At 43.3% G+C, this 72,089-nt stretch overlaps 1 protein-coding gene across 1 annotated transcript; it reads left to right on the top strand.

Annotated features, from left to right (window-relative positions):
* Nucleotides 1-42,741: 42,741 nt before the first annotated feature.
* TCTN2 (tectonic family member 2) lies at nt 42,742-70,230 on the top strand. Its single transcript, XM_075833763.1, has 18 exons — nt 42,742-43,004; nt 44,139-44,243; nt 44,327-44,406; nt 45,257-45,446; nt 46,794-46,894; nt 47,744-47,943; nt 48,680-48,812; nt 51,233-51,377; nt 51,579-51,635; nt 51,771-51,902; nt 52,494-52,568; nt 54,740-54,820; nt 54,946-55,054; nt 55,934-56,040; nt 57,921-58,074; nt 60,028-60,138; nt 63,842-63,930; nt 69,929-70,230. Exons 1-18 carry the CDS (start codon nt 42,923-42,925, stop codon nt 70,048-70,050), a joined length of 2,073 nt encoding a protein of 690 aa, XP_075689878.1. The 5' UTR covers nt 42,742-42,922; the 3' UTR covers nt 70,051-70,230.
* Nucleotides 70,231-72,089: the final 1,859 nt, after the last annotated feature.

The following is a 72,089-nucleotide window of genomic DNA, read 5'->3' as shown; positions in this document are numbered from 1 at the left end:
GTCGTTCTGACCCTTTTTGGAGGGGAGGTTTTGTTGGGGGGGAGGGGAGGAGGAAGGGAACGCACGGCCTAATATCTTGACTGGAGCAGGCTGGAGGAGTAACAGATTTCTTAAAGATATGACGCCTGATGGGATCGGTTAAGTGTCTATCCTGGAGCGTCCGGGGAATACGGGAAGCTAGGAAACGGCAGGCAATCTTTAACTGGGTTAAACAGCAAAATGCCCTGATAGTGGGGCTGCAAGAAACGCATCTGACTAGAAAGTCTGTATCCTTATTGCAGAGAGTGTGGATCGCACATGGGTTTCACTCCTTTCATATGACTTATTCCAGGGGGGTGAGTTTGCTGATACACAGGAGTCTTCCCTTTGTCTGTCACTCGTCTTTCTCTGATGAGGAGGGGCGGTATGTGGGAGTGCACTGTACTATATATCACTGGGAGTGTATTCTGGTAGTGTTGTATATCCCTCCGCCTTATTCTAGCACTGTACTGAAACGAGTTACGGAGAAACTCTCCAGGTGGCCTGAGGTACCGTTAATCGTGATGGGGGAATGCAGTGATGTCTGAAGGGTTGGATAGGTTTCATAGAGGAGGAGGAGGGCAAAGAGGAGACCTGACTGCCTTTGGAAGATTAATGGAGGAATTGGGTCTGCAGGATATTTTGAGAGATAAACATCCAGGGGTGAGGCAGTACTCGTGTGCATCATCCACATTTCAGTCACTTTCGCGAATAGACTTGGTAGCATGCTCAGCTTCAGCGGTGCCGTACATAGCGCAAATAGAATACCTACAGAGGGCGTTTTCAGACCACTCTCCGATGGCGGTGACGCTGGAAGTGGGTGTAAGGCATACCAGGAACCCCGGGAATTGGAAGCTGAATGCGTTTTGGAAAATTGAAATGTAAATGTTACTGTGTTATTTCATTTCTGTGTTCGTATCAATAAAATTGGTTTGATTTAAAAAAAAATAGCTGTAAATGTCCAATATAAGGGTTGTATAAATTATAAATCATCTTTTCCTCCAAATCAGCTAGGAATAAATTGGTGAAAGTTGGGGCAACTGGGGTCCTTATCACCGTGCCTGCCTTTTGGTGATGCCATATACCATCAATTTGAAAAGAATTGTGATTAAGCACAAACTGTAATGCTTCACAAATGTATTCAATAAACAGGGGATCCCCCCTAGTATACTGCAACTGACGTCTAACGGCCTGTACACACGCATCCGGCGTGATGCGTGTGCAAAGGCTCTCGACGTCAATGCTAGCTAACTTGAAATGCTGCTGCCAGCCAAAATCCATCAAAATGGACAGCAAGTCCTTGATATCCTGTAGGTAGGACGGAATGTTCCTTAATAACGGGCCCAATAGCCAATCCAAGTAGCTAAAAAGTGCTTCAGTAACTGAACCAATTCCTGCCACTATCGGGCAGCCCGGTGGATAGTCAGTATATTTATGTACTTTTGGAATGAAATACCAGTAAGGTTTTTTGGGGAACTGTATGAACATTTGTTCGGCAAAACCATCAGAAAAAAATCCTCCCTCAACTCCTTTTCTTAATAATGATCTCAATAACTCTAAGTACATCACTGTCGGGTCCTTGTTCAAAATTTCATAGACTATTCGATCGTCAAATTGACGGTGAGCTTTTTGCATATAGTATTCTTTTCACAGCAACACTTCAGGATTCACGACTTCAGGATAATACCTTCATTTAAACTTTTTAGTGCCTTTCTTTCGCCAACTGACAGGTTAGACTTGGCTGGAGGATAAATCAAATACTCCCTTAATAACCGGGTCAGTAACTCGTCAGGGGTCTCCCCCTTTTTCTGTAATTTTGGGTTTAATCCACGGTTCTCCTCCGTTTCACCTGGTAGTTCCAACAATCCCGAGGTAGAGGTCGTTCATCGGGAACTGTGCACAGTCTGGTCCCAGGTTCAGAAGAACCTAGAGGCGTCCCAGAGCGTACAAAAAACTCAGGCTGATAGAAGACGTTCTGCTAACCCCTTGTTTATGGTCGGGGATCTGGTGTGGTTATCATCTAGGAACTTAACATCCTGTATAACCTCCTTCAAAAGTATATCCAATTGTGAGCCAGCAAGCAGGGTTAAAGAGGCTCGGTCACCAGATTATAAGTGTCCTATTTCCTACATAATCTGATCGGCGCTGTAATGTAGATAACAGCAGTGGTTTTTATTTTGAAAAAACGATCATTTTTTAGCAAGTTATGAGCAATTTTAGATTTATGCTAATTAGTTTCTTAAAGACCAACTGGGCGTGTTTTTACTTTTGACCAAGTGAGTGTTGTAAAGAAGTGTATGAGGCTGAATTTTTACGCAGCATGTGGATGAGATTTGTTAAATCTCATCCACTATGCTGCTTGTAATGGCGGGGGTAGGGAAACGGACAAGTGAGCCCTAATCTACCCGCCACTCTGTCCCTGCCTACTTGCAACGACCCGCCCTAGGCGACGGGGTACAACTGGGCGACGGTCCCTACGCTCAGTAAGTGCACGAGACAAACAGACAAGGGTACACAAAGCTAAGGGAAACGGGGCAGTTGCCCACGGCAACACCGTGAGCAACAAGAGTGGTGAACGAGCCGAGTCAAACCAGGAATGTACGAGGTACCAAACGCAGAGCAGGAGAGTAGTCAGTAAGCCAGGGTCAATATGAAGTAGGGTCAAATAGTTCAAGAAGCTGCAGCAGGGCCAGGAAACCAAACGAGAAGAATCACAAGCAAGAGGAACAGGAAAGGCAGGTATAAATAGACAGAGGGCGGGAGCTAGCTCCGTCTGGCCAGGCTGCGATAGGCTCTCCCACTCCTAAGCCTGCCATCCTGAGTGGTGGAAGATGGAGTCAGTCTCACAGACATAGAAGCAGGTGCAGACTGATTACCTATGGGCGTTGACACAGAAGCTGTGCCTGGCAGATCCTTTACATAGTATGTGTGTCTTTACTCTGAGGCTATTGTTGTATTTTGATGATGTCACAATATACTGTCTTCATTTATAATGTATGTTTTATTCTAATGATGTCAGAATACTGTTTTACTTTATTCCTAGGCTGTGTTCTATATTGATATCACAATAGTCTATACTTTTAAGCTGTGCTCTATTATGTTGATGTACTGTACAGTGTTTATTCCCAGAATGTGTTTTATATTGATAATGTCACGATAGGAGGTGTCTTGCTTTCTAGGTTGTGCTCTATTATGATGATGTTACAATAGTGTTTGTATTTATTCCTAGGCTGTGTTCTACTCTGATGATCTAACAATAGTGATAATATGATTTTTTTATTTTATAAATTTGAAGAAAACCAAGTCTCTGAAAAAAAAGATAGCTGGTCATGCTTTAAACCAAGCCTTGTGGCTTTATATTCCATTGGGAAAATTGATTATATCTAAACAAACAGAGACACGTGAAACCTTCTAGACAGACAAAAAAAAACAAAAAACTGAATAGCAAATGTTATGTCATTTTACCACCAGTTGTGACAATCACAAGACCTTTGTTGTGCAGTACATTATTGTGTCAGAGTCTGGGACCACCAGAGAGTCCTCAGCTACTCTAGTAGGCCAATCTGACCCTGAATGTTGGAAACCCATCCCCAAGCGCAAATAATACCAACCCATGATAGGGCCCCACTCATGGCCCTGGCGATACTGCATTAGCTGCCCCTATGGTGTATATGCCCTTGAGCAGATATATATATATTTGAAATTGATGTCCTTATTGATCAGAGACCCCATTTGCTTCACAAGTAACACTGTATTATTGTGCTTTTGCATTATAAAAAAAATATTCAGGAAGAGATTTATTATGTGTTGCATGGATAATATAATAGTAATCATACGTATTGTGTATACAGCACGTTTGTTACAGCACCTTGTTCTAGAATTAAGGGCCTTTTACATCTGCTGATATTGTGGCCGATGCAGCGAGTGACGATCCCCGAGACATCGTTGATCGGAACTCGTTTGCTCCTGTGACATGGAGCTATGTATGGGGACGAGCGGTTGTTACTGATCGCTCGTCCCCATACATTATTATCATTTCTGCAGCGCGTCTCCCTGTTTATACAGAGAGATGTGCTACCGACAACGATAATATTAAACTTTTTTAAAACTACACGACCAGCAGATGAACGAGCGCTTGCCCGTTCATCTGCTGATTGCTGCCCTTCTATGAACGCTTGTCTGCCCGATAATCGCCCAGTGTAAAAGGGCCTTTAGAGGTGTCAAGCATTAACTACATAACAAAGAGTAAATAGGAAAACCTATGTGATACATTAATTTTGTTTTGTTGTCTGAGTTTTTAGAAGTGCCTTATTGAACCATAATCAGTTTCCTTTCCACAGAAAATTGCTGTAATTCCTAATCCATAGACCCTTTATATGGTTTACACGTGTGACCATGCGCACGAAAGATGGCCATTCTATTATGTATATTTGAAGGGGTTTTCCAGGTGTTTTGGCTCCCAGGTGTGTACATGTCCCTAGCCCCATCACCCCCTCCCCCTGCTTTCACGACACCTGTACATTGCATAGAGAATGTATCTCCGCTGCAGCCATGTCACATGGGGACGGGGCCATGTATGGACCTGAGTTCAGGTCAGCTGGCGCCGTAGGGAGGGAGGAGATAGTTTTAAAAAAAATATTATGGTAAAGCTCTATAATTCTTCATGATTAAGAGAGCTAGATAACAAAAAAAACAAACCTGGAAAACCCCTAGAATGGAATTCTAATTATTATTTCCTATTCTGTGTGATCAATTAAAACAAAATAAGCTATATTTCAACAATACTTTTCTAACTAAGGCTAAGCTCACACTACCGTTGTCTCCAGTTTAGGTCTAAATGCTTCTGTTTGAATTACCATGGATTTCAATGGTAAATCCTTTGTTTCATTTGGGTTCCGCTTGCCTCCGTTCGCTAGGTTTCCGTTTGTTTCACGGAACCAAATGTGAAGTATGCAGCACTTTTGCGTCTGTGAAAAAAACCGGAAACCTAGCGATGCTTTCCGTTTGGATTTTCGGACAGCTCTTCCTCTGATGAAAGTGACCTAAACAGGAGACAACGGTAGTGTGAACTTAGCCTTACAATAAATGACATTAAAATGATCTGTAGCTGCCCTTAAAAAATATAATGTTGCCAAATGCAGAAATGACCGGGACTTCTAGATGTTTAATGGTGGGAACAAATAACTAAACAAAATCTCTTCCAATCTCAGAGGTTTTGGGTTGAGCTGTATTATACAGACCAAATCTTGTGCTCTAGTCCCCTTTACAGACTTGTCAGAAAAATATCTGATATGCAACTATTGTAGTGAGCTCACAAACTGTAGCTGTGGAAGCAGGACCAGGTCAGAACAGGTTTCCAGCCTTTGAATGTAATCATTTCCATTCATTGACACCAAAAAAAGATTTTGAAAATAGTGAAAAAATAGTGAAAAATGTAAACACAATGTATGATAGAAGCTTTTATTGGCATTTACTACCATTAGAGATCATAGGTTTTGTGGAAGTCGCAAAATTTATTGCGTCTTTATACATAATCTATACAACAAAAGAAAAAAAAAAAATGTCTTGCTATACATTTGGAAATGTCTTGCTATACTTGCTCCGGAATTGCCGCGTTTTTTCCGGACGGAATTTTGGCCGGAAAAAACGCAGCATAATACAGTAGCAGCATAGTGGATGAGATTTAACAAATGTCATCCACACGCTGCGTAAAATTTCTGAGCCGAAATTGACCTGTGGTGCGCAATTTACAGACCGCAGCTTGTCAATTCCTGCTACGGAAAGTGGACAGAATTGCTGCGTTTTTCAGAGGAGATGTCTCTATCTCCTAATATTGGGAACATTGCCGCAGCGGAAAGTTTTTGACTTTCAACGGAATTGCTGCAGAAATTTTCTGCAGCAATTCTGTTGTGTGTGGATAATTCTGCAGCGTTTTCGCAAGAGAAATTGACATGCTGCAGATTGAGAATTCTCACCGCAGGTCAATTTCTGCACAGGTTTACTGCAGGTTTTTTCCCACATTGAATGACATTTGTTAAAATCTCATCTACTTTGCTGCTACTGTAAGGGTACGGCCACACGGACCGGCCCTGACACGGTCGCAACGTGGCTAACATCCGCGCCGGCACCAAGTTCGGTACGGCTGTCAAACAGCCTGTTAGTGGCCACATGTTAACGCGGGTAAACCGTCCCTTTATCTGGAAATCGTGCGGCCATGAATTAATACACCACTTATGGCTGCACGAGTTTGCAAATTACAACAACTTACCCCCTATTCATTCTCTATGGCAGCGCCGGAAAAATCTGAACGCTGCACTCGGCTATCTCCTGCGCTCCCATAGAGAATGAATGGAGCAGCAGTGCGCATGCGCATGTAACTGGAATACTCCTTAACAAGATATTTGACAGCCGCTCCTACATAGTGCCAGCACGGTTGTTGGCCACGTTGTGACAGTGTCAGGGCCGCTCCGTGTGGCCGTACCCTAAGGCTGATTTCACGCAGGACGGAAATGCTGCAGATTTTCTGCAGCGTTTCTGCAGCATTTCAACAACATTTCTGCAGCAATGTGTTATGTGCAGATTTCCCCATCTTCTACAGCATTCTCAAATTTTTGTCCTGACAATGCTCAGCGGCATTTGGATGAGATTTGGTTATATCTCATTCCCATAGCTAGGACTGTAAAACGCAGCTGAATTTCCGCACTGAAAATTCAGATGGAAATTCTGCAATGTTTATACTGTGTGTGGATGTACCCAAGTTGGCACACACAAGGTAATTGTGGTCACTAATGTTTTTATTTATTTTTGAGTTCCGTTACTATTAGTTTTTATTAGTTGCATTCCATTGTTTCAGTACGGGACAGTAGTTCCACGGAGAGGCAGGGACTCCTAGCGTCGTACATAACTATGATGCTAGGAGCCCGGCTCCCTGCAGTGTTTACGGTCTGGGACTTGCGGCCGAAATATGTTCCGTCCTTTACGGACAGAACATGCTTGTGTGAATCCACCCTAAGAATGCCTTTAACCCCTTAACGCTCAGCAACGTACTATTCCGTCGTGCTGACAGTGACGTTCGTGCTCAGCGACGGAATAGTACGTTGCGGGAGTAACGGCCATTTCGGCCGTCTTCCCGACTCATACAGGAGCTGGGGTCTCGTACAGCAGTTGCCGCAGCTCCTGCAGCGGGGACCAATCGCTGTGTCCCCGCTGATTAGAGATCGCGGCTTTTAAGGGTATGAGCACACGAGAAGTGCCTTTTACGTCTGAAAAGACAGACTGTTTTCAGGAGAAAACAGCTGTGTCGTTTCAGACGTAAAAGCTCCTCCTCGCATTATGCGAGGCATCTTTGACGCTCGTAAATCTTGAGACAAGAGTAGTAAGGATGCACTCCAATTCGTTGGTGCTATTTAGGTTCGGGTTGTACCCCACTAATAGATATATAGAGAAACCTAAAAGCACTCCAAAGACATATGGTTGTGTTGATTCCAAGGATGAATTATTTATTTTTCATTCATTCCACATGGTTTAATATATGTACAGAACGGAATAAATTTTAATGCAAGCGATAGGTATTTATTGACGTTTCGGCCCATCCAAGGCCTTTCTCACATTCGCTGCATATAATCTCGAGGAGGTATGGAGTTATAATGGCGTCTGCCAGACACTCACGAGTGAAGAACGGCTCAAATTACGTTGCAAAGAAGTGTCCTGCACTTCTTTGCCGAGGCAGTCAATTTACACGTCGTCGTTTGACAGCTGTCAAACGACGACGGGTAAATGACAGGTCGTCTGCACAGTACGTCGGCAAACCCATTCAAATGAATGGGCAGATGTTTGCCGACGTATTGTAGCCCTATTTTCAGACGGAAAACAAGGCATAATACGCCTCGTTTACGTCTGAAAATAGGTCGTGTGAACCCAGCCTTAGGGGTTAAGCTACCATCGCCGGCCTGCTACACGATAGCGGCCAGCGATGGTGACTATGGCAACCGGACACCTAACAATGGCGTCCGGCTATGCCATCGACGGAAGCCTAGTGGGTCCTGACAAAGTCAGGACCCACTATGCTTGCTGTCAGTGAGTAGCTGACAGCTCTAATACACTGCACTACGCATGTAGTGCAGTGTATTAGAATTCCGATCAGGGCCTCCTGCCCTCAAGTCCCCTAGTTGGACAAAGTAATAAAGTAAAAAAAAAAGTAAAAAAAAGATGTGTAAAAATAAGACGTAAAAAAATAAACCGTAAAAATCCCCCTTTTTCCCTTGTCAGTCCTTTATTATTAATAAAAATATATAAACAAACAAATAAACTATACATAATTGGTATCGCCACGTCCGTAACGGCCTGAACTACAAAATTATTTCGTTATTTATCCCGCGCGGTGAACGCCGTAAAAGAAAATAATAATAATCCGTACCAAAATCACAATTGTTTAGTCACTTCACCTCCCAAAAAATGGAATAAAAAGAGATAAAAAAGTTGCATGTACCTAAAAATGGTCCTGACCGAAACTACAGTTCGTTACGCAAAAAAATAAGTCCTGGCACGGCTTTCTTGATAGAAAAATAAAAACGTTCTGGCTCTTAGAATAAGGTAACACAAAAAGTGAATGCTTTTTTACAAAAAGTATTTTATTGTGAAAACGCCATAAGACATAAAAAAAACTATAAACATATGGTATCGCCGTAATCGTATCGCCCCGCAGAATAAAGTGAATATGTCATTTATAGCGCATGGTGAACGCTGTAAAAAAAATAGAATAAAAAAAACAACAGTACAATTTTTTAGTCACCACGCCACTTAAAAATAGAATAAAAACTGATCAAAAAGTCGCATGCACCCCATGAAAACTGCAATGAATTCCTCAAGTGGTCTAGTTTCCAAAAAGGGGGGTTTCCACTGTTTTGGCACCACAAGACCTCTTCAAACCGGACATGGTGCCTAATAAAAAGGAGGCCTCAAAATCCACTAGGTGCTCCTTTGCTTCGGAGGCCGGTGCTTCAGTCCATTACCGCACTAGGGCCACATGTGGGATATTTCTCAAAACTGAAGAACCTGGGCAATAAATATTGAGTTGCGTTTCTCTGGTAAAACCTTTTGTGTTATAAAAAAAAAATGGTATAAAAAGGATTTTCTGACAAAAAAAAAAAAAAGATGTAAATTTCACCTCTACTTTGCTCTAAATTCCTGTGAAACACCTAAAGGGTTCATAAACTTTCTAAATGCTGTTGTGAACACTTTGAGGGGTCTAGTTTCTAAAATGAGGTGTTTCATAGGGGTTTATAATATATAGGCCTCTCAAAGCAACTTCAGAACTGATCTGGAACTTAAGAAAATAAATAAATTAGGCAATACTTCACTTCTTACATTATACTGGTAATGAGCCGTGCCCACACCGAGATGACCCCAGTTTTGACAGTTTGTATAAACGGAGACCCCTATTAGACCGTTTCAGTGCCCGGTTTTCTCAAGCATACACCCCCACGAATTGTATTTCTATTGATGAGTCCTTGGTATATTTTAAAGGGAGGCTTCAATTCCGCCAGTACCTGCCGGGTAAGAGGGCAAGGTATGGTGTGAAGATGTATAAGCTGTGCGAGAGTGCATCAGGCTATACCTACAAATTTAGGATATATGAAGGGAAGGACACCAGTATAGTCCCCAGAATGCCCCCCTTACTGGGAGTTAATGCAAAAATTGTGTGGCATTTGGTGCACCCACTGCTGGACCAGGGTTACCACCCCTACCTGGATAATTTTTATACCAGCGTCCCACTCTTCAACTGCCTCGCTTCCAGAAGTCCTGCGGCATGCGGCACTGCTAGAAGAAATATTAGAGGCCTCCCTAAGACTCTGCAGGGCAAACAAGAAGGGGTGAGAGCAGGGAACAATCTAGCAGCAACATATTGTGTGTCAAGTACAAGGACAAGAGAGATGTCCTTGTATTTACAATACATGGCCACACCAGTACCCATGTACCTGTACAAGGTACCAGTACAGAGACCCCCAAACCAGACTGCATCCTAGATTACAATAGGTACATGGGAGGGGTGGACTTGTCAGATCAAGTCCTGAAACCCTACAGTGCCATGCGGTGTGGTATAAGAAGTTGGCCGGGCACCTCATACAGATGGCATTGTACAATGTGTACGTGCTACGTCGATGTGCAGACCAGACGGGAACTTTCCTGGAATTTCAAGAGGTGGTTATCAAGAAACTAATTTTTAGGGACCAAGAAGCAACACCACACGCATCGTACCAGAGCAACACTTTCCAGGAGAAGTTCCCCAAACTGGCAAGAAGGGCATAGGTCAAAAGAGGTGCAAAGTCTGCTATAAGAGGGGGATAAGGGAGGACACAATATATCAATGTGACACGTGTCCTGAAAAACTGAGGCTCTGTATGAAAGTGTTTTAAAATGTATCATACATCCCTTGATTTTTAATCTACCCCAGTTTTACTTACCCTGATGCACTCCGCACAGCTTATTCCCCCTAGTCTTTCCCTTTTAAGCCCTGCTGCGTGCCCAGGCAGCTGATAACAGCCACATTGAGGGTATTGCCATACCCGTGAGAACCCACATTACAGTTTATGGGGTGTATGTCTCCGGTCAAAATGCTCACTACACCTCTAGATGAATGCCTTGTAGTTTTGAAAACGGGGTCACTTCTTGGGGGTTTCAACTGTACTGGTACCTCAGGGGCTTCTGCATACATGACTTCGCACCAGAAAATCCCAAGTAGGCCAAATAGTGGTCCTTTCCTTCTGAGCCCTCCCATGGGCCCAAACGGCAGTTTATCACCACAAATGGGGTATTGCCGCACTCAGGACAAATTGGGCAACAGAATGGGGTATTTTATTTATTGTGAAAATAAGAAATTTTCCGCCAAAACTACATATTATTGGAAAAAATTTATTTTGTTTTAATTCCCAGCCCAATTCAAATAAGTTCTGTGAAGAAACTATGGGGTCTAAATGGTCACATTACCCATAAATGAATTCCTTGAGGGGTGTAGTTTCCAAAATGGGGTCACTTCTGGTGGGTTTTCATTGCTTTGATACCTCTGGGGCTCTGCAAATGCGACATGGCACCTGAAAACCAATCCAGCAAAATCTGCACTCCAAAGAACACACAGCGCTCCTTCCCTTCTGAGGCCTCCCATGGGCCCAAACGCCAGTTTATCGCCACAAATGGGGTATTGCTACACTCAGGAGAAATTGGGCAACAAAATGGGGTATTTTGTTCCATGTGAAAAGAAGAAATTTTGATAAAAAATGACATCTTATTGGAAAAAATTTCATTTTTTTTCATTTCACAGCCCAATTCAAATAGGTGCTGTGAAAAAACTGTGCTGTCAAAATGGTAACAACAACCATAAATGAATTCCTTGAGTGGTGTAGTTTCCAAAATGGGGTCACTTCTGGTTTGTTTCCATTGCTTTGATATCTCTGGGGCTCTGCAAATGCGACATGGCACCCGAAAACCAATCCAGCAAAATCTGGACTCCAACAAACACACAGCGCTCCTTCCCTTCTGAGGCCTCTAGTGCGCACGAGCGCACTAGAGCCACATGTGGGACATTTCTAAAAACTGCAGAGTCTGGACAATACATATTTAGTAGTATTTCTCTGGTAAAACCTTTTGTGTTACAGAAAACAAATTGAATAAAATTTAAATTCAGCAAGAAAAATGAAATTTGCATATTTCACCTCCACTTTGCTTTAATTCCTGTGAAATGCCTGAAGGGTTAAAAAAAACTTTCTAAATGCTGTTTTGAATACTTTGAGGGGTCTAGTTTTTAAAATGGGGGTTTCTAATACATAGGCCCCTCAAAGCCACTTCAGAACTGAACAGGTACCTTTAAAAAAAAGCTTTTGAAATTTTCTTAAAAATATGAGAAATTGCTGTTTATGTTCTAAGCCTTGTAACGTCCAAGAAATTAAAAGAATGTTCAAAAAACGATGCCAATCTAAAGTAGACATATGGGAAATGTGAACTAGTTACTATTTTGGGTGGTATAACCGTCTGTTTTACAAGCAGATGCATTTAAATTCAGAAAAATGCAACTTTTTTAAAATTTTCTCTAAATTTTGCAATTTTTCACCAATAAACACTGAATATATCGACCAAATTTTACCACAAACATGAAGCCCAATGTGTCACGAGAAAAAAAATCTCAGAATCGCTTGGATAGGTTTAAGCATTCCGACGTTATTACCACATAAAGTGAAATATGTCAGATTTGAAAAATGGGCTTTGAGCCTTAAGGCCAAAACTAGGCTGCGTCCTTAAGGGGTTAAAAGTAGAGGTGTTAATAGTTTTTTTTTTATCAATTAACAAAATGCAAAGTAAATGAACAGAAGAGAAATCTAAATCAAATCAATATTTGGTGTGACCATCCTTTGCCTTCAAAACAGCATCATATTTTTCTAGGTACATTTGCACACAGTTTTTGAAGGAACTCGGCAAACAACTTGGAGAACTAACCACAGGTCTTCTGTGGATGTAGGCTTACTTCAAATCCTTCTGTCTCTTCATGTAAGCCCAAACAGCTTTGATGATCCTCTGTGTGGGCCATATCATCACTTCCAGGACTCCTTGTTCTTCTTTACAATGAATATAGTTCTTAATGACATTGGCTGTATGTTTGGGGTTGTTGTCCTGCTGCAAAATAAATTTGGAGCCAATCAGACGTCTCCCTGATGGTATTACATGATGGATAAGTATCTGCCTGTATTTCTCAGCATTGAGGACACCATTAATCCTGATCAAATCCATTTGCTGAAATGCAGCCTCAAACTTTCAAGGAACCTCCCCCATGCTTCACTGTTGCCTGCAGACACACAATATTGTACCGATCTCCAGCCCTTCAGCGAACAAACTGCCTTCTGTTACCGCCAAATATTTCAAATTTTGACTCATCAGTGCAGAGCACCTGCTGCCATTTAGTTACACCACAATTCCTATGTTTTGCATAGTTGAGTCGCTTTGCCTTGTTTCCATGTCGAAGGAATGGCTTTTTGGCTGCAATTCTTCCATGAAAACCACTTCTGGCCAGACTTCTCTAAATAGTAGATGGGTGTACATGGGTGTACATGGGTGCCACTGGTTTCTGCCAGTTCTGAGCTGATGGCACTGCTGGACAACTTCCGATTTAGAAGGGAAGTAAGCATGATGTGTCTTTTATCTGTTGCACTAATTTTCCTTGGCTGGCCACTGTGTCTACGGTCCTCAACGTTACCCGTTGCTTTGTGCTACTTCAAAAGAGCTTGAGCAACACATCTTGAAACCCCAGTCTGCTTTGAAATCTTTGCTTGGGAGAGACCTTGCTGATGCAGTAGAACTACCTTGTGTCTTGTTGCTGTGCTCAGTCTTGCCATAGTGGACATGTGACTTGAACCTGTTTTCCACAACCTCAACTTTGTAGCAGAGTTTGGCTGTTCCTTAACTAGTTTTAAGCTTCCTACACAGCTTGTTCTGTTACAGTTAATGACTGTGTTTCAACCTACATATGAAAATTATTAACATTATCACTTGCTTGGTACAATTGGTTAATCATACACCTGACTATAATCCTACAAAATTCATGACTTTGTGCAAGTGAAGAATTGATGCTGTCTTGAAGGCAAAGGGTGGTCACACCAAATATTGATTTGATTTAGATTTCTCTTCTGTTCATTTACTTTGTATTTTGTTAATTGATTAAAAAAAACTATTCACACTACTATTTTTGAAAGCATTCTTACATTGCAGCATTTTCCCCACAACTTTAACTATACTTTTTTGAGGTGAACGACTTATTATTACTTTAACAGCATTTTGAACATTTATCTTGAGCACCAGACATATCCCTTTATGCTGCTATTTATTTATATTTAGACAGCCTGGGTTGCTTGATAAACGTTATCCAGTGAGTTGTTAGGGGGAGCTACCTAGGGATCTTTATCTGTACTATTTTTTATTTAAAATTAAGAAACGTTTCAATAGGTTTTCATGCAGTTAGAACCGCATCCAAAAACTGCATGGTTTTACCACGATTTGATGCATTTTATGATGGAGCTACGGTTTTACTGTAGCTGCAACGAAAAACGCATTAAATTACGGTAAAAATGGATGCAGTTTTTGGGTGTGTTTGTTTGATGCGGATCAAACGGCACCTCAACAGCACTGTGTGAATAGACCCTTAGTGGTTACAGAGATCATCTTTCAAGGGCTCAGTTTATATCAGAAAATGATGGTACTACATATGCTCAATTATATAATCATTACTTAGTTAATAGAATAACATAATGGTTAAATCAAGTTTATAGGCTCAGTTAAGAGTAAAAAACGAGAGGTTCCAATTAAATCACTACAATGCAAAATAGCTAAAATGACATATAGCACATGTCTATGTGTAGATCCATCACCCACCTCTGTTAGATTCCTTTGCTCCTTCAGGAATTGGTTGGTTACATATTGTGGAGCAGTCATTAAATCCGAGAGGCAAAGAGAATAAAATGGATCATTTTTATACAAAAATGCTAATGATACTCCCGGGTTAGAATCCATACTAAATCTGTAAATTAATAAGAAGATCCAGCAATTTTGAGTTAGCAAAATCAGTTAACTGCAGAGAGTGTACTGCTGTAACTGCAGTCCTTCATCTGTTTGTAAAGAGTGTCAAGGTTTCTGCTCATTTATGGGAGGGATGTGCGAAATTCTATCTCCTTTGGTCTGCACCACTTCAATTTTACATCACCTGCCGGGAAAGTCTTAGTAGTTTTGGCTATTCCCATTAGCCAAACATTTACTCAGCCTTTGGGAGGTAAAGCAATCATCTAAGTGAAGTGAAGCAAGGGATCTGATTACTTTCTGTGTGGTGCTGGAGAAGACCTCAGACTCCTCACAAGTTACATCCGGGAATGACATTCCCGCTGTCTATGCTCTGCATCAGATGCTTTCACAGCCACCTTGGCATCATAAGTTAAACATGATACTTGTTGCGCTAAATATTAATAAGCCTTCCCTATGCTTAAAAGCCTTTATCTAAGTGTTGCTTATAGAAACTGTAGTGTGGTGACGGGTTAATGAATTAACCAGTGCGCTACATAACAAGAATTATTCTCCAGAATCAGTGAGCTGAGCAGGGGGCAATATTCTTCTCATCTCATCCTTTATATATTTTCACTGCAACCATTTAACTAGAACTGGAACACATAAAAGAGAAACATGCAATATACCCCCCAGGGCTGTAAACGCATTCTCGTTTTCCATGGAATTAAGCGCAGCAACGCTAACCCCTTAATACCAAAGGTGTTTTAAGCCTAAGGGTATGTGCACACACACTAATTACGTCCGTAATTGACGGACGTATTTCGGCCGCAAGTCCCGGACCGAACACAGTGCAGGGAGCCGGGCTCCTAGCATCATACTTATGTACGATGCTAGGAGTCCCTGCCTCTCCGTGGAACTACTGTCCCGTACTGAAAACATGATTACAGTACGGGACAGTTGTCCCGCAGTGAGGCAGGGACTCCTAGCATCGTTTATAACTATGATGCTAGGAGCCCGGCTCACTGCACTGTGTTCGGTCCGGGACTTGCGGCCGAAATACGTCCGTCAAATACGGACGTAATTAGTGTGTGTGCACATACCCTAAGTGACCAGAGCAATTTTCGCAGTTTTGCTATTCACAGATGTAACGCAATATAACTCTGTATGTATTTTATGTATCGATGTGAATTTTGCACTGTTTTCTTGGGACATGTAGTGCTTCCTTTTTATTGTATATATGTATAGGTAACATTTTTGTTACTTTTTTGTTATAGCCGTGGAAAGACAGAAAAAAAAGAAAAATTTTGATTTTTCATCATTTAAAATGTAACAGTTTGAAAATAAAAGTAATTGTATCATACAAATGTATTGAAATATATATTTTTTATTATTCCTGATCATAAGGACACCTGACTTGGAGGTGTAGTTTATTTTCTTTGACCAGAAATATAGTATAAAACACAAGTGCTCCTTTTTTCAATTGCGCACTAAAATATCTTAATTTAGTTTTTTACACCATAGTATTAATGTATGGGTAATAGACTTGAAGTCCAATAAATAATGGTAAAAAAACATTGTGTTCTACAAACTAGACACTCTAAAGTCTATTTCTAGCGGTTCAATTTCCATTTTAACCCTTCACACTTTTTACAGAATTTGTCCAAACTTGGGCCAAAAAAATGTAAATTGCATTTTTTTTTTACAAAAATGACACTTAAGCCATTTCGAAACACCATATGACATACTGGTAAAAGTGACCCCTTTCCACATTCTGCTACTTCTCCCGTGTACGGCGATACCAAATATGTGTGAAGGAGTCCATTTTGGCTTTTGGAGGCCTGTCACACCAGATTTAATTTTTGTGCACCATGCTGCATTTGCCATAGTACTGGAGTGGCAGACTGTCAGAATTTACCAAAAATTACCATGATACAAATGGAAAGAAATAAAAAATAGTTTTTTCCGGAAAATACAGTATTTCTGCATTTTTACAGTGACACATTATCCAATAAGTAACCCTCCCTTTTGGTTCTCCCTACAAATACAGTGTGAAAGTAAATGAGTTAATAATGTGGGTAATATCACGGTCTTTGCCTTCATAGATTCTAACGGCAGATGTGTAGCCTGTACCGCTCTCACAGAGCTTGTAGATTTTAACCCCATATTTTGCTCTCTTTTAGGGGATTTATTGGCGGAATGAGAGCCTGTCTTTGTAACTCATCAGCGATTCATCCACCACTAGGTTTTTTTCGGGGTTGTACACTGGCATAAATGACTCCTCCAAAATTTTTATCAGGGGCCTTATTTTATACAGGCGGTCACGGCCTGGATCACTACGGGCGGGCCTGGTGATGGTCGTTAAAATGAAGGAAGCGCATTAGCACTTCATATCTGCTTCTGGTCATAACGGCTGGAAAAACAGGTGTGGCATGTGTAGGGCTTGCTGCCCAATATCACCAGATTGAGGGCTTTTTCACTAACCCTATGTTGAGGATGAGCCCCAATTTTTTCTTAAGTTCGCCAGTATTTGTGGGGTGCCACTGCTTTGCATAGGAGGACGTTGGCTTTTCAGCAAAGAATTGGCGAGCATACAGATTGGTTTGGTTGACAACCAGCTCCAATAGTTCATCTGTAATGAATATTTCTAAAAAATCGAGGGCTGTAAAATTTTCCACATTAATATTTATCCCTGGTGTGGCAATAAATTCTGGGATATTAGGGGAAAATGACTCTGTGGGTACCCACTCAATATATTCTGGGGGAATAGAGCGGGCCGTGTTTTGTGGTACTTCTGCGACATGCCCTGTGCTTGTGGACTCTGCAGCGACACTTCAATTGCAGAAAGCGTATCACTGTTGTCGCTATCACTGGTAGACAACATTTCTACCTCGGACGCAGTTTCTGTATCTCTTTCATCAGGGTCAGAAATTAACATGGCGTATGCCTCTTCCACCGTGAACCTTCTATGGGCCATTGTAATTACACACACGTACGACAAAGACTGTAACCAGACGCACACGCAGACAAATTTAGTATTTTTTTTTTACTTTTTTTTTTTTCACAGACAAAAATATACGGACGTCACAAAAGCACGCTCCACAAAAAACTGATGTTGAACAAACACGTAGACTATAAAATCTTTTTTTTACATATATTTTTTTAAACTTTTTTTTTTTTGACAAAAAAAATACACAGACGTCACACACGTACGCTACACAAAAACCCTAGGCTAAACCTAGACTAACTCTAGAACAGAACCTAGAATAACCCTAGACTAAGGCCGGATTTACACGAGCGTGTGAGTTTTGAGCGCGCAAAAGGCACTCAACAGCTCCGTGTGTCATCACCACAGGATGCGCGGCTGCGTGATTTTCGCGCAGCCGCCATCATTATGACACTCTGTTTGTATGTTTGTAAACAGAAAAGCACGTGGTGCTTTTCTGTTTTTATTCATACTTTTTACTGCTGTTGCGTGAATCACGCGCGTCACACAGAAGTGCTTCCGTGTGCTGCGCGTGATTTTCACGCACCCATTGACTTCAATGGGTGCGTGATGCGCGAACAACGCACAAATATAGGACATGTCGTGCGTTTCACGCAGCGGACATACGCTGCGTGAAACTCACGGACAGTCAGCGTGGCCCCATAGACTAACATAGGTCCGTGCGAGGCGCGTGAAAATCACGCGCGTTGCATGGACGTATTACACGTTCGTCTAAATAAGCCCTAACCCTAAGGGCACGTTCACACAAATGGCGAAATTGCTGTGGAATTCCGCTGCGGACAGTCCGCAGTGGAATTCTCCAGCAGCCGTTTTTTACATTTGTTTCTATACATTTTTAGGAAAGTTAGTGCAGACGTTGCGGAAAACTCAGCTGTGGACCATAGGCTGCGGTGCAGAATTTTCTATCCGCAGCATGCACTCTCTGTTGCGGAGAAGATGCGGAATTTCACTGTGTATTTCAGCCTTTGCAATGCAAAAACTGAAATCTGTGGCAAGTCCGATGTGTTTTCTGCAACGTCTGAACTACCTGTCAAATATTGGTGCAGATTCGTTGCGTAATTGCCCCGAATCTGCACCAACATTTGCAGCGGAAAAACTCTGCCACGTGTGAACATGCCCTAAGGATAACCCTAGCCTAGGTATACAATTGAAGTTTATATAAAGTTTATAAATTAGATTTTTTGTAATTTTGTGTCCTCCCTCCCAAACCACTCAGATGCGGCACTTGCTATTGAGCGCCGCATCTGAGGGGTTAAAACTGATCGGAGACCACTGCTAGTGGTCTCCGATTGTTGCCCTGAAGCCCGAGGCGGTTACTAACATCCCGGTCTTCAGGAGATCCCCGCGAAAACCGCTCCGATGCGGCCCCCTCCCTCGCAAACCACTCAGATGCGGCACTTGCTATTGAGTGCCGCATCTGAGGGATTAAATACGATCGGAGACTACTGCTAGTGGTCTCAGATCGTTTCCCTGAAGCCCGAGACTGTTACCAGCAGCCCGGTCTTCAGCAGAACCCCGCACGATGCGGGGAAAGTTCTTCTGAAGTGCCAACGTGAAAAGCCGACACTTCAGAAGAACTACCCTGAACGGCCGACGTAAAAACACTATACGCCGGTCGTTAAGGGGTTAAAGAACAAATCAAATCAGGCATGGGAGTGTTCAGTGTTGCGTCATACACATGGCAAAGCAGTGTGTACAAAGCTTGTACGTGGCTACACAGAGGTCTTATGGTTCTATACCACAAAGTTGTAGACACTCGGTGTGTCGCTCTGTGGTGCTTCCGTACGGCACGGTATTATGTAGATATTTTCCCCTACAAACATTCCTTATGAATATGAAGAATATTTCCATAATATGACATTTGATGTAGCATGCAACAATTGCGACAGAAAACCCTCTGTATGAAGTTGGAGGAATACGGAGGTACAGTAGCTGTATTACGGCTATGTACTCTTAGGTTATAGGCAACCATAACATGACCAGATGCAAGAAGCCTGTAGAATTACATACACCAGTGGCTCTCCAGCAGTTTTAATACTAAAACTCCCAACATGCAGCCAAGTGCAACGTTTTTGTGATGTGGAACTGCTGTGCGACAGTCTTGCCATGATTTCACCTCCTAGAAGTCAATGTAAACTACTACTATTGGGTCACAGTAGGGCAACTATTGATTGACTGAAATCATTCAAAAATCTCAATGCGTGATTTACATAATGCGACCATTTCCACTAGGCACGGAACGCTACATGTTGTGACGCGTACTTGCTAAGATTCAATACACACTCACTAAACCTTTAACCTTCTGTCTTAACAAATAACACAGTACAATTCATTAATAATATTAAAACTGTCACAGAGGAGGTGACCCTGATGCTCAAAGTCTGGTTTTAAAGGGGTTATGTGGGGACCAAAAAGTATTAGCAGTGTACTCACTGCAGTATGTGAGTACACTCGCTAATATACAGGGTGGGCCATTTATATGGATACACCTAAATAAAATGGGAATGGTTGGGGATATTAACTTCCTGTTTGTGGCACATTAGTATATGGGAGGGGGGAAACTTTTCAAGCTGGGTGTTGACCATGGTGGTCATTTTGAAGTCGGCCATTTTGTATCGAACTTTAGTTTTTTCAATGGGAAGAGGGTCATGTGACACATCAAACTTATCGAGAATTTCACAAGAAAAACAATGGTGTGCTTGTTTTTAACGTTACTTTATTCTTTCATGCGTTATTTACACGTTTCTGACCACTTATAAAATGTGTTCAAAGTGCTGCCCATTGTGTTGGATTGTCAATGCAACCCTCTTCTCCCACTCTTCACACACTGATAGCAACACCGCAGAAGAAATGCTAGCACAGGCTTCCGGTATCCGTAGTTTCAGTTGCTGCACATCTCGTATCTTCACAGCATGTGTCAGGGTGTCAGGTCCGAGCATTCCTAGATGAACAGTTTCCTGGAAAGTGGATTGGTAGTCGTGGGCCAGTTGAATGGCCCCCTAGGTCTCCCAATCTGACCCCCTTAGACTTTTATCTTTGGGGTCATCTGAAGGCAATTGTCTATGCTGTGAAGATACGAGATGTGCAGCAACTGAAACTACGGATACTGGAAGCCTGTGCTAGCATTTCTTCTGCGGTGTTGCTATCAGTGTGTGAAGAGTGGGAGAAGAGGGTTGCATTGACAATCCAACACAATGGGCAGCACTTTGAACACATTTTATAAGTGGTCAGAAACTTGTAAGTAACTCATGAAAGAATAAAGTAACGTTAAAACCATGCACACCATTGTTTTTCTTGTGAAATTCTCGATAAGTTTGATGTGTCACATGACCCTCTACCCATTGAAAAAACTAAAGTTGGATACAAAATGTCCGACTTCAAAATGGCCGCCATGGTCAACACCCAGCTTGAAAAGTTTCCCCCCTCCCATATACTAATGTGCCACAAACAGGAAGTTAATATCACCAACCATTCCCATTTTATTTAGGTGTATCCATATAAATGGCCCACCCTGTATATTAGCGAGTGTACTCACATACTGCAGTGAGTACACTGCTAATAATTTTTGGTCCCCACATAACCCCTTTAATGTTTCTAAGCTAAACTGGAAAAATGGCCAGCATGTGCCACATGGTTCTTTATATCTTGTTTGTCAAATTTAGAGTTACAATATATAAATTATTTAGAAAAAAAAATCACATACATTTATAATGAATGGAATAATTATAATGAACAATGTGTTACTTCTAGAAATTATATAACGCTGTTACCACTTGTTTATTGCCGGGACTTAATAACCTGACAATATTCAGAGAGTGCGTTTAGAGGAAGCTTTGGAAGAAGAAATGCGTGCTGTGAAAGTCAGGTGCTGGATCTAATTTCACCTAATAAAAAGCACAGTGATAATAATTGATGAGCTGGGATGAGGAGATAATGTTCCTTTGATAAGGACAATGACGTTTTTGTGTATTGACAATAGTTTATTTATAAGTGAGAGTTGAGTGGCTGAAAGGGACTTTATGGGAAAATTTTATCGCAAAGCTTCACTAAGCCCCTATTTAAAAATGAAACAATCGGAACAAGGCTTCCTTCATTTGACAGACGTATATAGTTGACTTGTTCATTGCTGTATGGGCAGTAAGTGTGTAACTGGCAGCTGTGATAGTCACTCCTATGATGCTGAGAGTTGACTTATCTTTAGTATAAAGCAGTTTTAGGAAGTGGACACTTTTTGGGACTATTCCAACATGTTATTGATAGTAACAAACATGAATCTAAAGATATGTTTAAAATAAACCTTTTGTGTATATCGTAAATATTGTTCTGGTGCTCAAACTACTTTCCATAGCATTACATTCATAACATTGTATTGTATCCAAACAATGAAATATTCTTATACAATATTTAACCCCTTCACTCCTTAGCCGCTTTTGACCTTCCTGACAGAGCCTCATTTTTCAAATCTGACATGTTTCACTTTATGTGGTAATAACGCCGGAATGCTTTCACGTATCCAAGCGATTCTGAGATTGTTTACTCGTGACACATTGGACTTTATGTTACTGGCAAAATTTGCTCGATACGTTCAGTATTTAATTGTGAAAAGCACCAAATTTTATCGAAAAAAATTGCAAAATTTTTTATTTTTCTCAATTTAAATGTATCTGCTTGTAAGACAGGCAGTTATAACACACAAAATAGTTGCTGATTAACATCCCCCATATGTCTACTTTAGTTTGGCATAGTTTTTTTGAACATCCTTTTATTTTTCTAGGACGTTACAAGGCTTAGAACTTTAGCAGCAATTTCTCAGATTTTCAAGAAAATTTCAAAAGGCTATTTTTGCAGGGGCCAGTTCAGTTGTGAAGTGGCTTTGAGGGCCTTTTATATTAGAAACCCCCAATAAGTCACCCCATTTTAAAAACTGCACCCCTCAAAGTATTCAAAACAGCATTTAGTAAGTTTCTTAACCCTTTAGACGTTTCACAGGAATTAAAGCAAAGTAGAGGTGAAATGTACAAATTTTTATTTTTTTTTGCAGAAATTCATATTTAATCCATTTTTTTTGTAACACAGAAAGGTTTACCAGAAAAATGCAACTCAATATCTATTGCCCAAAGAAATATCCCACATGTGGCCCAAGTGTGCTACAGGACTGAAGCACCGGCCTCAGAAGCAAAGGAGCACCTAGTGGATTTTGGGGCCTTATTTTTATTAGAATATATTTTAGGCACCATGTTAGGTTTGAAGGGCTCTTGCAGTGCCAAAACAGTGGAAATCCCCCAAAAGTGACCCCATATGGGAAACTACACACCTCAAGGAAATTATCTAGGGGTATAGTAAGCATTTTGACCCCACAGGTTTTTTGCAGAAATTATTGGAATTAGACCGTGAAAATTAAAATCTACATTTTTTCAAAGAAAATGTAGGTTTAGCTAGTTTTTTTTCTCATTTCCACAAAGACTAAAGCAGAAAAAGCAAAATTTGTAAAGCAGTTTCTCCCGAGTAAAACAATACCCCCCATGTGGTCATAATCCGCTGTTTGGACACACGGCAGGGCTTAGAAGGGATGGAGCGCCATTTGGCTTTTGGAGTTCAAATTTAGCAGGAATCGTTTGCGGAGGCCATGTCACATTTACAAAGCCCCTGAGGGGACAAAACAGTGGAAACCCCCACAAGTGACCCCATTTTGGAAACTTCACCCATTGAGGAAATTATCTAGGGGTATAGTGTGTTTTGACCCCACAGGTTTTTTGCAGAAATTATTGGAATTAGGCCCTGAAAATAAAAATCTACATTTTTCAAAGAAAATGTAGGTTTAGTTAATTTTTTCTCATTTCTACAAGGACTGAAGGAGAAAAAGCACTGCAAAATTTGTAAAGCAATTTCTCCTGAGTAAAACAATACCCCACATGTGGTCATAAACGGCTGTTTGGACACACGGCAGGGCTTAGAATAGAAAGAGCGCTATTTGGCTTTTGGAGATCACATTTAGCAGGAATGCTTTGCGGAGGCCATGTCGCATTTGCAAAGCCACTGAGGGCACAAAACAATGAAAACACCCAAAAAGTGACTCCTTTTAGGAAACTACACCCCTTGAGGAATTAATCTAGGGGTGTAGTGAGCATTTTGACCCCACAGGTGTTTCATAGAATTTATTAGAATTGGGAAGTGAAAATAAAAACAATCCTTTTTCTTCAATAAGACGTAGCTTTAGCTCAAAATTTTTCATTTTCTCAACAAATAAAGGAAAAAAAGAACCCCAATATTTGTAAAGCAATTTCTCCCGAGTACGGCAATACCCCATATGCGGTCATAAACTGCTGTTTGAGCACACGGCAGGGCTCAGAATGGAAGGAGCGCCATTTGGAGTGCAGATTTTGATGGATTGGTTTCTGGGCGCCTGTGGGACCAAAACAGTGGAAACCCCCCAGAAGTGACCACATTTTGGAAACTACACCCCTCAATGCATTCACATAGGGGTGTAGTGAGCATGTTAACCCTGCAGGAGTGAAAATTTGATTTTTTCCATAGATATGCCAATATGTGGTGCCCAGCTTGTGCCACCATAACAAGACAGCTCTCTAATTATTATGCAGTGTTTCCTGGTTTTAGAAACACCCTACATGTGACCCTAGTCTCAGGAGTGAAAGAGTACTGTAACGTCTATGGCCACGATCTGTCATTCTAACTTACCCCTCGACGACCGCGGCCATGGACGTCCTACTGCTGTGGTACGTCGTCCCCCTGTGAGGCACCGGCACTCACTTCCGGGTATCGTGCCCGCTCTTAAAGGGTCAGCGCGCGCACCTGAAAATCATCATCATCAACTCATAAATTCTTGGACTATAAGAGGGTCACTGCCCTTCTTATCCTCACCTGAGCGTTGTTGTTTTCCTTAGTCTGTCTTGCAAATGGTCTCCTAAGTGTCTTCCAGCTTCCCACTGTTCCCCATACCTGTATCCTGTATCCTGTTTCCCGTGCTATCAGTACAATCCTGGTCTACTGCCGTACTGAGCTGTTGTCATGTTTTGCTGCATCTCCACGCCTGTTCTACTGCGCCACGCCTGACATCTACCTCCTGCCTGGTCCCAGCCGAGCCTGCCTTGCTGCTGTCTACATTGCCTCAGGTACCCTTTTCTGGACTATAGACTCTGTACCATACCTGTTTGGCCAGCTGCCGTCCCGCTACGCGGTACGACAGTGGGTCCACACACAACCTCGTGACAGTACGCAAAGGCCATGGACTCCGCTGGTCAATTTAAGGGCATGTCACCCTCCCAAGCCATGCAGGCGAACCTGCAGGATCTCCGAACAAGACAGGATCAACTTATTGTGGCAGTGGACTCAATGGTGCAGCAGCTAGGGGTGCTAGCTGCTTCCATTCCTGCATCTATACAAGCTCCCCCAACCGACCCTCTGCTACATCTACTGGCGGTTCCGGTTTGGATTCCCGATTCTCGCTGCCATTACCTTCCCGGTTCCATGGAGACGCAAGTACGTGCAGGGGATTTCTGAACTAATGCTATATCCATTTTTCCCTGCACGCCCGAGCATTTCTGTCGGACGGAACAAAGATTGCCTTCATCATGTCTCTACTTGCTGGCAAGGCCCTGGGGTGGACGAACCCAATCTGGGAATGATAGGGACCCGAGATTCGAGACTTCCAGGGGTTTGTGCAGTTGTTCCGTACTGTTTTTGAAGAGCCAGGACGTGTCTCGTCGGCAGCCACGGCTATCTTCAACCTTCGCCAAGAGGACACCTCCGTGGGCGAATACATCATCCAGTTCCGGACCCTGGCAGGAGAGCTGTCCTGGAACAATGAGGCCTTGGTGGCATCCTTCTGGCATGGCCTGTCGCCTAGGATCAAGGCCGAACTTGCTGCCTGAGACCTACCACCTGCCTTGGAGGACCTGATTCTGCTGGCTACTCGGGTAGATATAAGGCTCAGGGAGAGGTCTCATGGGGTGCAACAGGAGAGACGGCTTCCTAAATTGGCGCCCAACTTCCAACAACCCCTCTTGCCTTCATCTACTGCTATGACCGAGGTGCAGATGCAGGTGGATCGCCTAAAATTGTCTGTACAAGAGAAACAGCGCAGGCGCAACTGTCACGAAGGGTCTGTGGACCCACTGGGCCGTACCACCTTGGCGGTAAGGCAGCTGGCCAACAGGGCGCAGATGAAAGTCTATAGTTCGTATAGGTACCTGTGGCAGCTCAGACAGCAGCAGGGCAGGCTCGGCTGTGACTCGGCAGCAGGCAGATGTCAGGCGAGGTGAAGCAGGTCAGACGTGGATACAGCATGACACGACTTTGGCACAGCACAGTACTCGACCAGGAAGGTATGGAATGCTAGGAACAGGAACTTGAACAGGTACAGGTAACACACTAGGAGGCCATCACATAGACAGACTAGGAAAACACAACAAAGCTCAGGCGTGGGAGGATGGGGCTGGGACCTTCTTATAGCCCAGGGTGATCTGAAGCAATCAGCTCAACTAGCAACATGCGTGCGCTCTGGCTTCTCAAGTCTGGACTGAGCTCGTGAGCGCACCTTGGTGGTCATTGTGGAGCAGGACGGCCGTACGAGCAGACATCTTGTAGCGTCCATGGCAACGGGCCGTCGGGTTTACTCACCTCCCGACGCCCGCAGCCATGGATCCGTGAGCGCTGGTCCCCATCTCCTTCCTAGGAGACGCCAGCGCTCACTTCCGCTCCGTTCTGCTGTGTCCCGTAGGGTGCGCGCGCACGATCGTGCCCGGCCTTAAAGGAAATCATCATCACCAACGGCCCATGATTTCCTGGTCTATAAGAAGGCCCCAGCCCTTCTGATCCTTGCCTGAGCGTTGTTAGTTTATCCCAGTCTGTCTTGCAAATAGTCCCTTAGTGTTTCCCGTTCCAGTTGTTACCCGTACCCTGTTACCTGTTCCTGTATCCCGTACTGTTCTTGTTCCTGTGCCTACCAGTGTTGGAGTCGTGTCTACTGCACCTGCTGTCATTTGCCACGTCCTGTGTCTTCTGCCACGTCCAGTGTCTTCTGCCACGTCCAGTGTCTTCTGCCACATCGGATACTGCCCGCCATGTCTGGCGCTTCCTGCTGCACCGGCCTCCATCCGTGCTGAAGCCACAGCCACTGTCTGTACTAGTTCAGGTATCCAAGCGTTACTATCTACTATTGACTTTTATATAGGCTGTGACCTGGTCAGCTGCCTCTTCGCTACGGAGGAGCGGCCTAGTGGGTCCACATACCCTGTGACCGTGACAGTACGCTCAGGCCATGGAACCCGCTGGCCAGCCCAAGACCGCAGTCCAGAAGATACAGACGGAGATGCATGACCTACCCACACATCAGGATCAACTCCTTGAGGCTGTGAATTCTATCCTGGTCCGTCTGGATCTACTCACTGTTCCACCTCCGGTTCTTCCTCCTGAAGCTGTTGCTGTGCCACTGCCCGTTGCTTCTTCTGTTGTTCCGAATCCACAGTTCCTCTGCCTCTTCCTCCTCGCTACGACGGTGATCCCAGAGCATGTAGAGGATTTATTAACCAATGCACGGTTCATTTTAGGCTACGGGCTCATCTCTTCCCCTCCGAGGAGGCCAAGGTGGCATTTATCATCTCCCTTCTTGCTGGCAAGGCCCTCACATGGGCAAACCCAATCTTGGAGCAACAAGGACCTGTATCCTCGGTCCAAGCCTTGTTCCTGCAGTCCTTTTGTGCCGTGTTCGAGGAGCCGGGTCGAACATCCTCTGCCGCAGCTACTCTGTTGACCCTCAAGCAAGAGGGTTTCACAGTAGGGGAGTATGCTATCTCCTTCCGTACCCTAGCAGCCGAGCTTGCATGGGACAATGAGGCACTGGTGGCGACCTTCTGGCAGGGACTGTCCTCTCACATCAAGGATGAACTGGCAGCCCGCGACCTTCCTTCTACCTTGGATGCCCTCATCCTGTTAGCCACCCGGGTTGATATGAGAATCCGGGAGCGCACTCAAGAGGTTCGACAGGAGAGCCGGCTCCACAGACCAGCACCCTCGATCCAGAGACCACTATTGCCTTCCCCTAGTGCGCTACCTGAAGAACCCATGCAGGTAGACAGAGTCTGGTTATCTGAACAGGAGAAGCAGCGCAGACGCTCCTCTGTACTATGTATGTATTGTGGCCTTAAGGGTCATTTTGTGCGCCAATACCCACAGAAACCGGGAAACTCCAGTACCCAGGGTTGGTTGGATAGGCAACTCTAGGTGGAACGTCTCCAAACGTTAAAACCTCTTCCAAATTATCAATTCCTGTGGCCATCGTCTCCGGAGAGACGTCACATCCTTCCTCCACCTATCTTGACTCTGGAGCGGCTGCTAATTTCATCCAGCAGGATCTAGTGGATCGTTTACGTCTACCCACAGTCCGTCTGGAGAGACCCCTGACTGTTGCCTCTGTGAATGGTCTACCATTGCCCGATCCGATTATGCTCATCACGGAGCCATTGACACTACGGGTTGGAGCTCTTCACTCGGAGCAGATCACCTTACTGGTACTACCTAAAGCTATCAATCCTATCCTGCTGGGTCTGCCATGGCTCTGCCTACACGACCCCGGTTCTTGACTGGAGTTCCGGAGAAGTTCTTCAATGGGGTTCCAGATGCCATAGACATTGCCTGTCACAAGTCCGTCTTGTTATGCCCCCTCTGCCTCAATCACTCTCTGGTCTACCATCTCAGTAAACCAGTTTTGTGGATGTCTTCTGCAAACGAGAAGCTGAGATGTTGCCTCCACATCGGAATTATTACTGTCCCATTGAACTGGTTCCTAATGATTCTCTTCCCCGTGGACGGGTATATCCTCTCTCCTTGCCAGAGACTTTATCTATGTCAGCCTATATCATGGAGAATTTGGAGAGGGGTTTTATACGAAAATCTTCCTCCCCGGATAGGGCCAGCTTCTTCCTCGTTAAGAAGAGAGATGGATCTCTTTGACCCTGCATTGACTACCGTGGTCTCAACGAGATCACGGTCAAGAACAAATACCTGTTGCCACTTATATCCGAGCTTTTTGATCGCATACGAGGAGCCAAAAAATTTTCTAAGCTAGATCTGCGGGGGGCTTATAACCTAATCCGGATTCGCCGGGGTGACGAATGGAAGAAGGCATTTAACAACCGCGATGGGCACTACGAATACCTGGTGATGCCCTTTGGACTGTGTAACGCTCCTGCAGTATTTCAGGAATTCGTCAATGATATTTTCCATGATCTCCTCTATATGTGTGTTGTAGTTTATCTCGATGATATTTTGATTTTCTCCCCAGATCTGATGACCCATCGGAGGCATGTCCGTCAAGTTCTTCTGCGACTAAAAGAGAATCGCTTATATGCCAAGTTGGAGAAGTGCGTCTTTGAAAATAAGTCTTTGCCCTTCCTGGGTTACATCATCTCGGATCAACGACATAAGATGGATCCTGAGAAACTAAAGTCTGTCCTGGAATGGCCACGTCCTCAAGGCCTAAGCCTAAGGGCCATACAACGGTTCCTGTGATTCGCCAATTTCTACCGGCAGTTTATTCCAAACTTTTCATCTCTGACGGATCCCATCTCTACCCTTACCAAGAAGGGTGTGAATGCCAAGGTATGGACTCTAGAGGCAGAGTCCGCATTCATTAGCTTCGATCTTCATTACCTTCACTTCAGCTTCGATCCTCTGTTGGTGCAGGTGTACTTCTGTTCCAGAGGAGCTCCAAAGGAAAGGCAGTAGTATGTGGCTAATACTCAAGACTTTTTTCTTCTGCTGAGCGCAATTACTCTATTGGAGATCGGGAGCTACTGGCCATCAAATTGGCTCTGGAGGAGTGGAGACATCTTCTAGAGGGCGCAGCTCCCCCCATCTTGATCTACACCGACCACAAAAACCTTACCTACCTTCAGTCCGCTCAACGACTAATTCCTCGTCAAGCCAGGTGGTCGCTGTTCTTCACCCGTTTCCAATTTCTGCTCCACCACCGTCCCGCTGACAAGAATCTGAGGGCTGATGCCCTGTCCAGATCGTTTGAGACGGAAGACACGGTGGAGTCCTTTCAGACTATCATAGACCCATCATGCATTGTCACTGCTAATCCTCTGCAGATTAGAGACATCCCTCCGGGGAGGACTTTTGTTTGGTTGGCAGACAGGAGAAGAATTCTCCGCTGGGGACACAGTACTAAACTAGCTGGGCACGGTGGTGTCCATAAGACCTGAGACCTGATTGCTCGTCACTTCTGGTGGCCCACGCTACCTAAAGATGTTCTGGACTTTGTGTCTTCTTGCAAGGTGTGTGCTTCTAACAATGTTACTCACTCCAAGCCAGCCGGCCTGCTTCAACCTCTGCCTGTACCCAATGCCCCCTGGCAGCACATTGCAATGGAGTTTGTCAGAGACCTTCACCCCTCAGCAGGATGCAACACTGTCTGGGTGGTGGTGGACCGGTTCTCGAAGATGGCACATTTTATCAAAATAAAAGTAAAAATACGCCCGCGTCAAAGAAGTGCATTTCACTTCTTGGGACGTTTTTGGAGCCGTTTTTCATTGACTCCAATGAAAAACAGCTCCAATTACGTCCGTAATGGATGCCGCGAAAAATGCGAGTAGTCACAAAAACGTCTGAAATGCAGGAGCTGTTTTCGCCTGAAAACAACTCCGTAATTTCAGACGTATTTTGCGTTTGCGTGTGAACATACCCTTACAGTGAACGGAACCATGGAGCAGGCAGCAACCGGTTAATGCTCTGGATTTTGATCTATTTAGGCAAAACTTATCCCACAGTATGACATACAGAGGGATACGTCGCCCAGGGAATTGCCCAGGGAAAACTCCTGAAGTCAATGTCCATGAATGGCAGTTTTCGTCTGGAGCTTTCCCAGGGTTGAAGCCTTCTACTAGCACTCTGCCCAGGGACTATGGCGCTTTTCCTGATGCCCATATATGTAAAGTGACGTAAGAAGCTTTGCAAAGCCTGAGTACACGGCCGGAGCGTCGGCAACACTCTGGCCAGGGATTCCGGCTCTGGAGAATCCCTGATGTCACTTTACATATATGGACAGTGATGTCAGGAGCTTCCCTAGGGACAAAGTCCACGGGTAGAGCACTTGTGATGCTCTGTCTGGGGACTCCGGCATTGGGAAGCTCTTGACGTCACAGTCCATATAGTAATTTCAGGAGCGGTATACGGTTTTTCGTGGAATCTCTCAGGATGGAATAGCAAAGTCTACTACGCTATTCCACCCTTCAAAACTAAGGTCGTACCGACGTCTACCAGCCCGACGTAGGCTAAAAGGACATAATGAAGTCCTATGAATTGTAGCGCCCATGGCCGCGAGCCGTCGGGTTTACTCACCTCCCGACGCCCGCAGCCATGGATCTGTGAGCGCTGGCCTCCGTCTCCCTCCTAGGAGATGCCAGCGCTCACTTCCGCTCCGTCCGGCTGGGTCCCGTAATTAGAATCGTCATCATCATCAACTGCCACGATTTCCTGGTCTATAAGAAGGCCCCTGGCCTTCTAATCCTTGCCTGAGCGTTGTTAGTCTTTCCCAGTCTGTCTCACAAATGGTCCCTTAGTGTCTCCCGTTCCAGCTGTTACCCGTGCCCTGTTACCGTTCCTGTATTCCATATTTTTCCTGTGCCTACCCGCGTTCAAGTGTCTTCTGCCACGTCAAGTGCCATCTGCCACGTCAAGTGTCTTCTGCCACGTCAAGTGCTATCTGCCACGTCAAGTGTCTTCTGCCACGTCAAGTGCCATCTGCCACGCCAAGTGCAATCTGTCACGCCAAGTGCCATCTGCCACGTCAAGTGCCATCTGCCACGCCAAGTGCCATCTGCCACGTCAAGTGCCATCTGCCACGTCAAGTGCCATCTGCCACGTCAAGTGCCATCTGCCACGTCAAGTGTCTACCGCTCATCGGATACTGCCCGCCACGTCTGGCGCTACTTGCCGCACCTGCCTCCATCCGTGCTGAAGCCACAGCCACCGCCCGGACTATTTCAGGTACACAAGCATTACTGTCTGCCATTTTACTTTCGCATAGACTGTGACCTGGTCAGCTGCCTCCCCGCTACGGCGGAGCGGCCTAGTGGGTCCACAAACCCAGTGCCCGTGACATGAATTATCATCTACGTTGTTAATAGTGTACGCTAGGAGATTTGCTGACGTACACGATAAACTTAGGGCAACAACACGATGTGATGGGGGCCTTAGGGGATGGGGAGCACTTGTGAGGATGTAAGGAGCACTAATGCTCCGTTCTTACGTTGACATTAAAGTTCAATGTGTTTTTCAACAGCAAAAATCTGAGGCTTACCGTATTGTTGCGTTTACCTGTGTTAGTCTTGCAAATGGTCCCTTAGTGTTTTCCAGTTCCCTGTGTTCCCGTTCCTGCTACCTGTATCCCGTGCTACCTTGTTCCTGTAACTTAGAGAGTTGAGGTCGTGTTGTGCCACCTATCACGTCTGCTGTGTTACACCACGCCTGGTGTCTGCTGTCAAGCTCCCATCCGAGCCTAACCATCGCTACTATCTGAACTACCACAGGAACCCTTACTCAGACTATAGACTTTACTTGGTACACTGTGTGGCCAGCTGCTATCCCGCTACGGCGGTACGAACCAGTGGGTCCACATACCCACAGATTGTGACAATGGGTCTGAACAGCAGTATCCCAATCCAAAAATGGAGAGCTTATGACAAAGTGGGAGAGGAAAAAGAAACAAGGTGGGTGTGCGGTAAGCGAAAGGGTAAAGAGGAAAACCATATTATATCAAATAAGACTGAAAGTCTGGGGAGGCCTAAAAGAGTTGCTGTCCAGATCATGTTTCAAGAATTTTAGAAGAGTCACCAGAATCCTCTGCAGACAGTTCTTTCATTCTCATGAGAAGTACCATTTCCTTGAGCAATTCCAAAATGGAAGGAGGTTCAATCGCTCTCGAGCGTCAGGGAATGACCTCATGAGGAGCTGTTAAAAAGTGTCAAAGAATGCCCTTTTTAGAAAGAGATATGGATCCGGAAGTGGTGTATTGGGAATCTGTACTTCACTAACAATGTGGTAGATAGCAAAGATTTTGTCCCCAAATGGTTTAAGTTTGGGACAGCTAAACCAAATGTGGAGGATAGTACCAACCTCACCACATTCCCTCTAACCTTGAGCAGATGCGGAAGGGAAGATGGAGTTAAAGGGTAACTAAACTTTTAAAAAACAGTGACATGTCAGAAATTTTGATCAGTGAGGGTCCGAGCACTTTCCATTGAGCCCATACACCAATTCCTCGGCTTTCCGAGAAAAAGCGGATCAGAAACAAAGCAACTTAGCGCTCACCCAAGCACATCTATCGCTTCATTTTAGCGATCAATGGGGGTCCCAGTGCTCGGACCCTTACCGATCAAAACTTCTGACGTGTCACTGGGACACGTCAGAAGTTTTTGAAAGTTTAGTTACCCTTTAAGATACAATGGATACTTATACAATATATATCTGGTATAGTTTTTCTCTTGTGCAGTGCATACAGTGAGTAGCCTATTAGTCAGGACAAACATTCTCTCCCAAGAGCTAAAAAATGAGGGGTGGGGGACCAAATAAAGAGTCCAACGGTCCCGTCGCAGGCAAGACCCTGTAGGAATCCAAGGTCTACCCGAGAGCCTATGACCTCCAATATCTTTCGCAAAAATACGCATAGTATTTATAGCCACTTGGTGGTATCTCTTAATATTCGGCAGACCAGCACCGCTGGGAGATTTGGATTGGACCTGATAGCTGATAGCTGATACGAGGCCGTGATGTGCCCCACACAAATTTCGTGAAGGTCCTTCTAGCCTTAATAAAAAAAATGATAGGAACCGTCTGAAACAGAAATTCATATTAATACCATTTATGGGCCCAAACCAGGAGACCTTTTTTTGTTGTTGTATTGATTGAGATGAATACAGAGGGTATGTTCAAGCAGTGGGAGGTAAATTAGTGTATAATGCATTCATATTCAATGATATATGTATCCCAAGATATTTAAGGGAAACAGTTGCCTTCCAAATGGGAAGGAACTACTAAGACTGGCTTGTATAGAAGATGGTAGGGAAAGATTTAGAGCTTCAGTCTTCGAATAATTGACCTTACAAGGTGAGCAAATAACTTAAACTCTTTAACCCTTTCATGACCAAGGGTCATTGATGCCCCTGTGTCCAGGCCAAATTTTCCATTTTTGATATGCACTTCATTAAACGATAATAACTTTGCAACCGCTTTGAATATCACAATTATTTTTACTTGGATTTTTACAAGACTTAGCTAGATTAGTTTAATTAATTCCATGTTTTCAATCTTTATTATGAGCAGACAAATCACAAAAAATGTGAAAAAAACACTTATTTTGTAATTTTTTATATATATTTATTTATATTATATGTATATATCTATATACACGCTGTTGCAGCACTGTAACAATTCGTCTTCTTGTCTCTCCGTCGCCCTGGATCGCTGTAAGGGGAGAGTGAAGAGGGCTATAAGGCTATTGTCACGACGCGGGGTGTGGACCCACTGGGCCATACCGCGCAGCGGGGTAGCAGCTGGCCAATAAGGTACAAAACAATGTCTATAGTTCTGAACGGGTACCTGAGGCAATGTAGACAGTGGCAGGAGCATGACTTGACTTTCACAACAGGTGACGCTGCGGATGCAGCGGGAAGACACGACTTGACTTTCCAGCAGGTGACGCCACGGATGCAGCGGGAAGACACGACTTGACTTTGACAGCAGGTACAATAGCACAGGATACAGGGTACAGGCAGCAGGAACGGGTAATACTGGGAACTGGAAAACACTGGGAGACCTTTAGCAAGACAAACTAGGGTATACAACAACGCTCAGGCAAGGAACCAGTGGGCAGAGCCCCTAATTATAGTCAAGCAGCCATTTGGGCTGATAATTGATAGGTGACAGCTGGACGTGTACTGGCCCTTTAAGGCCGCACACGCGCGGGCGGGTGCGCCCTGTGGGAATCAGTACAAGGACCCGGAAGACAGTGCCGGCATCTCCCTGGAGGGAGCTGACGCCGTGAAGAGGGATGTCCATGGCCGGGATCAACAAGAGGTAAGTCAGGATGACGACCCCCGGCCCTAGACGTTACAGTATCCCCCCTCTTACGCCCCCTCTTCTTTGGACCAGAGCGGGAAAGAATTTTCTTCAAGAGGACAGGAGCATCGATGTTCTCCTCTGGCTCCCAAGACCTTTCCTCTGGACCAAATCTCCTCCAATCCACCAAGTAAAAAGTCCTGCCTCCTACTTTCTTGGTGGCCAGGATCTCCCTCGCTTCGAAAGTTCCGGATGAACCGCCAGGAACCACTGCGGAACTAGGAGTCCTGGAGTAGCGGTTCAGGACCACGGGTTCTAGCAAGGAGACGTGAAAGGAGTTAGGAATCTTGAGGGTAGGAGGCAGTCGAAGCTTGTACGACACAGGATTGATCTGTAGTAGAATCTCGAAGGGTCCAAGGAACCTGGGAGCAAACTTGCAGGATGGCACCCTCAGGCGAATATTCCTAGAAGACAGCCAGACCTTTGTACCCGGAAGAAACTGGGGAGGTTCTCGTCTTCTAGTGCCTGCCTTTCTCTTCATGCGAACCACCGCCAGCAGAATAGAAGATCGTGTCTGCTGCCATATCTGCTGAACGTTCCTGAAGTTAGAGTCGGCTGCAGGCACCTGAGACATAGTAGCGCTGGGCAGGGGTATTCGAGGATGTTGACCGTAGACTATGAAGAATGGACTGGAGGTGGTGGACTCACTGGTATGGTTATTATAAGAGAACTCCGCCCACGGGAGCAGCTGCACCCAGTCATCGTGTCGTCTAGAGACAAAGTGCCGCAGATAGTTCTCCATAATTTGGTTAATCCTCTCCACTTGTCCATTGGACTGAGGGTGGTAAGCTGAGGAGAAGTCCAACTTTACATTGAGTAGGCCGCAGAGTGCTCTCCAGAACTTTGAGGTGAACTGGACCCCTCGATCCGAGACAATATGCAGGGGTAATCCGGAAGATGTGTTGCATGAAGAGATCAGCCAGTCGAGTGGCAGAAGGCAGGCCAGTCAGAGGAACAAAATGAGCCATTTTAGAAAAACGATCCACCACCACCCAGATCACACTGCGTCCCGCAGAGAGAGGCAGATCCGCGACAAAGTCCATAGTAATATGCCGCCAGGGGGCATTGGGCACGGGCAGTAGTTGGAGCAGACCGGCTGGTCTGGAGTGGGCAACTTTGTTTGCTGCACACACCGTACAGAAGGATACAAAGTCCAAGACGTCTTTGGCCAGCGTGGGCCACCAGAACTGACGGGCAACTAGGTCTTGGGTCTTACGGGCACCCGCGTGACCTGCCAGCTTGGAACTGTGACCCCAGCGAAGGATTCCTCTTCTGTCTGCCAGCCGTACAAAAGTTTTTCCCGGAGGAATGTGTCTAACCTGCAGGGGGTTAACAGAGTAGATGCAGGAAGGATCGATAATATTCTGTGGGGACTCCACAGTGTCCTCTGTCTCAAATGACCTAGAAAAGGCATCGGCCCTCACATTCTTGTCGGCAGGTCGGTAGTGGAGTTCGAACCGGAACCGTGCAAAAAAAAATGACCACCTGGCTTGACGAGGATTCAGCCGTTGAGCCGTCTGTAGGTAGGTCAAATTCTTGTGGTCCGTGAAAACCAGGATTAGTTGAGCTGCGCCCTCCAGTAGGTGTCTCCACTCCTGCAGGGCCAGCTTGATGGCCAGTAACTCCCGATCTCCAATCGAGTAGTTGCGCTCTGCAGAAGAAAACAGCTGGATTAGTAACCACATACCATCGTCTTGCCTTTCGAACCTCTCTGGAACACTGTAAGGATACATCAGGGTGGTGAAGTATAGAAGCTGACATGAAGGCCTTTTTTAAGGTTTCAAATGCGATTTCCGCCTCTGGAGTCCATACCTTGGCATTCATACCCTTCTTAGTGAGGGTGGAGATGGGAGCTGTCAGAGAAGAGAAGTTGGGAATGAACAGTCTGTAGAAGTTAGCAAATCCCAGGAAGCGTTGTATGGCCCTAAAGCCTTGGGGACGTGGCCACTCCAGGACAGCCTTGACCTTTTCAGGGTCCATCTTGAGACCTTGATCAGAGATGATATATCCCAGGAAGGGAAGAGACTTCTCTTGGAACACGCACTTCTCCAACTTGGCGCAAAGATGATTCTCCCTTAATCTAAGCAACACCTGGCGGACATGTCCATCACGTGTGTTAAATGCAGTCTTCCACTCGTCACCCTGACGGATCCGGATTAGATTGTAAGCCCCCCGCAGGTCAAGCTTGGAAAAAAAATTCGGCCCCCGTATACGATCAAAGATCTCTGAAATCAACGGCAAAGGGTACCTGTTCTTCACCGTGATCTGATTGAGGCCTCGGTAGTCAATGCAGGGTCAAAGGGATCCATCCTTCTTTTTGACAAAGAAAAACCCGGCTCTGGCTGGGGATGAAGACTTTCGTATGAAGCCCCTCTCCAGATTCTCTTTAATGTAGGCCGACATAGACTGGGTCTCTGGCAAGGAGAGAGGGTATACTCTACCGCGAGGAGGGGACGAATCAGGAACCAAGTCGATAGGACAATCGTATTCTCGATGTGGTGGCAATATCTCGGCCTCCTTTTGGTCTAAGACATCAGCGAACTGCGAGTAACAAGGATGCAACCCAAACAATGACTGTGATTGATAGACATGACCCAGACAGCGGTCTAGACACTTGGGGCCCCACTGGAGAACCTCTCCGGAGTTCCAATCCAGGACTGGGGCGTGAAGACGGAGCCAAGGCATACCCCGCAGCACGGGGTTGACAGCCTTGGACAGGACATACAGGGAGATGAGCTCAGAATGAAGAGCTCCCACTTTGAGTCTCAAAGGCTTGGTTACAGACAATACTGGGTCAGGCAAAGGCAGTCCATCTACCGAGGCAACGATCAACGGTCTCTCCAGCAAAACAGTGGGCAACTGAAGAAGATCCACAAGGTCTTGACAGATGAAATTGGCTTCGGAGCCAGAGTCCAGGTAGGCAGAGACTGGATGAGGTCTCTCGCCAGCGACGATGGTCACAGGAATAAACAGCTTGGAAGAGAGTTGTCTCTCCAACCAATCCCAGGCATTGGGGTTTTTTAGGCCTCTGGGAAAACAAACGCACGACATGGCCAGCGAGGCCGCAATATAGGCAGAGTCCAAAGGTGCGCCTGCGCTGTTTTTCTTGAACGGATAGTTTAAGCCAATCCACATGCATCGGAAACTCGGGAGCAGCAGAAGAACAAGGCAAGAGGGGTTGCTGGAAGTTGGGCGCCAGTCTAGGAAGCCGTTTCTCCTGTAGAATCTCTTGGGATCTCTCTCTGAGCTTTATGTCCACACAGGTAGCCAGTAGAATCAGGTCATCCAGGGCAGCTGGGAGATCTCGAGCAGCCAGTTCATCTTTGATCTCAGGCGATAGGCCATGCCAGAAGGATGCTACCAAGGCCTCATTGTTCCAGGACAATTCTCCTGCCAGAGTCCGGAACTGGATGGTGTATTCGCCCACGGAGGCGTCCTCCTGACGCAGGTTAAAGATAGCAGTGGCTGCCGATGAGGCTCGTCCAGGCTCCTCAAATACGGAACGGAACAACCGCACAAATCCCTGGAAGTCTCGGGTCTCTGTCGCTCCCAAATTGGATTCGCCCACGCCAGGGCCTTGCTGGCGAGTAGAGATATAATGAAGGCGATCCTGGTTCCGTCCGAAGGAAATGCTCGGGCGTGCAGAGTGAAATGGATTTGGCATTGATTCAGAAACCCCCTGCACGAACTTGCGTCTCCATGAAACCGAGGTGGCAATGGCAGCAAGAACCAAGAGTCTGAACTGGGACTGCCAGGAGGTGTAGCTGGAGGGTCGATCGGAGGAGCTTGAATTTGAGTGGTGACGGAAGTAACTAGCACACCTAGATGCTGTGCCATAGAGTCTACTGCCACAAGGAGATAATCCTGTCGTGCTTGCAGATCCTGCAGGTCCGCCTGCATGGCTTGGGAGGATGACAGGCTCTTGACTTGGCCAGCGGGGTCCATGGCCTGAGCGTACTGTCACGGCGCGGGGTGTGGACCCACTGGGCCGTACCGCGTAGCGGGAAAGCAGCTGGCCAACAAGGTACAAAACAATGTCTATAGTTCTGAACGGGTACCTGAGGCAATGTAGACAGTGGCAGGAGCACGACTTGACTTTCACAGCAGGTGACGCCGCGGCTGCAGCGGATAGACACGACTTGACTTTCACAGCAGGTGACGCCGCGGATGCAGCGGGAAGACACGACTTGACTTTCCAGCAGGTGACGCCGCGGATGCAGCGGGAAGACACAACTTGACTTTCACAGCAGGTACGATAGCACGGGATACAGGGTACAGGCAACAGGAACGGGTAATACTGGGAACTGGAAAACACTGGGAGACCTTTAGCAAGACAAACTAGGGCATACAACAACGCTCAGGCAAGGAACCAGTGGGCAGAGCCTCAGTACGAGGACCCGGAAGACAGTGCCGGCATCTCCCTGGAGGGAGCTGACGCCGTGAAGAGGGATGTCCATGGCCGGGATCGTCAAGAGGTAAGTCAGGACGACGACCCCGGCCCTAGACGTTACAGCTTTATACACGGCTTGAAAAAAAAGCCTGTTAAAAACGGATCAACTGTCAGTTTTTCATGGATGTTTTGCATCAGTGTGTTTCAACATTTGAATCCATTTCTAGGCCGTCTGACCGTTTTTAACCACATTTGTAATTTTGTATGGCTGTTAACATTTTTTTATGAATTTTGTTTCGTTAGGGTTTTTTTGTCCCAACCCCCTGTAAACACCACAGTGTCTGTCTCGGCGTGGGGTGTGGACCCACTGGGCCGTACCATGTAGCGGGATAGCAGCTGGCCAAACAGGTTTAGTACAAAGTCTATAGTCCAGAAAGGGTACCTGAGGCAATGTAGACAGTAGCGATGATTCAGGCTGAAAATAAGGCTCCGGCAGTAGACGGACACTCGGCGGGGTGTGACACAGTAGATGCAGCGGAAGACACAACTTGACTTCAACTGTAGACGGCACAGAGGCACGGTAGCACGGGATACAGGGTACAGGCAGCAGGAACAGGTAACACTGGGAACTGGAAAACACTAGGAGACCATTTGCAAGACAAACTTAGGTACACAACAACGCTCAGGCACTGATCAAGAGGCCAGAGACCTTTTTATAGTCCAGCAGCACTCTGGGCTTGATTGTAATTTCCTGCAATTGTGCGCGCACTGGCCCTTTAAGGCCGTGCATGTGCGCCCTGCGGGAGAGAGTCTCTGGACCAGGAAGTGAGTGCCGGCGTCTCTCCGGAGGGATATGCCGCCTCACACTCACACGTCCATGGCCGCGGCCGTCAGAGGGTAAGTCAGAACGACGGGCCTCGGCCATAGACGTTAGAGTGCCCATGTAGATAGTGCGACAATGCCTCTGTAGATAGCATCACACCTCCTGTAGATATTGCAACCCCCTGCAGATAGCACCACCCCCTGTAGATAGCACCACCCCCCCCTGTAGAGCCCACCACACCCCTGTAGATAGCAATACCCCCCTGTAGATAGCGCCACCTAAGCTCTCTCTAGGAGTGGAATCTCCGGTCAGAGCGCTCTGGCTGGGGATTCTGCTCCTAGAGAGTCACTGATGACCTTTGCCCATATATGGACAGTGATGTCAGGAGCTCCCTCTAGGAGCGTAATTCCCAGCCAGGGCATCAGCAACACTCTGGCCGGGATTCCTCTCCTAGAGGGAGCCCCAGACTGCCCTGTCCATATATAGGAGCGGAACCACCGATCAGAGCGTTCTGACCGGGGATTCCACTAATAGAGGGAGCTTAGGTAGCGCTATCTACAGGCGGGTTGTGTGTGGTGCTATCTGTAGGCGGGTTGTGTGTGGCCCTATCTGCAGGGGGGTTGTGTGTGGCACTATCTGCAGACGGGTTGTGTGTGGCGCTATCTGCATGGGGGTTGTGTGTGGCGCTATCTACAGGGGGGTTTGTGTGTGGAACCATCTATAGGGCGGTGTATTCGGAGCATCTCAAAGCCCCAGCAGAAATGAAAGTGCAGCGCTCCTTACATTCAAGAAGCACTGCACACATTAAACCCCGTTCCAGGCTACCAACATTTATATACATGACAACTGCACAAGGGCATCAGCAGTTGGAATGTATATAGCCGTATGGCTGTCGTGATGGGGTTATTGATAAACAGAAAGGAGGTCTAGGGTTTGGACTTGTATATAAATAAATCATTGGCGTAGAGTGCTGCATTTTAGTGTTTGTTACTGACCTGAATTCCTGAGATATTTATATTATTTCGTATGGCAATCACCAGGTGCTCCATCACAAAAAAACAGGGAAAAGTGGGCACCCCTGACGAGTGCCATTATGGATGAGTGGCAAAAAGCAATCCGTTCACTCCTACCTGTGCAGATGGCCCACAATATAAGGCTAAAATGTTGGACCTTCAACATCCTTTGTATCAATTGCCCACTTACAAGAGCCAGTTATCTTTACTGAAGGAGATGGTAGCATCTACTGTAATCCTTTATCATGTCAAGTAACTATGATTGTAAACTAGGCTCTTGTAAATTGGTGCTAAAAAAAAATCTAGTAATTTCCAGTTGATTTCTTATATCTAGGAAGAATGTCAAAGAGCTGGATGATTTTCCTTCAACATACCCTACCCAGTGGTTTAACCAAGCCTCTCCCCTTACCTCTGTATCATATCCGTATTTGATGAATAGTGACACTGGGTGTAGACTGGACCAGCATTTATAGCTCAACATGGATTATAATAATATAGTTACTGGAATAGCAGGACAAAAACTGACCATTGTCATTGTAATCCAAATATAGCAAGAAAATATTCACATGCGACAGATTTGTTGCGAAAATGTCTGCATCAAATATGCCGCATGTGAATGTTCCCTTATTACCAGGGAATAAAATGCTCCTGGTTGAAAGGGGAGCTATGCTGATAATAATATAATAGGAAATTGTTAGGTATGCAGCTTCCCAATTTGATCATTAAAATGGCTCCAAAGATATCTTAAATTATTCATAAAAGCACAATTGTAGGGCACAGCAATAGTGACATGTGACATTCAGTTCACATGTTGAATTCCAAGATGCTCAATCCTTTGTTCACGTGGTAGATAACCACTGCTGGAAGTATCTGGCAGCTGCTTATCTCCCTCTCCATATGGCAGTAAACATGCATGCATGCACAGCTGATCCAAGCATGAATGTTTATATGTTTCAAAACGTAGGATAAGGCTATGGCTACATGGCGACTTTGGCCACGACACAGAAGGCACTTATATTACTGCATGGGTGAATAAAAAGTTCAATTTTTTGGATGTGCTGCCTGAATCTCCTTTCTTGCCGCTACATTACTGCGACGCAGGCAGCGCAACACAGTCATTTTTGGACACAAGCCCTATGGCATGGCCAAAGTCGCTGTGTAGTCTTAGCCTATAGTGTGAGTGAAAGAAGAACACACATGCAGTTTTGTGGAAGTTTACTGAGCCAAACACAGGGGTGGATACAGAGATCTTTGTTTGCCGATCCTCAACTGCCAGTCTAAATACAGTTCAATATAGAAGTCTCACATTGGTGTCAATTGGAGTTACGGAAATATCCGAGCGCTCAACTGTTTTCGTTGTTTCAAGAGTGGTACAGTGCATGGTTGACCACCGCTCTATTCAATCTCATTCTTGCTGGGGTGATCTCAGTAGTGGGACCCCACCTATAAAACATTGATCACCTATCCAGTGGTTTCATTATTTACTGGTAGATTTACTAATAGTTTATTTGATAGGCTAAAAATGGCTTCACTTTCTACTTTGGTGCATTTTAACTTTCCACGTGGTGTTCTCTTATCCGTGTATCCATAACATTATATCATTAGCTCCAAGCCATTCAATTATCTTCAATTTCCAGTTTTGGGTTGAATAGGAAACTGAGCAAACAAGATACAAACTTCAAATCGAAATAAGAAACTTGCCCAACGATAAACCAACTTTAACATTGTGCAGCAACGGCAGCAGTAGTATCTGCACACACTGATAATAATTCGGCAATATAGGGAAAGGGGAAGACATTTCTCGCCCACCAGGGTCACACTTCCCTTCAAACACTTCCTTCAGGTAGCTAATTGGCTGTTGAGCGCCAATGCAGCTCATGTGATCTGCTTTCTCTTTTTGATTGGTCGATCTTTCTCTTGGTTACCGTGGAACGCAACGCTGACCTGTCATGGCGCCTTAGCAACGTGGGTGCGCGGTATTGTGTAGTAAAAGGGCCGCTACGATGTTTCCTCCGGGTGCTCTGCGTCTGGTTATGTTGGCGGTGGTTGGAGTAATAGCCCAGGCGGGGGCACAGTCAGTTATAGGTGAGCAGAACGTTCTAGTCATTGGGGCTTTAAAAAACGAGACCTCTGCTTTAGTTTCCTTAGGGAGACATTGTAGTTTATTGTACTCTGCTGCTTCATACACTTGTAATCAGCTCTCTATAATTTGCTTTATGAAGGTGACCAAATTATGGGAATCTGTATTAAAAGATATAATTATTGGAAATCCATCCATCCATCCCTCCATCCCTAGAGGCACCCCCTACAGCATACAAGCACCATCAATAGTGGTACATCATTGGTTGTCCCAGTCAGTCTAATGAAGGACAATGTGACAGCCTCTGTGTGATCATCATTAACAGAGTACAGACTGTCATATATTTTGGCTGTATTGATAACAGCAACGAATGCCAATGTGGGGCTGCCACAAAGACCGGTAGGTACCAGTGTTACACGGATAGCCCGTTGATTTCAACAGGAACTGTGCAATGATTAAATTTTTCTGTTATGGCAATACAGGTGATAAAAACTTGCCAGCCAGGTACCCCTGTAAATCACAGTTTATTGCTGGGGCAGAACGCTGCTGGGATACAAGGTGTTCAGCTTATTTTCAGAGGACCGTTCTAACAAAAGCGGATTGTCTAGGGTTGTCTGGAAAAATGTCCTCAGGATAGGCCATCAATATCCGACTCTCGTCCAGCTGTTTGACGTGGCCACGGCAATCTAGTGAGTGTCGCTTCCCCTTCCTTTCTTACACCGCTTCATACTGCACAACACCGTCTGGTTTGTAGCGGCAGTGCACAGTATTACATTTACTTGAATAGGAGGAAACTGTAGTACTTTGCACCGCTACTACATCTGTGACTGCGTTGTACAGCGCTATAAACACATTGAAGGGGAAGCTTCGCTCGCTAGGGCGCCACGGCCCCTTTAAACAGCTGACCACTCGGGGGGCAGTCAGATATTGATGGTCTGTGCTAAGGTTAGGCCATCATTTTTACTTATTTTACAGGATCACTCCTTAAATTTTTGCCTTTCTTTCTTCATCCTGGAAAACATGGCTGGACCCCGCGGGGGACGGGACCTTGATTTCAGATTTTTTTTTTTCCTAGTTTTATTAAAATACGTAACAAAAGGATAGAGTTTAATTGAAGCTTTTTGTACTTTTGTATTTAGGTTTCTATCCTTCCAAAGTCTTTTTGTCTGGACCGCAAATGACAACGTTCCTTGTGGCAAATGTATCTTCTGTTACGTTATCTCTTGCGGTCATTGCCGATACAAGTGAGTATCAACATCAGTCAGGTTTTAATGACGTGCTCAGGTCATTTGTGTATATCATTTGTTTCTTTTATTTTTCATTCTAGCTTCTGTACCATTACCAAGTTGTAATGGAGAGAATACAACAGAGAACTGGTTGTTAAGTCTGGAATCATTTGATACTGTGGTGAGTAAAAATACAATATGAAAGAGGAATAAAGAGAATGTTAAAGGGGTTGTTCAACGACAACCCTTTTTTTTTTACTTTTAGAATCTGTCAACCAGACGGCCCTATTCCCTGGAAATGAAATGAGGCTGTTGGAAACTGTGGAATGAGTGCGTTGAGGGATTTCCAACGTCCCCATACCAGTCTCATTATCCGCGATAGTAGGGGTCTCAGAGTTCAGACTACCACCTAACTTACTTTTATAACATGACTCATTGAAAAGTTCTAAAATTAAAAAAAAAAGGGGTTGTCGTGGGGGCAGGCAAACAAATTTTCTGAAATATAGGGTCCCTGAACTTTGACTTGACTTGTTCCTTCCCATTACATTTTGGTGCCACTCAAAAGAGCACCATGGCCACCTTCATTTGGGAAAGTAGTCAGAGCTGGCATTTCTGAACCCATTTTCCGATATGTTTTTATGAAAGTCAGACTTGGGCGTCACTATGAGGGTAACAGATTTAGCAGTCACTATGGAGTGTGGAAGAAGAAACAGGGAAGACCAACATAATTCTAAGCTTTTTATACTCTGTCCTCATTTTCTGCTGAAGATTGTCATTGTGGAGATGGGTGACAATCTAAGTTTTGCTGAGGTCCCATGGTTACTTGTTACGCCTGTATCTCCCCTTTAAATGAATGCATTGCATTTAAAAGGGTATCCAGTTTTTTGTAAATAATGTTTGTTGTATAATGAGAACTTCCGCAACGTCTATGGCATATATACAAGTTGCTAGGTCATTTCTACATAAAGTGTTTCAGATGTATACATGGAAAGATCCAATCATTACTATTCTATTTTGTACTTCATTTACAGGCTAAAGTTACGGTGACTTTCAGTAAGAATTTGACCTTATGTTCAGGCAATGAAACAAATTGCTGTCAAAAGGTTCAATGTGTCGTGGAAACCCTTCAAGTCACTGCCTGTCAGAATAACCGAACCATTACCAGTATGCTCATTCATGCAGAGATCTTTATCAATACCACTTTTCTAGGTATTGTTTCAGGTAAGGGCCCGTTTACCGTTACGTCATTGAGAGCTGTGCTAGATATGTACTGTGGTAAAGGATATCTTGGTATAACAAGGTACCATGTTTTTGGTTCACACTGTACATGAAAATTAAACCAAAAAAGCAGCAACAGGACCCCCGGACGAAGGCATTTAGCGCCGAAATGAGCGTATGGGTGGACGCTCGCTGTGGTGTTACTTACAGCAAACTGCTAAATGGGTATACTATGTCCCTCAATATTTTCATGACTTTTGATTGTGCTATATTCATGTTGACTTCAACTGGAGGCATTTCATGTAACATACTATATTACTTAGTCTGTCATACATATTTACATATACTATGTTCACTTACCTCGTTGTAGTCCATGCATCTGCATTTTTTGTGACACTCAGCGACCAGTCCTGTTACCATCTGTAGGTTCTGGATTCTTTGTTTTAACCATTCTGTATTCATATTTTTATTGTGATTTTTCAATAAAGACTTTTTCATGTTTTCTCTACTTGTTGTTGCATCAATTTTCTTGTAGGTTGGACTGTACATGAAAAGTAGAGTGGATTTGTCATGAAAATATGATGTTAATAGTCTAGTAGAAAGAATACAGCGGACTATGAGCGTAATGTATTCCCCTCCCCCTTACCAATGATTGACAGCCTCTGAGGTATATGCCTGTACATATTGGTGGCCATCAATCATCAGTGACAGTGGTGGGAGGAGCCAGGGGGAGCGCGTGGCTCATATACCGTATACAGCAGAATTTTAACTCTGAAGTCCACTGAATTCTTTCTTTTTGGCTATTATATAAATGGCACAATATTCTGTTTTTGTGCAATTTAGTATAATAGATCGTTGAACCCTAAATAGGGCAGCATATTTTTATGACAAATCCACTTTATAAGGGTTATTAAAACAAGAATATTGGAATATGAACAAAAAAAGCTAACATGTTAAAGTATGTGTATCTATTTTGTGCATTTATGTTAAAGGCTATGTACACCTTTTGAGGGCAATTTTTTTCTTTTATTAAATAGTTCAGTCAGTGTGTTTGGTGTAACTTTATAAATAGTCTTTATTAAAAATTTGTTTTACTTTTTGACATCCAGCTGCTCTGTATTCCCTATACAAAGCAGCTGTATATTTCGCTACTATCTGAATCCGTTAGTCCCGCGGACCTGATGGGTTCAGTGTCAGCGGGTCCTGTGTGTCTCTAACATGCAGGATGCACCTGTTATCTGCTATGATGAAGAATATGGATTTATAAAATTATTACTAAAAATGTGCGCATATCTTTACTAAATGGTAGAAAAGTTTTATTTGGAAGTTTACAAGATGCTCGTTTTACAGATAATAAAACCGTGATACCCAACCAAGTATACCAACCACTAGGACCCTGTCCCTGTAATCTAACGGCTGGGGCTTGTGATGTCCGCTGCTGCTGTGATCAGGTAAATTATTTGCTGCTTCTTCTGGTCATGTTCTTGTATTTTCTGTAAAAAAATATTGTTGTATATTTATCATTTCGTACATTTGTTAGTGATCTAAAAGGTTTAATGTTCCCAAAGAAAGAAAAGCTTAGTTTGAAGTGGAATATTATTCCTTAGACTCTATAATGTTTTCAGGCAGGCAGTAAAATGCACAGTCCTTTTTTTTTCCCCACATAAAGCAGTCCTTTATTATACTGTATATGCCTAGGTTAATATAAAATACACTGTTGGGGTATATTCGCACGTTGCAGAAATTTCTGCGACTGTTCCATTCAGCTGAATAGGACTTGCAGCAGAAACAACCCCATTCAGATGTATGGAACAGATTTTCATTTGCAGAAATTTCAGCTAGAGAAATGCAGCGTGTGAATATACCCTTATATCTACAACCTTTATATAATTTAATTTCTTACAACGTGGAACACACAGCTGCACTAAAATGATCATAGGACAAGCCGCCTTATTTACCCAGTATACAGGTCAGCAAAGTTTCTGCATGCTGTGCGCCTTTTTGAGATGTCATCGAGTTGAAGCGTACGGGTCCTTCATACTGGTTGAGTAAAGGGACTTTTACTGCTGTCTGATCCACATCCGAGGGACCGCTTTGTACCGTTCTTATGAGTAACTTTATTGTGCTACTGACTTCTGCTTTCCTAATTGAATTACTCCATAATATCAGCCTTGATGTTCTATAATGGTATTTCTCTTTTTGATGTGAAATTGGTTCTATTTGAAGAGCTCAGTCTTCTTTCTTGGTTTCTCAAATAGTTTATAATATTTATAAATTCTATTTACTTACATGTTTGACAGGAGTGCAACCTAAGCATGAAAAAACTGTTCAATGGATCCTGTTACTCTGGTGTTTTTGGTGGAAATGTCTCTCCGCCTTTTGACCAGCTTTGTAGTGTTCAGGAGAAGAACCATGCTCCCGATTGGTTTCCGTTCCTGTGTGTCCAGTCTCCCATGGACAATTCCCCTTTTCAGGGCTATTTCTACCAGGGATACACGGAGTAAGTTTCCATCTATATACACATTAAAGATCATTTTCTGCTTTATTTAACCCCCTTTCACATGACCTATTTGGGTATATGATGTAGTAGAGGTCGATCTTCTGCTTGGGCTCTCCCTCTGGGGGACCTGGCCTATTGATTTCATTAGGTGCCATTTAAAGGGGTTTTCCCACAAACACATGTATCCCCTATCCACAGGGTAGGGGATACATGTGTGATCGCTGGGGGTCCGACCGCTGAGGCCCCCAGCGTAGAGGAGAGCGGAGCAGTGGTGCGCATGCAAGACCAGTGCTGCATCCATTTCTATGACCCTTCCGGGACTGCTGTCTCCTGTTCTCCTCATCGCTGGGGGACCCCCAGTGATCACACATGCGTCCTCTATCCTGTGGATAGGGGATACATGTGTTTGTGGCAAACCCCTTTTAAGTGCTTTGTCCACAGAGGCTTAAAATCATTCATACAGACTTTACTGCTTTTAAAATCATTCATATTGCTAATAAATAATAAAAGGGGTACATGTTAAGAACTGTATGATCAGACTGCACTCTGTGTGCGCCTGCCTGCAGATTCCCCTGGCATCCTCTCTATTGCTCTATTATATGATCGCTACCACAGGTATTGATGTACATGCAACCAAAGGTGAACTATAACTTTTTAATGGGAAAATAAATCTTGTCTATTAGATTTTGTTTTATTTCTGACTAATAATTTTTTTTCCTTTCTTGATTTTGCACAGAACCCCACCCCAGACTCCATCTTTTAATTTGAGCTTCGAGACCATTTATGGAAAAGCCCTCAGTAGTTATAAACAAGGAGATGCAATATTAATAGATGTCGGTGGATTCAATGAATATCTTACAATTCCACAGGTACTGCTTGCCCTGGACCACCGACTGGTGTGATCATTCATATATACTGTGTGTGTATAATCTACCTATTTTAAGATTTGGCCCTCTGGTGTCTGAACTCTTATGTATACAATTACAATATTGCATTGATCTGTTCTGAATGAGACTACCAGAGCACGTGCCAGTCATAATCCTTTTGAAGTAATATTATGTAAATCTATTTGTTTTATCTACCCAATGTAGAATTTCCATCTGCTTCAGGTTTAAAATGTCCATATGTACACGGAGATAGATTTCTATTATTGATTTTCCTTTTTATTATTGGTCTGTGCCTGGGCAGTTGTTACAGCGTATGGGCAATTTAACACGCTTGAAAAGGAGACAAAGTTATTCCTGCTTTGGGCACAAATACATTTTTAAGAGTTTTTTTGCAGGCAGAAAAAAAAAAAATCTGCCTCCGAATTCCTTCAGGAATTTTGAGGCAGATTTTGAACTGCCTGCATGTATTTTTCCTAGTTTTTTTTGCCCACGGCCATTGAAGCTAATGCAACTATTACAGGCAAAAAACACTCAGAAACGAGCACCGTGGGGTTTTTCTGCCTCCCATTGATTTCATTAGGAGGTCAAAGGCGAAAACCGCAACAACAGAGGACATGCCGTTTTTTTGGGGGTTTTTTTGCGCGCGGCTAAAAGCCGCCACGGGAAAAAAAGTGCCTCTCATTGAAATCAATAGGAAGGTGATTTCGGCCATTTTTGGCACTGATTCCAACACGGTTTTCTTGTAAAAATAAGCGCCAAAAAACTCTGTGTGAACTGACCCTTAGAGAGAAACTGTCACTGATTTTTCCATATAAATTAAACGCAAGAGTACAGCAGTCAACCTAGACAATCTTATAAATTGCTCTCTAGAGGAAAGCCCAATACCAAATGATTGAGCTCTCCTGATCTGTGGAAGTGTTTTATAGGTGGCCATACATAGTGTGATTATCTGCCACTGCTGGAGTAGTATGTGGCCGAGTGCAGCTTGTCCCGGTGATGTTCGCTGATAACCAGAGGTTTCTGGAGGCGGACGTGCAGCAATCAGCTCATCACAGGTTGAAGTTTCATTTTGAAAAGGGAAACCTCTTTATATGTGTAATGTTTTGTTATCGCAGAGCAATGGCGTAGCTGGCTCTAGAAATACAAACGCTCAAATTGGTCTCCTGTGTCAGATTAGTTGCCATGGACAAGGCCAATTTACTCTTAAGACAGTGTTGATTTATGAGCCCTAATGAACGTCCTCACTGACAACAGTACAATAAAACTGTAGGGTTGCCAATTAAGGATAACCTTTTAACATACCCCCAAACTTAAAGGGTACCTGCCGTTTCAGGTGACTTTTCAGAATAAGCTGTGTGCATGAGAAATAACATTATATTTGGCCATTATATGACTGTATTGTACAAGTTTCACAGTTTTCCCCTCTGCAGGCTCTCTCTCTCTCTCTCTCGTTCCCAGTTTTCTCTGAACTAGTGGGCTATCATGTCTTATATATACGGCACACATAGAGAATAGGAGAATCCTGTTCTTCTCTATCTCTATCTATTATATATATATATATATATATATATATATATATATATAACACAGCAGCAGCATGTAGGAGATTACATGGCAGTAATGAACAGTGTAGCTGTGAATCCAGCACTGGGGTGGGATATAACACTTTCTAGAAGCATCAGCGTCTTTGTGTGAATCGCTCCCCCCCCCCTTCGCTTCCCATAGACTTCTATGGGCAGCATATAACCTAAACACTCAGTTATTTGAATGTCTATCTTATCTTGAGAAGATGGGAGAAAACAGTAAATTCAGAGTGAGTGAACAGTTAGGAAGGGGGGGGGGGACTGATGAGTGGAGAAAGAGGCATTTTCTTGTAATAAGATATATTACAAAGTTTCCTATGTTTACTTGTACTATTGATTCATGCAAAGTTTATTCAAAGTACAGTGCCTATTTAATAAAATAAAAAAAAGGCAAGTGAAAAACATTTTGGAGTTGAGTCTTCCATTTCCACTTGACAGCAACAGTACTGAAAGTTGGCAATAACAATTCTAGCAGCATAGTGACGGTCTAAGGCTCTGTTCACATCTGCTTTGAAAACTGTTAGGGACCTCAGTCGCCTGTCCGGCAGAGATTACGGGAGACAATAGCGCAGTATGCTAAGCTTCAGTTTCTGGTAGAATCACGGGAAAGCCGATGGAACCCATTAAAGTCAATAGGTTCCATTGGCCGCTGGTGGTGTCCATGGTGCAACGGAACTATCTCTTCCGGATTTCCCTTGTTCTGCTCCTCTGACGGTACTGTACTGTATAAAGCCCGCTTTCATTTTGCTCACATTTATGAGATAGAATGTGCATTTGATATGTTATGAGTCAATGAAAAATGTTTTTTCCCTCCCCTAGAAATCTGGTATTGGGACATGCATGAGATATGCACCAGTGGCTTATCTTCAAGATTTCAATGCTACATGCGTCACTGATATAACAGTCTGCTCAGATGCCTGGACAATTCCTTTAAATGATGTCAAATTTAATGATGGCACTGGAGGTCAGTTCTTTATTATTTTATTTTTTTACAAATCTCAATGATTTTGGGCATAGCAAAACATAATACTTGTGCCAATTGTAAGATATTTATAGATTTTGCAGAGGGATTGAGATCCACAAAGACTGTTATGGACATTTCAACCTGCCATTGGTTTATTTTAGTAGTACTTTAAACAATAAAACCCTTTTGTGTCTATTTCAGGTACACCTCTTCTTAAAATACAGATTAAAAACATTACAAAAGATGTTGTTTCGACAGGTATGGCATTAATCCCCAAAAAAATAATAATAATTGTGTCATTGATTATTATGTTTTTGTTTTGTCACATTCTTATTGTATTGTTATATAAATGTAGATAAAATATTTTGGCTGTAACATTTCTTCTCTCTGTAGGACCTGCCCTACCAGAAGTTATTCATTGTGAAGTGAATGTGTCAGCAGACTACATATTTATATGGGAAGCCAATAAAATAAAGGAAATCCAGGTCACCATTGAGACTGCTAATATCACTCTAACTCATCAGGGTATCATTATTTTTATTACTTTGGCTGTGAGTTGCATGTTTACTTATTTAACCAATTAATCCTTTTCTCTGTTGGGCCAATTTTCACACTTTTAACTTGGGGAAATATAACATGAATTCTGGAATAAAAAAAAAATCCTATTATATCCACCCTATACCCATATATTTTCTGAATAAAAGACGTCTAGGACGTTGTGAAAATGCCACGCAGCACTCCACAATTACAGACGCCTTCATGCAATTTTGCATCAAAGCGTGAGGTTTGGTAAAAGATGCATAAAACGTCATATGTTTGGCTGTAAGTCTAACCCCAGCAGAGCCTGAAACGTACAACATCTCCTAAAATAAAAATGGAAGGTGTGCAGAGTTCATACATGCCACAACCGAAGAGACCAAAAATCTCCGAGGTCCAGGTACCCGTCAACAAATGGCCTGATTACCCGCAGGGGGTGACACATGTGCAGCTGATTATCTTTTTACTCCTTTAGTAGGGAAAAATAAGGTTGTGAAGGTGAACGCTTGATTGTTCTTTATGGGTTATTGCACTTAATCTTTTGCAATAAATGGTAACTTTTTTGTATTCTTTTCACAGCAAAACTAGAGCAAAGATTTACAGCTACATTTCGAACTAGCAACAGTACGAGAGATGTCCTCTCTGGAAATCCAGGTATAAAAATTGTTAATCGTAAACTATAAAATAAGTCCAGTTAGTCAGAAACTTCTAGACAAATATTGGTCACATGTACAAGGAGGTTGCCACTTCTTCCCTCTTCCACTCTACACAGTTTAAATATAAAAGAAGTAAGAAAAAATAACTTACGTGGAAATATACTTCAAGCCTTTGGGGACTGGCAGCCATTTTTATGTCTCTTAGGTACCGGGATCTAGCACTGCTAGTGGTGCACCCTCAGCCCTTCTGCGCAGTGGTGACACATGTACAGCAGATGGCTGAGCCTGCTCCATACACTGCGGGTATCAGCTGTGTATTACATTTGGCACACTGCTCGAACAGCCTGGGTTTGAGATAACTCCGATCCTGGCCGTTTAATCACTAAGATGCTGCGGTCAATAGTGACTGCAGCTTCTTAGTTATTAGACAACAGTTCTCACCCCAACACCCCCCGCAAATCAAATGTGGGGTGCCGATGGTTCTGGAGGCCTAATGAAGGCCCCCGGGTCTGTCATCTTGGTCGTCCTATTAAGCAAGTTCGTAAAATGCACAATAAACTGCATTACATACAAGTATTGCAGTGTTCCGTACCAGCGATCCAACGGTCACATATTCAAGTCCCCTAGTGGGACTAAAACATTTTTTTAAATTGATCAAGTTTTTAGGAATACAGAAAAAAAAAATATTCAAACTTTATAAAGAAACCTTTTCATGTAAAACTCTAAACTATTCTAATATAACATTATTTATTCCACGCTGTTACCGGCATATAATGAAAACAATTACCAGAATCGACGTTTTTTGGTCACCTTGCCTCCCAAAAAAATGGAATACAGAAGAGATCAAAAAGTTGCCTGTACGCCAAATTAATTTTTAAAAGCTTTCCCTGCAAAAAAAAACAAGCTTTTACACATCTCCATCGACAGAAAAATAAAGTTATGGGTCTCATGGCGACACTGAACAAATTTGGTAAAATAGTAACACGAGCAAACTATAACAAAATCTAAAAAGCAATGGAGGAATTGCAGTCTTTATTTCCATTCCACACCACAAAAAATGATTTTAAAAGCTTCCCAGTGCATTATATAGTACATTAAATGATGCCATTAAAATCTCCAACCTCGTGTCAGCGGAAAAAGAGCCCTCATACGGTTTTGTCGATGGAAAAATAAGTTATGGCTCTTTGAATGCCGGGAGGAGAATAAGAAAATGTGAAAATGGCTGTGGGGGGTACGGATTAATTAAAGGGCGCTATACGTCTGAAAAAAATGGTTTAAAGTGGTTATGTGGGGACCGAAAAGTATAAGCAGTGTACTCACAGCAGTATGTGAGTACACTCGCTAATATACACGTCGCGCTGATTATGAGATTTTAATAGATTTTTATAGCACTGGCGGGGGAGCGGAAGTCTAGTTGCACAGTCTTCCTTCATGACTCTTCGTCGTGTGGCCGGCCAGTCGTGTCGTCATGAAGAAAGACTGTGCATATAGACTGTCGGCCCCCCGCAAGCGCTATAAAAATCTATTAAAATCTTATAATCAGAGCGACGGGGGACCGAAATGTATATTAGCAGTCTACTCACATACTGCTGTGAGTACACTGCTAATAATTTTTGGTCCCCACATAACCCCTTTAAAGGGAATCTGTCACCAGCATTTCACCTATTAAACCAGCAATACCTGGTGCTAGTGGGTGAAAAATCATTTCTATATAACCTAGAATTGTCATCTTAGTCGGCTCTGTAGCTTTAGTATTCAGTTTTTTAGTGTTCCCACGCTGTATGCTAATGAGCACAAGAGTCAAATCTTCATTCCTCAGGTCTTTCCGAGTTTACCCCGCCTCCTTACTTTTGATTGACAGCTCCGCACCTCCCCCAGCACACAAAATCCCGCGCTTGTGCATTGATGTCCTCTTCTGGTGTGTGCTCACAAAGGGACCTTTGCGCCCTTTATAGTAATAATCCGGTGTCCCTTTGTGCACACACACCAGAAGAGGACATCAATGCACTCCCCTCCCCCAGCATTTTGTGTGCTGGGGGAGGTGAGGAGCTGTCAATCAAAAGTAAAGAGGTGGGGTAAACTCGGAAAGACTTGAGGAATCCCATCCATATGCAATAGTTCTCAGTTGTAATACTTAATTATGATATATTTGTTTTATTTTTCTTGCAGGCTACCAAATTGGAAAACCTGTAATCACTGCTAGTGGTAGTGCACCATTTACCAAGAGCACGCTCAATCTCTGGAAGCCAGGTACAATTATTTTTTTGTTTAATATATGCATAACACAGATCTGATATATTTAATGGGTACCATATGATTTTGTGTTATTAAAGTTACTGTAATTGTGAATAGTCTTTTAATATAATCTATTTCAGTTTTGAACAGCTCATGCTCTAGCATCACTCGGACATCTGTTCTGTTTGGAGAAAATTCATTTTTTGGATGTCTCTTCCAAATGGTCAATGAGAACTGCACACAGCTAAAGTGAGTAATAATCTTGAATTGTTGCGTTATATTTTCTTTAGTCCAATACCATGTGCTAACTTATTAAAGGGATTATTTATTTTTATACAACACCTTCTTAACTGAGCTATACGGGGGCACTGGTGCTCCATTCATTTTGTATGGGAGCGCCGGAAATAGCCGAACACTGTACTCGGCTATCTCCGGCGCTCCCATACAAAATGCATGGAGCACCAGTGCGTATAAGCAACCTGCCGCTCGGTTCAAACGAGGGATTCATGACCCCCGTTCTCGTAAACGGTGGGGGTCCCAGCTGTATCCTACGGATAGGGGGTAACTTATAACTGGAATACCCCTTTAAAACAGTATTTTTGACAGACTCACAGACACTCCATCAAAATATTGAGCCAGAGTGTATTCAAGTACACTCTATCAAGCCACCCAAATTCCTTTCCTGCATTACTGGGGCTTGTGCACACAACAGTATTACGGCTCTGTACAATCTTGATATTCTCCATCAGATGCCATATTATGGATGTGTTTTACCCTACAAGTATTTTTTCTAGGGGAGAATAACTCTGCAATATGGTACGGTATGGAGGCACCATAGCGGCGATTCATGGGTATTGCAGCCTTCTCTCCCATTCACAGCCCCTTCAAAACAGCTGATCGGTGGGGCTCCCGAAGGTTGGACCCCAAATTATTAGCTATTGCTGGCCTATCCTGAGGATAGGCCATCAATTTTTAGTGGCTGGAAAATCCCTTTAAATTAAAAAAATAAACAATAAAAACGACCTCTAATCTCACTTGGGTACAATATTTCACATTATTCAATAAAAAAAAAAAGTTGTTTGTAGTAATTAGAATGCCGGTGTTATGTCATTCTCTTCTGTATTGCAGAGAAAATGTAAATTCCATCTTTAAGGATTTACTGCCTTCTGTCAGTCACATATCCATGAGAGGAAACTCCAATGTCAGTGACCCAAGCGAATGGGTATCTATAATATGTAAGTCATGAAATGGACACTCATTTTTCAAATTGTGTATATGTGATCTAAAACAGCTTTGTAATTTACTTACTGTTAAAATGTAGTTGATTTATGCATACAAATTCTTTGAGCGTTACTGCCACTAGGTGTCTCCCTTCCTGTAATCTGCTGTCCACCCTCTGTTGTCAAGCATTGGCCATCTCTTCACTGCCTACTATATAAGACTATGGAGAGGGGAGCAGGAGGAGAGAGCAGAGAGAAAGTGTGACTCAGCACCACACTCTACATGTAAGTTTATGGAGGGCAGAGCAGAGGGAGGAAGTAGGAGCAGAGTGAAACACACAGACTTGATGGTAAGATTTCTATGTCACCCCAGTGCTGGATTCTCAGCTACACTAATCCGTACTGCTGTACAATGTCCTCCATGGTGCTGCTGTTTCTATATATGTGAAGATAGGAGTACAGGATTCTCCTTTTTTCTGTGTGCAGTCTATAGAAGACATGATAGCTGTTAGGCTCTGCTCACTAGCTTTGAGAAAAAACGGAGAATTCGCAAAAAAAAAAAAAATATGCCACATACAAGTCATATAATGGCCAGAAATTGTAATTCCTCATGTACACACCTATGACGGCTTATTCTGAAAAGTTAGGTACGCAATTAACTTTTATCTTTACAGCTACTTATCAGAGCGTCTTGTAGGAAAATTAGGGGATAGCTTTACGTTGTACTTTAAAAGATAAATTAAAAAAATGCCCATTGGTAATCTTCTTGTCATGCTGATGTGTTTAGCTGCTTCTCTTGTCTGTCCTGATAGTTTGCTATAATGTATCTGTGTAGGAAAATATATTAGCCCGGAGTCCATCCTGTTTACCTCAGAGGATTGCATAGGCTGGATAGAATTGTAGCAATATCTGAGTATTCGGTTTTACAGTTTTTTTAGTCCCATTCACTTACCAAAAAAAATAAAGACTCTTGTAAATGTTGAATATTATTAACCCCTTCCCGACATCCGCCGTATATTTACGGCGGTGGTCGGGTAGGGAAGTATGGGGCGGGCTCATGGGCTGCGCCCGCTCCATGGAACGAGTATGTGTAACAGCCGACACTTCAGTGTAACGAGTGAGATCCACTAGTTTAACCCCTTAGATGCCGTGGTCAATAGCGACCATGGCATCTAAGCTATTAGAAACAGTGGGGCGGCCCTCTCTAAAATGCCATTGCCAACCCCCCGTGACACGATTGAGAACTCTATTTAACTTTTAGTCTCACGATTACTTGAACCAGAAATCGTGTACACATATGACCGCATATATAACTATTTTCCCCCATGTGCAATGTAAAAAAAATAATAATAATATAACTGGCATTGTCTTGTCCGAACTATTACAATATAACATTATTTAACCCGCACTGTAAATGCCATTAAAAAAAAAAAATTCAACGCCAGAATCGCTGGTCACTTCCTCTTTCACAAGAAATGGAATAAAAAGTGATCAAAGAGTCTCATGTACCCCAAAATAGTACCAATAGAAACTACAGCTCGCCCCCCAAAAAATAAGAACTGTGAATGCCGTAAAAACTTAACCCTCCCCAGAAAATGGAGGAATCGCTATTGTTCCCCATTCCACCCCACAAATAAAAATTTTCTCAGGTTCCCACTACCCTATATGATACAATAAATGTGCCGTCCTCCAAAAAACAAGCCCTCATTATGGCTATATAGACGGAAAAATAAAAAAGTTATAGCTTTAGGAAGATGGGGAGGAAAAAACGAAAGTGAAAATCCGAAAAATGGTTGTGGTGGGAAGAGTATTTGTATAACTTTTCCTTATACAATCTTTCTGTTTTATTTACTTTAAACCGGAAAAGCTCTTTAAGTTGGTATTTTTACCCATAGATGAAGAACCCAATGCAACATGTACAGAGAACTGTGTTACAGAAAATCTAATGTGTTTAAAGGTTCCAGCACACATGAACATTCAGATCTTAACAACTGTAACAGGCGCTGTGGAGGGCATTCCCCAGGAAGAGATCCTGGCAACTAAAGTTAGGTCTGTGCCATGAAATATTTCTATGTATCTCTTGATACACTTTTTGCTTTCTTAAGGCCCATGCACACGACCGTGCCCGCAATCACGGCCCGCGATTGCGGGCACAGCCGCCCGCCGACTGACAGCCGCATTTTCGGGCCGTGCTCCCATACAAAGTATGGGAGCACGGCCCGCAAAATGAAAAAGAACGGACATGTTCAATAATTCCCGGAACATTTCCACGGCACGGACACCCTTCCGTAGTGCTACGGAGAGGTGTCCGCGTTCAATGAAAGTGAATGGGTCCGTTTTTGCGGACCGCGATTGCGGTCCACAAAAACTGAGGTTTTTTACGGTCGAGTGCATGGGGCCTAATACTGGAGAAGCTATAGTAAGAACCTTCCACCTAAAAATTGGTTTCAAGAGGCATTATACTAGTAATAAAGTAGGTCTAGATGTACATATACTATATATTTTTTTTACCTCTGTCTCAACTTTTGATGTGACAGCCCTTAACTTGTCTCTTCTATAGTTACATAGACTTGCCACTAGGTTTAGGCATCTGTGTAAAGTGCTTTCATAGTCATACTGGTGGCTAAAATTGTGCATACTTAGAGTTAATCCTATTACAGAAAGTGATGGCATATTGCTAGGATATGCCATCATTTTCTGATTGGTGGGGGTCCGACTGCTAATACCCCCACTGTTCTGAGATTGAACGGGCGGGCCGCAGTGCTGCTTTAGCCCTGCATCCCCTTCAAAGTTTTTACCCTAAGGGCTTGTTCACACGTAGCGGAATTGCTGCGTTTTTTCCGTCCAGAATTGCAGACGGAAAAAAATGCAGCCGGATACAGTGTAGGAGATTGAATAAATGTCATCCACACGCTGTGTAAATACTGAGCGTAAAAAAACGCTCAGAAATCGACCTGCGTTCCGGAATTTTATTCCGCAGCATGTCAAGTTGTGTAGTTGCTGCATATTCACTGCGGGTTTTCCCCATTGAATTCAATGGGGAGGTAAAACCCGCAACAAATAGCAGTTGTTGCGCTTTTTGCGGCGGGTTCGCAGCTATTCTGCCGCAAAAAACGCAACTCTGAATAAAAAAAAACCCCATTATACTTACCCGGGAGCCTGTGTTTCTTCCTCCAAACTTGCCTCCTGGGATGATGCTTTATCCCATGTTACCACTGCTGCAGCGGTCTCCTGGGATGAAATGTCATCCCAGGAGGCCGGCCTGCTAGCAGGCCGGTTAATGCAGCAGATTTCCGCAGCGAACTTTCCGGGCGAAAAACTGCACCACAGTTTGGTGCGCTTTTTTGCCTGGAATTCCCTGCGGTGCACAGGGCGGATACGCTGAGTGCTTTTACGCAGCGTATTCGCCCCTTGTGAACATGGCCTAAGGCCCCATGCACATCACCGTAAAAACTCTCCATAATTGCGGACCATAATACGGTCCGCAATTGGGGACCCATTCAGTTCTATTGGCCGCGGATACCTTTTCGTATCGCTACAGATGGGTGTTCGTGCCGTAGAAATGTTCTGAAAATTATGGAACATATCCGTTCTTTTGCATTTTAAGAGCCGTGCTCCCATACTTTGTATGGGAGCACGGCCTGACAATGCGGGCGGCCATCGGGCCGTGATTACGGGCACAGCCGTGTGCATGGGACCTAACAGCAATGCTCTCGACAATAGGCTGTGCAGGGAATTGTAGCATAGCCCAACTACCTTGGATGGAGCTGTGCTGCAGCTCCCTGCAAAGCCGGTGGCCAGGACTGCTGCTGTTCAGGGATTAAAATTGCTAGCGATATGCCATCACTGTCTGTCATGGGAATAACTCTTTAATAGCGTCCTAATTTTCAAATCAAAAAGGTTTTTGAGGCAATCTATCCCAATTTAAGATCAGGTTCACATGCTTTCTCTAAAGTCTATATTTCTGTTCATAATTGTTTTCATTTTTTTATTTTTTTTCAGCTTCTCGACCACTAATGTATATTGTGTGTCTGCCTGTAACTTGTCACTTCCACTCACGGCCTCTGTGCAGTTCATCAGAGTACCAGCCCAAATGCCATTGAGCGTCACAAGGTACCCTAAATATGAAACTGGGTTCATTATAATAATTATGTGTTCATGTGTAGATTTTTATTTTTTTTTCCCGTAAAGTTCGGACATTTTTAAAAACATCTTAAATAAATCCTGTGAAAGATCTACACTACCGTTCAAAAGTTTGGTGTCACCCAGACAATTTTGTGTTTTCCATGAAATGTCACACTTATATTTATCAAATGAGTTGCAAAATGACTAGAAAATATAGTCAAGACATTGACAAGGTTAGAAATAATGATTTTTATTTGAAATAATAATTTTCGCCTTCAAACTTTGCTTTCGTCAAAGAATGCTCCATTTGCAGCAATTACAGCATTGCAGACCTTTGGCATTCTAGCTGTTAATTTGCTGAGGTAATCGGGAGAAATTTCACCCCATGCTTCCAGAAGCCCCTCCCACAAGTTGGATTGGCTTGATGGGCTCTTCTTGCGTACCATACGGTCAAGCTGCTCCCACAACAGCTCTATGGGGTTGAGATCTGGTGACTGCGCTGGCCACTCCATTACAGATAGAATACCAGCTGCCTGCTTCTTCCCTAAATAGTTCTTGCATAATTTGGAGGTGTGCTTTGGGTCATTGTCCTGTTGTAGGATGAAATTGGCTCCAATCAAGCGCTGTCCACAGGGTATGGCATGGCGTTGCAAAATGTAGTGATAGCCTTCCTTATTCAAAATCCCTTTTACCTTGTACAAATCTCCCACTTTACCAGCACCAAAGCAACCCCAGACCATCACATTACCTCCACCATGCTTGACAGATGGCATCAGGCACTCTTCCAGCATCTTTTCAGTTGTTCTGCGTCTCACAAATGTTCTTCTGTGTGATCCAAACACCTCAAACTTCGATTCGTCTGTCCATAACACTTTTTTCCAATCTTCCTCTGTCCAATGTCTGTGTGCTTTTGCCCATATTAATCTTTTCCTTTTATTAGCCAGTCTCAGATATGGCTTTTTCTTTGCCACTCTGCCCTGAAGGCCAGCATCCCGGAGTCGCCTCGTCACTGTAGACGTTGACACTGGCGTTTTGCGGGTACTATTTAATGAAGCTGCCAGTTGAGGACCTGTGAGGCGTCTATTTCTCAAACTAGAGACTCTAATGTACTTGTCTTGTTGCTCAGTTGTGCAGCGGGGCCTCCCACTTCTCTTTCTCCTCTGGTTAGAGCCTGTTTGTGCTGTCCTCTGAAGGGAGTAGTACACACCGTTGTAGGAAATCTTCAGTTTCTTGGCAATTTCTCGCATGGAATAGCCTTCATTTCTAAGAACAAGAATAGACTGTCGAGTTTCACATGAAAGCTCTCTTTTTCTAGCCATTTTGAGAGTTTAATAGAACCCACAAATGTAATGCTCCAGACTCTCAACTAGCTCAAAGGAAGGTCAGTTTTATAGCTCCTCTAAACAGCAAAACTGTTTACAGCGGTGCTAACATAATTGCACAAGTGTTTTCTAATCATCCATTAGCCTTCTAACACAGTTAGCAAACACAATGTACCATTAGAACACTGGAGTGATGGTTGCTGGAAATGGGCCTCTATACACCTATGTAGATATTGCATTAAAAACCAGACGTTTGCAGCTAGAATAGTCATTTAGCACATTAACAATATATAGAGTGTATTTCTGATTAATTTAATGTTATCTTCATTGAAAAAAACTGTGCTTTTCTTGCAAAAATAAGGACATTTCTAAGTGACCCTAAAGTTTTGAACAGTAGTGTATATCTAGCTGAAATAAGAGTTAGAAACCAGAAAAAAAACAATAAGATTAACCCCTTAAGGACGCAGCCTAGTTTGGGCCTTAAGGCTCAGAGCCTATTTTTGAAATCTGACATATTTCAATTTATCACAGAAAAAAAGTGGGACATATAATAAGATAAAAACACAAAAAATGGCCATACTCACAAATTTAGGTAGGTATAATCCCAACAGGATGCAGCCAGGTCAAAAATGCTGCTGAAGAAAGTGCACAGGTGTGTTTAAATAATAATAACCACTCCCACTAGCCTTGAGGGGAGTGGCGTGTGGTGCATGGGATATGTAGTAAAAAGTAAATGAATAGTGTATAATGTGCAAGTAGTAATAATATGTGTGAAATATAGGGGGGCAGTACTGAGTAGAGGGAGTAGTGACTTTTTCCCTTCTTGCCAGTTTGGGGAACTTCTCCTGGAAAGTGTTGCCCTGGTACGATGCTTCCAGAAGTACTGGGTGCCCCCCCTTCTTGGTCCCTAAAGATTAGGTTCTTGATAACCACCTCTTGAAATTCCAGGAAAGTTCCTGTCTGGCCTGTACATCGACATAGCATGTACACATTATACAATGCCATCTGTATGATGTGCGCGGCCAGCTTCTTATACCACACCGCATGGCGCTGTAGGGCTTCAGGACTTGATCTGACAAGTCCACCCCTCCCATGTACCTATTGTAGTCCAGGATGCAGTCTGGTTTGGCGGTCTCTGTACTGGTACCTCGTCCAGGTACATGGGTACTGGTGTTGCCATGTATTGTTGTCAATACAAGGACATCTCTCTTGTCTTGTACTTGACACATAATATACCAAGGACTCATCAATAGAAATACACTTCTCGGGGGTGTATGCTTGGGAAAACCGGGCACTGAAACGGTCTAATAGGGGTCTCCGTTTATACAAACGGTCAAAACTGGGGTCATCTCGGTGTGGGCACGGCTCATTATCAGTATAATGTAAGAAGTGAAGAATTGCCTCAATTTTATTAATTTTTTTAGGTTCCAGTTCAGTTCTGAAGTTGCTTTGAGGGGCCCATATATTAGAAACCCCTATCAAACACCCCATTTTAGAAACTAGACCCCTCAAAGTATTCACAACAGCATTTAGAAAGTTTATTAACCCTTTAGGTGTTTCACAGGAATTTAAAGCAAAGGTAGAGGTTAAATTTACTTTTTTTTTTTGTCAGAAAATCCTTTTTATTCCATTTTTTTCCTGTAAAACACAAAAGGTTTTACCAGAGAAACGCAACTTAATACTTATTACCCAGATTCTGCAGTTTAGAGAAATATCCCACATGTGGCCCTAGTGCGGTAATGGACTGAAACACCGGCCTCCGAAGCAAAGGAGCACCTAGTGGATTTTGAGGCCTCCTTTTTATTAGACACCATGTCTGGTTTGAAGAGGTCCTGTGGTGCCAAAACAGTGGAAACCCCCCAAATGTGACCCTATTTTGGAAATTAGAGACCTTGAGGAATTCATTGTAGTTTTCATGGGGTGCATGCGACTTTTTGATCCGTTTTTATTCTATTTTTAAGAGGTGTGGTGACTAAAAAACAGCAATTCTACTAATGTTTTTTTATTCTATTTTTGGAAAGAACACTGCTTATGGGCAATCTAATTACAATGTACAAATATATAAATGGATAGTACTGAGACTTTTCCTCCCTAATATGAGGCAATGGGTTAATACCTCATAGGGGTTTTTCCTTCCTCTGAATTAACACTATCTAATTTTTATCAATACTATGAACTACTTCGTTTTCGCGATTGTTGGGGTCTCCGTGCTCGGACCACTACCGATTAAAACTTCTGACATATCAAAAGTTTTTTTTTCTTAACATTTAGTTACACTTTAAACGTATTATGCGCCCAAACCATTTAGTCTACTAGAGTATCCTTCCGCTATCAACTTTGAGTACTGATCATCCTCCTTATACATTTAGATTTCAAATGACAAATACAGAATATGACTGTGAGAAGAATGACGTGTGCTGGCAGCAGCTTGCATATCCACTGACTAAGTATTACACAGGTAAGAGCCGTAGTCCATGCAGATAAACAAGTTGTCAAAGTGTCTACCAAAACCAACCCACAGAACAGTTAAAGAGGCTCTGTCACCACATTATAAGTGCCCTATCTCCTATATAAGGAGACAGTAGGTGACAGTAATGCTTTTTATTTTGAAAAACGATCTATTTTAACCCCTTCAGGACCCAGCCTGTTTTGGCCTTCAGGACCCAGCCGATTTTCTCAAATCTGACGTGTTACTTTATGTGGTAATAACGTTGGAATGCTTTTACCTATCCAAGCGATTCTGAGATTGTTTTCTCGTGACATGTTGTACTTTATGTTAGTGAAAAAATTTTGTCGATAATTTTGGTATTTATTTCTGAAAAACACCACAATTTAGAAAAAATTTGCAAAAATTAGCATTTTTCTAAATTTAAACGTATCTGCTTGTAAAACAGATAGTAATACCACACAAAATAGTTACTAGTTAACATTTCCCATATGTCTACTTTATGTTTGCATCATTTTTTGATCGTCCTTTTATTTTTCTAGGACGTTACAAGGCTTAGAACTTTAGCAGCAATTTCTCATATTTTAAAGAAAATTTCAAAAGGCTATTTTTTCAGGGACCAGTTCAGTCTGAGGTGGCTTTGAGGGCCTTATATATTAGAAAATCCCCAGAAGTCACCCCATTTTTAAAACTGCACCCCTCAAGGTATTCGAATCAGCATTCACAAAGTGTTTTAACCCTTTAGACGTTTCACAGGAATTAAAGCAAAGTAGAGGCGAAATTTACAAATGTAATTTTTTTTGCAGAAATTTATTTCTAATACATTTTTTTTTTGTAACACAGAAGGTTTTACCAGAGCAACTCAATATTTATTTCCCAGATTCTGCAGTTTTTAGAAATATCCCACATGTGGCTCTAGTGTGATAATGGACTGAAGCACAGGCCTCAGAAGCAAAGGAGCACCCAGTGGATTTTGGGCCTCCTTTTTTTTAGAATATATTTTAGGCACCTTGTCAGGTTTGAAGAGGTCTTGTGGTGCCAAAACAGTGGAAACACCCCAAAAGTTACCCAATTTTGGAAACTACACCCCTCAAGGAATTTATCTAGGTGTATAGTTAGCATTTTGACCGCACAGGTTTTTCGCTAAATTTATTAGAATTAGTCTGTAAAAATGAAAATCTACTTTTTTTCTGAAAAAACATAGAAATTTTTAATATTTACGAGGAATAATGAAGAAAATCACCCCAACATTTGTAAAGCAATGTCTCCTGATTACAGCAATATCCCATATGTGGTAATAAACTGCTGATTGGACCCACAGCAGGGCTCAGAAGGGAAGGAGTGCCATTTGGATTTTGGAGCACGGATTTTGCTGGATTGGTTTTCGGTGCCATGTCGCGTTTGCAACGCCATGGAGAGACCAAAACAGGGGAAACCCCCCAAAAGTGACCCCATTTTGGAAACGACACCTCTCAAGGAATTTATCTAGGGGTATAGTTAGCATTTTGACCACACAGGTTTTTTGCAGAATTTAGTGGAATTAGGCAGTGAAAATGAAAATCAACTTTTTTTCTGAAAAAGCATAGAAATTTTAAATTTTTACAAGGAATAAAGGAAAAAAAGAACCACAACATTTGTAAAGCATTTTCTCCTGATTACGGCAATACCCCATATGTGGTAATAAACTGCTGATTGAACCCATGGCAGCGCTCAGAAGGGAAGTAGCGGCATTTGGATTTTGGAGCACGGATTTTGATGGATTGTTTTTCGGTGCCATGCCGCCTTTGCAACGCCCTGGAGAGACCAAAACAGCGGAAGCCCCCCAAGTTACCCCATTTTGGAAACACCCCTCAAGGAATTTTTCTAGGGGTATAGTGAGAATATAGACTCCACGGGTCTTTTGCAGAATTTATTAGAATTAAGCGGAGAAAATTAATATCACAATTTTTTTCCACTAAAATGTTGAATTTTCTCATTTTCACAAGGTATAAAGGAGAAAAAAACAACCAATTTTTATAAAGCAATTTCTCCCGGGTACGGAAATACCCCACATGGGGTCATGCATTTTTTTCATTCAAAATGAATTAACCCTTTCAGGACTGATCCATTTTTTGCTTTCTTATTTTCGTTTTTCACTACCCGCCTTCCAAGAGCCATAACTTTTTTCTTTTTCCGTCAGTAGAGTGATGAGAGGGCTTATTTCTTGCGGGAGGAATTGTAGTTTCTATTGATACCATTTAAAGTGAAATAAAAAGTACTGGGAAACTGTAAAAAAACTGGAAAATATAGTAATATAGGAAAAAAATCTGATTCCATTTTTTGGGGTTTTCGTTTTTACGTCTTTCGCCGTGCGGTAAAAACGAAAACGACAGCGATTTTGGCGGTTTAAATTATTTCAGTTTTTTACGGTGTTCACCGTGCGAGTTAAATAATGGTATCTTGTAATAGTTCGGCCTTTTACGGACGTAGCGATATCAATTCTGTTTATTTTTTTACATTACTTTTGAAGAAAAATGGGAAAAGGTTTTTTTTTTTTAACTTTTTTTTCTTTCTCACTATTAATAACTTGAATTCTTCTACACATTTTATTAGTCCCCTTAGGGGACTTGTACCAGCGATCATTGGATCCGCGGGTACAATATGCTGCAATACTGTATTGCAGTATATTGTTATTTTTACCGGCTTCTGTAACCGCACGATCGCTGTTCCTGTCCGTTAGTCCTGGGTGTCAGCTCTAATACACAGCCGACGCCCACAGCGTATGGAGCGGGCTCAGCACGTGAGCCCGCTCCATACATCACCCCCGCACCATGACGTGCTATTAAGTCATAGTGCTCAAAGGGGTTAATGCACAGCGGATGGTGTGAATATTAAAATTTTGCACTGATGTGCCATTTTAGTGCATAATATGTCGTGCCCAGTTTGTGCCACTGAAGACAAATACCTCATAAAACGTTAAGCGGGTTCTCCCGGGTATGGCGATGCCATATATGTGGGCGCAAACTGCTGTTTGGGGACGCTGCAAGGCTCAGAAGGGAGGGAGCGCCATTTTGCCTTTGGAGCGCAGATTTTGCTTGGTAGTTTTTCTGTTTTGGGTTTCGCTGGTATTTCAGTTTATAATGTGGGGGCAGATGTAATCTGTGCGGAGAACATCAGGGCATAATAAGAGGGTATAAAAATGCGGTAAATAAATAATAATTCATAGATGTGTGGCTGGTGTCGCACTGATAAATGGTGTCGGATGTTACCCGCTTTTAGAACGCTCTGCACATTTTGCATCGCCATATTCCTGGGAGCCAGAACTTCTTTATTTTTTCACCACCGGAGCTGCGTGAGGGCTTATTTGTTGCGGGACAATCTGTACTTTTCATTGGTACCATTTTGGGGTACATGCGATTTTTTTTGATCACTTTTTATTACATTTTTTTGCAAGCCGGGTGACCAAAAACAAGCAATTCTGACAATGTTTTTTAGTTTATTTTTTGCGGCGTTCACCGTGCACTATAAATGACCATTATATTTTATTCTGCGGGTCGGTACGATTACGGCGATACCATATGTATATATGTTTTTTTATGTTTTGCAGCGTTTGCGCAATAAAATCACTTTTTTATAAAATAATTTATTTTCTGTGTCACAATATTCTGAGAGCCGTAACTTTTTTATTTTTCAGTCAAAAAAGCGGTGTAAGGGCTTGTTTTTTTGCGGGACGGGTTGTAGTTTTTATCGGTATTATTTTCAGGGAACATGCGACTTTTTGATCACTTTTTATTCTCTATTTTGGGAGGGGTGGTGACCAAAAAATAGCGATTCTGGTGTAGTTTTTTATTGATTATTTTTGGGGTGTTCATCGTGCGGGAAAAATAACATTATAGTTTTATAGCTGGGGTCGTTACGAACGCGGTGATACCAGATATGTGTACTTTTTTTTAACGTGTTCATTTTTTTCCTATAATGAAAGACTTATTATAGGAAAAAAAATGAAGTGTTTGTTTATATAACTTATAACTTTTATTTTTAAACTTAAAATTATTATCTTTTTTTTACTTTTTTCACTTGTCCCACTAGTGGACACTTAGACTTGCAGCTTTGATCGCTGCTAGAGTACATTACACTACACACGTAGTGTAATGCACTCCAACTTTCATTGTGACATGACAGTCACACTGACAGGAAGTCTTGGAGGAGCGGCAGGAGGCTGCTCCTCCGAGGCTTCCGTACATGGCAACCCGGAGGTCATTGTCTGACCTCCGATTGCCACGACAAGCATCGGTAGCCCCCACGATCACTTCGTGGGGGCTGCTGATGTGCTTCAAACCACTTAAATGCGGCGACGGCAATCCGTCGCCGCATTTATGGGGTTAATTGCCGAAATCAGCGGCGATAGTCCGCTGACCGGCAAGGCTGGAGTGTCAGCTGTCAGGGACAGCTGACCTCCCGGTTCCCGGAAACTGTCCGTTAGGACAGTGTGCGCCGGGAACTACTCCGCAATAGTACGTCTGGATGCGGGAACTAACCCCTCTGCAGGACGTACTATTGCGGAGCAGAGCGGGAAGAGGTTAAATCACATTATGAGCGATTTTTAGCTTTATGCTAATGAGTTTCTTAATGCCCAAGTAGGTGTATTTTACTTTAGACCAAGTGGGCGTTGTGCAGAGGAGTGAATGACGCTGACCAATCAGTGTCATACACTTCTCTCCATTCATTTACACTGCACTAGCGATATAGTTATATCGCTATGTGCAGCTACATACACACTATAACATTACTGCAGTGTCCTGATAATGAATATACATCACTACCAGCCTGGACGTGATGTTTATTCAGAATCTTGACACTTCTGAATCTTCTCTGTGAGATTCCAGCAAGGCAAGCGTAATCTCGCGAGATTACGATTTAACCTGTCATTTCAAACGAGATTACGCTTGCCTTGCTGGAATCTCAGAAAAGATTCAGAAGTGTCAGGATTCTGAATAAACATCACGTCCAGGCTGGTAGTGCTGTATATTCATTACCAGGACACTACAGTAATGTTAGTGTTTGTGTATGTAGCTGCACATAGTGATATAACTATATCGCTAGTGCAGTGTAAATGAATGGAGAGAAGTGTATGACGCCGATTGGTAAGCGTCATACACTCCTCTGTACAACGCCCTGTTGGTCTAACGTAAAAACACGCCCACTTGGGCATTAAGAAACTCATTAGCATAAAGCTAAAAATCGCTCATAAAGTGGTTTAAAATAGATTGTTTTTCTAAACAAAAAGCATTACTGTCACCTACATTACAGCGCCCATCTCCTTATATAGGAGATAGGGCACTTATAACATGGTGACAGAGCCTCTTTAACCCATTATAATTCATTTTGCTTAGCCATTACAAATACTTCTGCTTTGACTTGTTTAAAATGGTATTTATACAATAAAAAAATGATATACAAATGCATATTAAATAAATATACACAAATTAACATTTTTGACGAGCGTTGAAAAGTGCAATGTTTTATCCACAAGTAGCTTGTTATCCAAGGGAGAGCTATAGAGTGCGTCACCCGATCTGTCTCTTCAATACCTGCATCTCCTGTGTGTGTGCATCTTTTGCTGCCAAGTTGGTAGAATCACAGCATACATTCTGTATAACACACTAACAGTGTATAAATGTGTGTGTACACATAACGTGAGAGATTTATCAAAACTAAAAGGAAAAGACAAATTACCTATAACAAACAATTAGATTCCAGGTCTAATTTTTCAGAGGCCCTCTCAAAGGCCTTTGTACATGAGTTTTTGTTTTTCGCTTTTTTTGCAAAAATGTTGCGGCTTTGCCACGATCACAAAAATTGCAGCAAGAACCGCAACAAAAAAGGAGTCCTGTAAATAAGGCACTGTATAGCAGCTCTGTCATGCATTGCAGGTCTACAGATCAGCTCCCTATACTCTGTCCTCTTGTACAAATATTTGTCTTTCTGATTAAGGATTACTTGCTCATTTCTATAATTGTCTTATTTTTAGGAGAACCCCAACATCTGACCTTGGCTAAAGCAGTGATTCTCGTCTTCTTTTTTATAACTGCTGCAGTCCTTGGAGCGCCATGGAGCAGACTACGTAAAGCATGGAATGAAACTACCCTTTAAAAAACTATTGGAGTAACCTAGCTACCCCAAGTCACAAAGGCATTATCATCTTTTCCATGGCTTTTGTTTTTACAGCACATATGACTAGCACAATATTTATATTGTAAATATGGTATTGCGTTCTTGTAATTGAATATAATGGTGTAAATACATTTGACATTTTTTTATGTCAGCTTTCACATAACCAAATATATTTTGTGTATGATTTATACAAACAGATTTTTGCTTACTTTCTTTAACCGGTTGTGGACGCATGAGGTCTATGCTCGTTATGAACGGCTGGACATTGCTGCATCATGACGCGTATAGACGTCATGCTGATCGCGCGGGCACAACAAGTGCGTTCAGGAGCAGGGCAACGGCTGTAATACACAGCTGGCGGGCCCGCTCTAATGGCAGAGATAAGAGAAACCTCTTCTCTCTGCCGTTAACCCTCTGAATGGCGCGATCAAAGCTGATCGCAGCATTCAAAGGGAAAATGAGAAGGGGGACCACCCATTGATCACGTCACAGGGCTGTGACGCGATCGATGGACATACCTTATTTGGGCAGACAGCCCAGGGTCAATTGAAGGACCCCAGGGCTGTCTGACCATATTTCCTGTTAGGGCATATCTAACAACTGCCTTTACTAGCAAATAGATATATGGCAGTAAACAGGGGCGTAGCTAAAGCCTCATGGGCCACAATGCAAAAGTTGTTATTGCCCCCCCCCCCTCCGCCGCAAACTTCTCATGGCAGACAGCCCGCAGCTCTCAGTTGCATCGCTGGGTCTCCTAAGTGACCCAACAATGCAGCACTAGCAGCCAGGGTCGTCACTAAGGTCTTAAAATGTCAGGGGAAATAGCCCCAATACGTCCCCCCCAAGAAAATATGTGTGTATAGGAGACCGCATATCTATAGCACTACAACCCTATAAACTATGGATAGGATTAGATACAGTGGCTCAGCAGACAGTATCACACGTGATAGGATTAGATACAGTGGCTCAGCAGACAATATTACACATGATAGGGTTAGACAGGGCCCAGCTCGCTGACATTGCGGCTCCAGCGCGGGACCCAGGAAAGGTAAGAATAATAATTGTTTTGACTCTTTATGTGTTACTAATTATTTTTGTGTGTACTACTTCAATGACAGCTTTTTTTTTAGTCTCGATAAAATGGTTAATAAGGGTTGTAAATGTTTTTATTTCAAGAAAATATTTTTTCTATGTCCTATTTTTTTAAACTTTATTATTACCACCTTAGTAATAGCTGCTGGCTGATTGACAGCGTCCATGACTAAGGTGGGGCTTAATGTTATGCCGGTGCAGAGGCTAACACTAACCGCCATTATTACCCCGGTACCCACCGTCACCAGGGTACTGGGAAGAGCCGGGTACGAACCAGTACCCGACCATCTGTAGCGATGGTCGGGCACTGGGGCGGCCGCAGGCTGGTAGTATTAGGCTGGGGAAGGCCAAAAACTGTGGCCCTTCCCACCCTGCTAATGCTAGGCTGTTGCTGTGTTGTATCTGGCTGGTTATGAAAATTGGGCGGGGGACCCCCACATAATTCTTTCCAATTATTATTTTTTTAAATCATGTGTGTTTTTCATAACCAGCCAGATACAATAAAGCAGCAGTAGGCTAGCATCACCCGGGGAGTGCGAGGGCCGCTGTTTCTGGTCTTTCCCAGCCTAATAATACCAGCCCGCGTCCGCCCCAGTGCCCGACCATCACTACAAATGGTCAAGTACTGGATCGTACCCGGGTCTTCCCGGCACCCTTGGTGGCTGTGGGTACCAGGGTAATAATGGGGGTTAGTGCCTCTGCACCGGCTAACACTAAGCCCCGCCTTAGTAATGGATGCTGTCAGTCAGCGGCCATTACTAAGGCGGTATTAATAAAGTTTAAAAAAAACAGACATAGAAAAAATATTTTATTGAAATAAAAAACCCTGTACAACCCTCATTAACCATTTTATTGATAATAAAAAAAGCCGTCATTTAAGTAGTCCTCCAATCAAGTAGTCCTCCAATCTGACGTAGTTCAACATC

This window comes from Rhinoderma darwinii, chromosome 1 (assembly GCF_050947455.1).
Source record: "Rhinoderma darwinii isolate aRhiDar2 chromosome 1, aRhiDar2.hap1, whole genome shotgun sequence".
NCBI classification, from domain to species: Eukaryota; Metazoa; Chordata; class Amphibia; order Anura; family Rhinodermatidae; genus Rhinoderma; species Rhinoderma darwinii.
Note: the sequence above shows the minus strand (reverse complement) of the source record. Positions and strands in the feature narration are given on the sequence as shown.

What these genes read in the sequence shown, in the direction of transcription:
- TCTN2 (XM_075833763.1), top strand. Translation starts at nt 42,923, where the DNA reads ATGTTTCCTCCGGGTGCTCTGCGTCTGGTTATGTTGGCGGTGGTTGGA. An exon ending in TCCGCTGCTGCTGTGATCAG is followed by an intron (nt 46,895 to 47,743) that starts GTAAATTATTTG and finishes CATGTTTGACAG; the next exon opens with GAGTGCAACCTAAGCATGAA. An exon ending in GAGAACTGCACACAGCTAAA is followed by an intron (nt 55,055 to 55,933) that starts GTGAGTAATAAT and finishes TCTGTATTGCAG; the next exon opens with AGAAAATGTAAATTCCATCT.